Below are 70,559 nucleotides of genomic sequence, written 5' to 3'. Positions count from 1 at the left end.
CTGGTTGGTTTGTTCTTTTCACTCTTCAGGGGAGAAGAGGGGAGAGTGTTTGCTGTATTATCAGCAGCGTAATAAATATATATCATGCACGCTACTTTATTCTTTTGACTCACACTAATAAAGTTAATCAGCAATAACCCTCCTGTGCAGTGAAAACTATCTGAAGCATCAGCCTTCCTTTAGTTTGAATTTCTTCCTTTGGGATTACTGTAAAATGCATCATCAGAAAGCTGAAACAAGGCTGCTTGTCTGCAGATGTCTGCCTTTTAATATAGCTGCACGATTAACTGAGTCGTGACCCACACTAAAAGATGTTTAAACTCTCAACAGATGTGGAAAATGTGTGAAAGCCACACATGGCGACAGATAACGATCGATTGAACAGTTTTGTTCCTGTAGTGTGTGCAGAGCAACGCTCTGCGGTGATGATAGTTTTTAGACTTTTTCCTGAACAAAGAACAAAGTGTGGATGAAGTGGTGGAGACGGCGTGAACACGGGCTACACGTTACTTTATGCTGCACGTTTGCTTTTGTCGCCATGGCTGCGGTTGTTGTGCTTCCTCCTTCAGGCAGCTCGCTTCCTGATTGGCTGTCGTTTGGATCCACGTGACGATCCACGGAAGAGCGTGTTCGGCTGTCCTCGGGGTTCCCCCCCCACAACGGGATATGTGTTTGAAATCTTTATCATGAACAAATCAGGACTTTGCTCACTTTTTTCTGAAGGGGGAATCAGGCCCAAAATCAGCTTCATTATTGTGTAGTCTGTATGATGCTTGAGCTAACTAGTTAGCACGCCACATGTATCATGGTTACTTTGGCAAAGCTATCTGTCCATCTGCCACCATTTCGCCTAAAAATATCATCATCCAGGTGTGAGCTTTTGTTTCAGATAAAACCGGGATACCTGATTTCTGGTTGTTGAGACAAGGCTCGATAAATGAGACGGAGATAAATGTACATTTGTCAAAGGTCACAGGTCGAGCTGTTTGCTGTGTGTTTTTGCTGCAGAGTCAGGAGGCAGATTTTGTTGACTGCCATCACAGTGTGTCCCTCAGAAGGTCAGAGAGAGCGTGAGTTGCACTTTGCGTTGCCCTTGATGCTCCCGTCAGGCTTCATTTCGGCTGAGTGAGCTGTTCTGATGGCGGGGCTCGGATAGATGGCTGCCTGCGCTCAGGGTGACAGCGATCAGGCAAACAGCTCATTAAAGGCAGCTGAACTACCAGGCCGTGTCTGTTTTAATGAGATACTGACAGTAACGAGCAGCTTTATGCCTGAAGCCCCTGATCTCTGAGCTGAGTTATTATCTGTCACTCTCTCTCACACACATACACACGCACGCACGCACGCACACACACACACACACACACGTATAAAGACACAAAGAATACAATGTTCTTCGTTTAGATATTTGCTGTAAGGTTGTTGATGTTGTTTTCCATCATGACCCAATATTATGGACATCTTATGTTTGCAGCATTATATTATCATTATTGTCATTGTTATATAACCTTGCGTGTGTTGTCCTGTTGGTCCTGTGGTGTAAGTTGTTGGGGGCCATCCACAGCCTGAGAGGCTAAACTCAGGGCTACAAACTCCCACTGACGCTCCTGTTTCTCCTCACGCTCTCCTGCTGTCTTCCTGTGTTGAACATGTAGCTTGAGATAATTCGTGGCATCTCTGCATTCATTGTTTCCTGTGATGTGAGTCATGTAGCATTCGTATGTCTGCTAACATGTAGCATGCTAATTTAACATGTAAACAAGCAGCCTAAGGCACTGTGGTATCAAACTCATGCGCCTGTGTGTGTGCGAGCTTTAGTCATTGAGCTGTACAGTCACAGTCAGCCTCACAGCATTTTCACACAGTTACACAATATATGATACATTATTTATCACCTCAAAGTAGATTTCTTTGCTAGCCTAGCCCGGAGGTCAGAGGTCAAGAAGAGAAAGAAACACCCAGATTCATAAATCCTTGAGCAGGTTTTCTTTTGTGGTGTGAAAAGTGAAGGCTAAATGTGAGCTGAGGGTCAAGGCAAAGAGAAAAACATACACTTACCAACGTGATGTTTGTTACTGTCTTCAGATTTAGCAGGACTGAGGATATGGAGCTGTTACGCTGTTTGAACTGAGGATGACGTCCTCGTTTTACTTTTAGCCATGCTAGAGGGTAGCCATGCTAGCATGTAGCTATATCAGCGGGAATGCATGCTAGAAGGCAGCCACACAAAAAGGGTAGCCATGCTAGCATGTTATTCTATGCTAAGGAACTAAAAAAGGATGAAAACCTCCTTAACATCAAAATGTTAATATTGCACGTTGATATTAGCATGCTAATGTCAGTATTTAGCTAAATACACACAGCCTTACAGTTAAACTAGGCAGGAAGGCTTATATGTGTTTGGAGGAAAATAATGTTACATTAGTGAACAGATGAACCTGCAAACAAACTCTGTCTTGGACTGGATTATCTGCATATGAATGTGGGTAAATATTGAGTTGTAGATGTATTTTCTCAACTCCAACTCCAATCTAACGTCTCAAATTGCTTGTCAAACTTAAAAGAAAGACCAGCCAATGAGAAAGGAAGTCTTGGCCTGGATATCTGATCTGACTTATCCTGATATCTGCTGGCTAAGCCCAAATATATTGGCCTTCTCCCCAAAAGGGTAAATCCTCCTCAGACAATATCTAATGGATCCCAAGCTTTGTTCAAACTCAAACTTGCCAGATTTTATGCAAAGTTCAGCATATTTGACCTGTGACCCTGCTGCACGGATCCAGTGGTAACAGGACAGAAGAATGACATCAAAGAAGAAGTTATATAATACAATGAATCATCTTCCTTTTAACAGGTGCATCACTGCTTCTCCAGTGCAGAGCTGACTCTTTTCCAACAAGCGGGGTGCTGATTGCAGGAGTCGCCCAGCTGAGCACAATAAGCACCGCTTGTCATATCAGAGGAGCGAGGCTGCCGTGTTCACCATGAAAAATGCATGGGCTTTATCTCGGAGCACACTTGCATTTCAGAGCGTGATCTTACCTGGCATCTCACGGCAGCATGATGCCATTTACCTCTTTGTGTGTGTGTGTGTGTGTGTGTGTGTGGGTATGTGTGTGTGCTAACTTTAAGTGGAAGGTCAAAAGTGCTTTCCACACTGCAACCAGTGTGTCCATTAGATGCAGCTTTGCATCTTCTGATTTGCTCTCTGCACAGATATGGAGCTGCTGTGAATTGATTGAGGGTCATCTCACATAGATAGGAAGACTGACATCACGGTAAAGATGTACAGGTATGCTTTCTAAAACAGTCTATTCAAAGGTGTTGCTGTCCTGATGTAGCGACTTTCTCTTGGCTCCATCTGCTCCATGAGATTACGTCTACATGGACTTTAATCTCAGTGTTGTCTCCCTGCTGCTACCTCTCCCTGTCAGGCCTCGCTGTGTCGTCCGTGGCCCGCTGATTTCATGAAAGTAATGAATGCTGACCTGCTGTCGCCTGCAGACCCGATCTGCCCACTCTTTCTCTGCGTGCCCTCTGATTCATGTGCTCCCCTCACGCTGATGTTTATGTCACTGGTTATGCTAATATCCTGAACATTATGCTAATGAAGCTCAATGAATATTCATTAACTTATTGGAATACATTCAGGATGACAGTAGGAGCTGAGACTGGATGTCATTGGAGGAAAGGTACAGCTAAACTTTGTGACTTTGCTGTCTTAACTTCCTGTCAGGATGACTCACCAGGTGACCGCAGGAAGATAATGAGGTCCCTGTTTCATGGACGAAAAGATCAGTGAGTCTGTTTGTCTACACTGAAACATCTTAACTGGATGGAGTTTCACACATTTACGGCCCCCAGAGGATAAACCCTGATGACCTTAACGAATGTGTGCAGTATAATTTTGTGGACGCTTTGTGGATTGGTGTAGACTGGGCCAAAGAAGAACCCATGAAATGTTGGGGCAGAACCGAATCTGACCCAGGAACTAGAAGTGGATCTGATGCACAAAGATGCTGCTGGTTGTGTGCATTTTAAAATAGCATTAAGAAAAGGTTTATGAAGCAAATCGTTTTTCTGATTTACCCAATAATTTTTTAACTAAACATTAAATATTAAAAACTGTAACATCTTGATTTAATGCTTTAGAAGCACTTCTGGTGATTAGCACTAACTGCTGTTGTGCTGTTGCATAAAAAATGGACGTATCCAGCATGACGTCACCCACTGGTTAGTCGACTGTCTTTTTGGAGCCTTGAGTTGGCACTTCTTGGCATATCTTGGTTAGCTTGAGCAAGAAGTGACCATATTTGGACGAGGGAGAGGATGGCACTGAGGTTTGGAGGGGTTGGCAGAAGCCTTGTTCTTATAGCTAATTAGAGTCTTTCTTAAACCACTCTCTACTTCCTCTCCCTACACACTTCCTCTCCGTTTGCGCGGACGCGTGGAGGCTTTGCCAAATTGAATGCCGTCCAAAACCTCTGAGTCTGGAGTGGGGAGGGTCCGGTTTGAGAAAGACCCATTTTCTGTGCCTGTGGCTAATTTATTAGCTGGTGAATGATCCAGTTTACCATCTCACAGAATGAGATTCTTTTTCTGGTTGTAGCTGACCACACTTGTGATTTATCAAAGTAAATGGTTACTGGACTCTGTTTGTACCGTACTTTTATAGTTTTCAAACCACTTTTCAAAGCATTAACCCTTTCAGACACAGTAAGTGCTATGCAAGGCAACTTTAACAAGCGATACATCTACACACACTCACACACTGAATGTTTGGGGTTCAGCATCTTGCCTAAGCACAGTTTGATAAGTGAACTTGAGGCTGTGAACACGCTTAATGCTGCAGTAAAGTTTGACATTTTGTTGAAGCGCACTATGGGGTTTGACTCACTTTTGGAGCAAGCCTCAAGTGGCCATTTCAGGAACTGCAGGTTTTGGTAATCGTGCACTGGCTTCACTCCTCAGCCCTGGAGGTTGCTGCTTGTTTGGACCTCCGTCCACCTGAGATCCAAACATTTGGCACAAACATGGTGACTCAACAGGCATTTGTTTAACTATAAAACTTAGAGATATTTATTAAAGATGAGAGAAACTTCCTTTTTAAAAAGAAAAACTAAAAATACTGACCCCGGTACACCTTTCATGAGAGTGTTGCTGACAAAGAGCATACGTGCTCAGACAGTGTCAGTTGTTCCTTTGACCTTTCTTTTTATGCAGCTTCAGTTTTCTGCACAGTTTGTTAAAACCATCACACACTTGATTTTGTTGCACCTGGACCTCATCTGCATATCTTAATTGCTCGACCTTGGCTGAGACGAAGTTTTTTAACCTTCGTTTAGTCAAGGAAAACTTTCCTTGTACTTGTCCTCCTGCTTCCGACTCCGGTCCCTTCTCAAAGAAAAACATTAAGAAGAAAGTGCTGTGTAAGTTAGAGGCGTAAGAATCCATTAATATGGATCAATATATTGATTCAAGGTTAAACAATTCAATGACAACGAAACCAAATGAATATCATAATGGAATTGGAATTGCATGTTTGTGTCACTGTTTCTCCAGCAGGTAGATAAAATCATGCAGCCATGAACGAAGGGCAACACAACAAACTGCCCCCCGTTTCCACTTAAACATGAGGAATGAGGCACTCTATGGTGACCTCACCTGTGACTTCACCTGCAGGTATATTTGCTATCTGTGTAGCGTGATGAGGGCAGGCTTGTTCACATGTTTTTATCGGAATAAATAAATAAAAGTATCATAAACAGAAACATTAGAGCAACACAAGTGTGTGGCCTCCCTCTTAGTTCGTCATGTTAGATCATCAAACTCATTTTACACTTCCATCTATGAAGTCTGTTAAGTTAAGGCGATTGTATTTGAGTAGAATCAGTAACGGTTCGTTCTGCTGGTAACTGAATGTTAAAATGCCTCCTGCAGCATTGCAGTAGGACAGAAAGCTTGAGATGGCGTCGGCGGGCGAGGCGGGCGAGGCGCTCTCAGGCTCCATCTGCAGTAAAAGCTTCTTCAAACAGAGACGCTCTCGGCGCGCTTCACTGGAGACGAGCTGCAATATTCTTTGGAAAAGGCTTTTTCTTTCTCTAAAAGTGGGGTCAGAGCGTCAGAGAGAGGACCGAGCCATCAAGTAGAAATCTTTGTGTTTCATTATTGATAATGCTGCTGGCTCTGCAGAAGAGAAGGCGGGGGGTCTTTGTAATCGGCTGTGATCTGTTGTTCTGGTTTAGAAACTCAGAAACCTGCGCCGCGTGTTCACACGAGCAACAACATCCCACAATTAAAGCTGATAATCATTTTTAATGTTCAGTGTTTTTGATCATAAGGAATCATTTAATGGGAAAACATTCTCATTGTTAGAATGTGTCTTCTTTTTTGTAATTAAACTCTTAAAAAAATACTTGCAGGCGCTCTTATCTGCTCGCTCACATTCGCTTTGTGTTTGTGCACCAACGGGTGCACTCTGCAAACAGTCACATGTTAACTCTTTACCTCCTGAGCGTGAGAGCTCGGTGAGTAGTCTCCCTCTTGATTTAGATAAACAACATTGTTTTAAAGGTCTGGTTACAATTTAAGCAAAGTGAAGGTCGTCCATGCAGCCTTAGATGGTGCTAGAAGTGACTAGCACAGACTCGTAGCGTGCCAGCTAACTGCAGAGAGCCGGGAGTTGTTGGAACATGCAAGTGCACGTCAGTTTAGCTGGGTCACTAACCTGACAACAAGTCAACACAAGTCTTTTTTTATATCCTAGCAAGGCATCAGCAGACCAATTTGCAAGTGCAAAATTGTTTTGTTTAGTTTTTTAATGTGTTATTAAACGTTTAACATGTTACAACACCACTACATCTCTCTCTTTTGTTCTTCAAACACAACACACAACAAAATTGTTTCTAACCTCTTTGTTCATTTACAATTTCCAAGTGATGTCATGAAAGGGTGAAGACCACTGAGTGTAGAAGATGACGTAAAGATGGACGACGGGTCTCCCCGACCACTCATTGTATTATTTGAAACCAAAGCACCTCCTGAGGCGGCTGCTGCCATCTTGCGCCAGTGACGTTATTTGGAGCAAGAAACTGCACAGTAGAGATCGGCTGGTGGAGCCGCAGTATTGACGTCCCGCCCCTTCCTCCAACCGACACACACCTTTACCTTGTGTCCTTGGCGTGTTGGAGCCCTCAGGTGTCCTTGGCGTGTTGGAGCCCTCAGGTGTCCTTGCCGTGTTGGAGCCCTCAGGTGTCCTTGGCGTGTTGGAGCCCTCAGGTGTCCTTGGCGTGTTGGAGCCCTCAGGTGTCCTTGGCGTGTTGGAGCCCTCAGGTGGGCTCAGTCTGCAGCAGAACAGCTTCTTGTGTCAGTCTGAAGCAGATATTCACGCTGATAGAAAGTTCAATGACTGTAGTGTTAGTGTTAGTTACGTCTCCTCTCGCCGTTCCTCCTCTCCTCCGCTACTCGGGAACAGAACGCTGCAGGAGCCCCATTCGTCAACAGAGCTGTCAATCATGAGGTCACACCCCCTTTTTAGAGCGTCAAATAACTAATTAAACTTTATTAAACTAAATTAAAATTGCACATAAATCAGCATGATAAGAACTAACTATAATGACAGAAAAATGTATTTGACGTGTATTTTGATTTTATAGTTTGACTCATGTCCCATCTGTTAACATGGAGGAGGCGGGCTTTATGAGCTATACTGCAGCCAGTCAGCAGGGGGCGACAGAGAGGGTTTGGTTTCACTGTTAGGGAGCTGTTATGTCGGCCATCTTTTTATACAGTCTATGCTCTCGACCTTTTCTGTCTACAGTAAAACGTGCTTTCGCTTCCCTCGGAATACTGACGCAAAGCTGATTCTAAACATCGGTGGCAGCCATCTTTGTGCTTTAGGACACACCTCAACAGGGAACATCATCTTATCAAAGCAAGTTGTTAGACGGATGGAGTTTGGCCTGTTTGGAGTCATAAGAAAGCTGATTGCTCCAACAGTTTGCATGTTTGAAGCAAATAGAGTGTCTCTTCAGTCCTGTAGGTTCAGTAGTAAGTGTTAAACTAACACCTGTCAGCTGATCACAGACGAAGCTTACAGCCCGAGCATTTAAAAATGATATTTCACACCTTTAACCGCTGGAAACAAATCAAGCACAGTGAGAACAGAAGCTGGTGTCTGAAGAGGAAAACAGGTCCTTTCCTGTGTTTTGTCTGAAGGTGAGGGCCTATTTGTGCAGCAGTCAGGTTCACAGGTTGTCTGAATGGATACAGACCCGGCCGATGACGCAGGCAGAGGGTGTGGAGCGACAGCGTGACATCACGGGCCGTAACATGAGGATAACTCTATATATACTGTAAACATTGAGGTTTGGGGGGGGAAGCTGGGGAGGGCTCTACAGGATCATGTTTTGATCACATTTCCTCACCTGCTGCGTTTTAAGGAGCTCCAGCTAAGCCACAGCACGGAGGGCCTTCACACGTCTGCAGGGAGCCGTCCAGGAGTCTGACCTCTCACTGACGACCTGCAGGCTGATCAAAGGATAATAAAGCTGGAGGGTGTAAGAGGCTCACTCGTTACCTTCCTTCAGACAGGCCGCAGGAACCTCTCCGATGGAATCTGTAGACTAAATATTAGACCAATCGACACCTGTGAGCTCACAGGCAGGATCAAAGGAGGAGGTCTGCGCCGAATCTGTGCACGCAGCTTCAGGAGACACTTAGCATACTGTTAGCAAAGTTCAGGAGACTGCAGTCATCAAGAGCTGCTGCCTGCAGCCGTTTGTCTAATCTGGACTCTAAGAGCTTCCTGATAAAATTACGACTTTGTTCTCATAATCTCAGATGTTTTTTCTTTAACTGGCCCTCATACTCGTCGTCTGGATTCCAACATGTCTTCATCCCGTGATAGGTTGGGACAGATAACATCCTGTCAGTGTTAGAGACATTATGTGTCTGTGATTCAGACCTGCAGGCCGCTTCGTCAGGACTGACTTAACTGAGCCTGAGAGCCGGAGGCCGGAGGAGTCATCAGAGTTTTAATGAGAGCTGGAGATCTGTGAGGGAGGAGAACTGCCACACAGACGTGTCCGTGTTGTACTGAGACCGAGAGGCATGTAGTCTGTCATGTGATGCACTGTCGGTATTTCCTGTATGAATTCATGCTAATTGACATTTATACTCAAATACCTCCTAAAATGTGTCTGTATTTGTTGCACTTGCAGCGCAGTTACACTCGTTTTAAAGGCAGTTTAGTTGCATGGACCTCAGTTATCGACAGAGGGGAAATATTACTGCAGAGCGCCTCTCTCTCCCTCTCTCTCTGTTTTTCTGACGACCAGGTATAAGAGGTGTGATTCGCTGCTCTCTCGGACTGATAAAAAAAGGAAACCAGGTTTCATAAAATTCCCTCCAGTTGTCCCGAGAAATTGTGTTGGGATGCAAAAGATTGCAAGAAAAGTGTTTTTCCAGGACATGATGATGTCACAGCGACGTTGACCTTTGACCTTCTGCTATAAATTTTCTTCCCCTTCACAATTTTGTCCTCTAAACATATGTGAAGTTGTGTCATAATTATTAATTCTTGAGTTGTTAAATTTTTTTGAGAGATCGAATGGAATGACCTTTGACCTTTTGCCATCAAATTGTAGTCAGTTCATCCTTGAATCAAAGAGGATGTTTGTGCCAAATTTCCGGACCTTCCTTTGGGAGAATGGGAGGGACCGAAAACCTGAAATCTGATCAGTCAATAAACCTAAATATCCATCATCGACACCGCTTATCCTGTTCAGGGTCGCGGGGGGCTGGAGCTTATCCCAGCTGTCATTGGGCGAGAGGCGGGGTTACACCTGGACAGGTCACCTGTCAATCACAGGGCTGACACACAGAGACAGACAAGCTCACGTTCACACCTACAAGCGATTTAGAGTCACCAGTGAACCTAACGAGCATGTCTGTGGACTGTGGGAGGAAGCCGGAGTACCCGGATGGAACCCACGCATGCACGGGGAGAACATGCAGACTCCACACAGAAAGGCCCACTACGTCTGAACCGGGACTCGAACCAGGAACCTTCTAAATGTTTAAATGTATAAGAAAAAGTATTTATTATATTAAACACAATGTTTGTGTCTGAAGTTCACAGTAATTAGACTCTGAAGTTAAAAGAGGCAAAACGCTCCTCAGAGCTGCAGCTGGTGTTGATTCTCACTGGTGAGTCTTCAGTTCACGTGCCTGCTGAAACGTAGAAAGCTGCTTTTTTAAAATAAGGTAAAACAGACGAACCTGAAGATTATCAGTGGGAAAAGTTTGGATCACAAGGGGTCTTTGGAGGAGCCTGTCAGCATCTGGATCAGAGGCAGACGGAGGATGAATCCTCGCTCTGCCATCTGAACTCAGAGAAAAAGTTTTACGGCTCCCCCGCGCCCAGGACCTCGGCCCTGCAGCTCCACAAATCAGCAGACTCACCAGCCGGAGAGTTTAGATCTCTATCGAGGCGAAACGAGCTGCAGATTTTCCCCAGTCATCTCCTCTGATGGATCACACATAAACTGTTATTGCTGTAATTATGGGAGAGAAACCCTGAAGCCACCAGCACCGGCTCCACTGCAGCTCTGCCGGCCTAATGATCCTTTTAAAAGTGCCGTTCGATGTAAGGAAAACATTTCTTTATATTTCTTAAATGCTCAGTTGCAGAAATCAGTTGCTGCATCTTGTTGTGTAGATGCTGTAGTTGTAAACAGACTGTAGAAAGCCGCAGGGAGGAGGAAACTTCCTGTCAGGCCGCCGGCTCGCTGGTTGAGTCCGTGTTCTGGATGATGTTGTGACTGAGAGAACACGAGCAGGGATCAGTCTCAGCGAGGCAGCGGGATGAACACGAGGCTTGTCAGGATGTGAGAGATACAAGAAGACGACGGTGGTATCATGACGGTTCGTCACATTAAGGATTCCGCAGCTCCTCTGTGACAGTCAGGCTCAGGAAGTGGAACAAATGCTGGAGGACACAGATCCTCGGCTGCATGAGAGGAAGAGGAAGAGGAAGTAAAGCAGAAAGGAAGCAGCCAAAGAGGAGAAGAACCACAGACTGTACAGTCCCAGTCTGTGACCACAACGATGAACGCGTCCTCCAAAAAGAAACGGGGCCTAAACACATGAATTCTGTTACAACTCGAGTACAGCAGGAATGTGGGAATAACATGACACAGCATGAATAATGAATGAAACTGTTCATGATTTCTGCCGGAGTCCTGAAGACAGATTTTAATGCACAGTGCTGATTGTTTAACAATAAAGACTGTGACGACCGTCTCCTCATCCAGGAGCCCAGAGGGCGGAGTCAGGACATCAGAGCAAGTGCCTCACCTGGCCATCAGTCAGTGTCCCCTTCTCCTCTGACGTCCACCCTGTTTGATTGTGTTGTCCTTAATGTTGAGTTTTTCTGATACGTAAAATAAACCTATTTTCACTTTAACCTGTGTGTGGTTTCACCTGGGCTGTGACAACACAAAAACTCCCATGATCCCACTGTCCTCTACAACCTCATCATCTTTTGTTATTGTTGTTATGTAAAGACCCTGAGCTACGGAAGCTGACAAGGACAATCGTGCTGCAACGGCCCAAATGGGAAGAAACAGGCTGCAGGTTCAGAAACACATGCAACGACAGAAACACGCTGCAAAAGGCCAAAACAACATCGTCCATCTTTGCTTGTGTTATAAAGTCGTACTCTGCACAGACAGTCAGAGGTATGAACAACAACAGAGACGTCCAGGGTTAAAGTCTGATCATTGAAGGAGCCACTGTCTCGTCTCCCTCTCTCTCCTGTAATAATAAACATGCTCCTGTGAGCGGCCCCTTATTTGCAGCGTGTTTCCGTCGTTGTTGTTGAAGTTTGTTTAATGGAAACCGTTTGGGCTGCGATTACGCTTGTCGTGCACTTATTGTTTTTACTTTTCACTGAATGCTTTCCTTCAGATTGTCATTAAACAATAAAGTTTCTTGTGTCTCAAACCTCTAAATAACCAGACATTCAAACCTTTTTATTTTAGGTGCTGGAAATGTTTCTCTACAATGTTTATTTATTCAAACGTGCATTTGTGTGATTTTTTCTTGCTCATATCTGTGACCGCAGCAACAGTTAAAATATGATCCTCCAGATAAATCGTCCAGAATTGATCGAGTTACTTAACAAATCGTCCTTATGTTGAAAGTATTTTTGCTCTTTTCACTGTTCAAAGGAACGTTTGCATTTATTATCTACAGGCTGCTTCTTGCTGCTCAAAATGTTCAGACTTTTTTCCTTTCTATCATCATAAAAAATAAACGGAGTCGTTGAGGTGACTCAGGCAGTCGCTCCTCGCTGTATAGAAGCTCTGTCTGCCACAGTGAAGCATCCACTGTGTGTTTGCCTGATCAGTGCTGACCTGTCACCTGACCTTGCCAGGTGGAGTCTCTGCTCTCTGTAAGATAATCCATGGCTGATGTGGAATCGATGCTCAGTGGAGACTGACTCTGAGACCTGTGTGTCTTATTGAGCGATGTCAGAGGAGAGAGGTGGACGGAGACGACAAAGAGCTGACGACTCTCTCAACAGATTCGTGTCTTCATTCATTCACCAACTGTTTGGACCTTTGGGATCATGTGTGGAGAGCTCAGCCTCCACTGGAAGGTTCTTCTTCTTCCATGCCTTCCAAACAGATTCATACGAGCGTTTTCCAGACTTCCAATGCAAAGGTAAAAGTTTGGTTTGGGAAAAAGGTCTCAAGGGAGCAATTCATGAAACTTACGTGTGCTGGTACGCCAACAAAACAGAAGAAGAAGAAGCAGGAAGAGAGTCCAGAAATGGTTTGCTGTCTCAAACAAATGTTTTGATGTGACAGAAATCTTTCATACTCGGGACAGCTGGAGTCAAAGCAGTCGAGTGTCATGCATCGCCAGGTACAGCTGTGGCCTCTGTTCATCATGTGAGTCAGTTCAGGCAGGCGACTCGAGCTTCCCTGATTTCACACCTGACATGCGTCGTTCTCCATTATAACACTTCCTCCTAATGTGGCGTCTGTTTAAGCTCTCCCTCTGCTCTGTCACAAGCTGTGTGTCAGTCAGGGGCTGCATCCTTCGAAGGACGCGGTCTACAGAGGATGAGTCATTCGTAGCCGACGTAGACGCTAAGGCCGAACTGAACTGAGACGGTCTGAGGGATTTCCTGTTTGTGTCACCAGCTGTTCTCGTCCTTACCCTTGCATCACCAAATGTGGCTGATGTCGCCTAGCAACAGGTAGCTAGCAAGCTAATAATTTAAATGCCCCTTTCGTTATGTTAACGTTTGTATCGCAGCTATTCGTTTGAGTTGAAACCAAAATCTTTTACATTTAACGTCGGCAGCTTAAGAGTCATCTTGGTTGAATTGGTGCGCAACGAATCTCTGGATACATTGGGCCACGAAGGAAGCACCCAATGGATCCTTTGTGTCCCGGGAAACGGAGGACGCATTTGTCGGCCACATCTGAAGGAGCTTTCGAAATGGGACAGCGTTCGACGCTGTGACGCAATCGGCCTTTAAATACGTCCATCAAAGGATGCAGCCCCTGGATCCAGACACAACTTTTGCCGCCGCTGCCCTGCACTAGCACTGCGCTCATACACATGTGGGCTCCAGCTGGGGGGGTTTAAGAGGAGTGATGAGGTCGGAGCCTACACAACACAAGCCATGTTCTGCTGCGGCAATAAACATTTCAAACTAGCACAAACGTGAGCTGTGTGACTGAACTGTGATTAAAAAGCTAACATGCTACACCTGCACGATAATGTGCATTTGTTCTGCTGTGGAAATGTTTTTTATTTCTCTTTGTGCTTTGGTCTTAAAGAACTTTTTAATAAGCTTGTAAGAACAATGGAAAGATTGTAGTCATGGTGAAAGAAAGAAGTGGGTAGGAAACACAACAGAAACAGAATTCTTCTGTATTCCAGCCACAGGCTGTGTGGACACTCCAGCCTCCTCCTTTTGCTGCTTAGAACGAACGAGCAACACTTACAAAAAGTAAAAGGTTCAAACTTCCAGCGTGACAAACACTGACGATCCCGTCTACCTCCTCGAGCTGACTCTTGCTCTTTAACTGAAGAAGCTTCATGAAGGTCAGAGTTCGGACGTGTCAGTGAGGTTCTGCAGTCAGAGTCCAGCTTCGACATGAAACTCAATGTTTCCTGCTCCGAGCTTCCTGTGGGAGCGTCGGGATGCAGCACAGCAGGAGCTGCAGAAAAGAGGAGAAGTAACCTCTAACATCTCCACTCATTAATATTACACGCTCTTGTCTCTACAATCCTCTGGAATCTCAGCCTGCTTTAAATTATTCAGACTATAAAATCTTTCCTCTCTCGACCCCCCTCAGACTCGTCTTCTGGGTGCATCTCAAAGTGGAGCGATGGAGGAAAAGGGGAGAAACAAATCAGGATGCCGATACTCGTTTCATTGATTCAGTCAGAGTTTGTTTCTTGTTACAGCAGCTGCAGAAACCCTGACAGGAAATGTTCCACAATTTATTCAAACTCCTCTCCTTCACGTACAGGCTGCAGACTTTCTCTCACTTTCTCGGGCCATAAAAGAATTTATGAACACTGAAACGAGGACAACTTAGCAGGAAGCAAAGCGGACTTTCTAAAATATTATGTTTACGTCGGGTTTGTCGAGCAGGATCTGCAGTAAAGTTCACACACTTGGTTCATTCTTCCGAGGAGGGATGTTGTGGAGGAGTGAGTGTCTGTGGGATTCATAAAGACAGATCCTGCCCAGCTTTGGTGTCCTGCAATGATCAGCTGCTACTGAAGAGTGGCAATAAATAACATCCATTTGCGATGAAAGATTTAACAGTGCAACATTCACAAGAGGGTCCATGAAGCTTTGGACCACCAATCAGATCGAGTCACCAGCGTGTAAAGGTCAACGAATGCAAGAAATAAATCCGCTTCTCAAACAGGAGCAGGATTTAATGCTGAATCTCATGTTGCAAACATTTCTCTGTCCTTCACAGTTCACTCAGGTGTTGTTTGTTGTTTCCTTTGAGGACAAGGTCAAACAGGCAGGTGAAAGTGTAAAAAACCGCTTTCTGTCACAGGCGTTTGAAGCCACCTGGACTCATCCTTCAGGTATTTTTTTGCAGCGCGCGCTGCTGTGACGCACGGTCACATCCAGGCAGGTCAGCAGCATCGCACAGTAACGCGCTGCAACACAAACAGGATGAGACCGGATCCGGTGAGCAGAACATAACCCCCCCAGTTAATCAGAGCGGACTCGAGCTTTTCTCCTTAAACATCTCTTCGTCCCGTGGTCACCCTGCGCGCGCCTGTGTATGGATCAGCTGATTATCGGTTGCATTTTTTCAAGGTTATATTTGGACTGAAGCCAGCTGGAGGACCAGGAGGAGAAGACTTGAAAGACTTTGGATTTTATTCAACTTCACAGCATTAGAAAAATAAAAAGCTGTCACCTGTTCTCAGAAGCTGAACTCTGATTACCGGAAAAGAAATAGCGAAGGAAACAGTTCCTTATGAAGTGCATGGTTTGCTGCTGCATTTCAAACGTCTCCAGCTGCGGAACGAATCACATGTTGTGAAATGACAGAAGAAATGTGGAGACAAGTCGCCTTTTGACGCACCGAGACAGATCTGTGCTCCTCACCCTTACAGGTCAGATGTGTGTGTGGATGTAAAACGCTGCTGTTAAGGTCTGGTAACACCTCTCCAGGCTGAAACTCGACCCTCCTTTCCGTCACTTCTGCCCGCAGACCGGGGCGCCCCGAGCAGCTGGAGGAGCCGCGGGGGACGCCATGAGACGATCCAAATACTGATGTGATGGGTAAGATTATCAGCTGTTAACAGGGAAGTGTCTGCGGTTCCTGCGGTGCAAAGGCAGCAGAGTGTAACTGCTCAAAGTGACATTTGTTTAGAAGGGTGTGCCATGGAGAAATCTGCGCTTTTACAACGCGTCACCAAGTCTACAAAAAAGACATTTGTGAGCACCATGTGGAGTTTTAAAGTTACTTTCAGTAAAGTGAAGTTGGTATTTACTCAGGTATTCTATTAAAAGCAAATCTCCTTCATTTGTGGGCATTGTTTCTACAGTCAACGCTTTTACGCAGGCGAATAATGACCAGCTTTTAACCTCATTCCTCTAATTTTGTTCAAACTGTACAGAGAAAAAAAAGTCGCACCTGCGTGCAAAAATAACCTCAGTGTTCGCTCACTGACAGAAACGCGTTGTTCAGGCTCATGTTTTATCCACAACCTGAAGCCTGCGTGTCGGAGGCTGCTGGAGCTCAGTGAACACTTTCAACAGTAACGCGTAAATTCGCGTGAACGTTGCACCAAGAATTTCACCATTAAGTGACAGAAAACTTGATGTCACATCTGTGGTCCATATAAACTCATTTGTGGACAGTTTTTAGCTATTCAGGAATGTTGAGGTTGTGAGACCATCAAGTCCTTCACACTGTCGCCACAGTTTGATCATTTGGACAAGACACCAAATCAAAGGTGTTATTATTTTTTTATTAATATGGATTTTCATAGTTAATCAGTTCATTTAATTTTATTATTAAGATTTTATTTCGAGTCTAACAATCAAAACGTCTTCAAGCTGTGAGCACTAATCCTCTGAGAGCTGCAGGGGACTTTATTACCATGAACACAACATGTTCCACAGATGAATATGTTCCTAATCCAATATGCATTTCCATTTTCACTCATAGTGTTGACTTTCTTAGAACATGTTCAGATGATACAACAATGGAAAAGTCGTTGGACCTTTATTTTGAAAGTCTTGTCCCGCTGTGTGTGGACAATACTTGAAAATAAAAAAAATGAAGGCTGATTTTTTTATTCATGTGAGTTATGTTCGAGTTTAATCCGGATCTGGCTTTGACAAAAACATTTAACTTGTGATATTGGATGAAACGTTCGGCAGTAAATGTTAATTATTTTATATTATTTTAATTTAAGTTCATTAAAGTCTAAAAGGAACACAGGCTGTGTGTGGAGATAGATGGAGGGATGGAGGAATGATGGATGGATGGATGGATGGATGGATGGAGGGAGGGATGGATGGATGGAGGGATGGAGGGAGGGATGGATGGATGGAGGGATGGAGGAATGATGGATGGATGGAGGGAGGGATGGATGGATGGAGGGATGGAGGAATGATGGATGGATGGATGGATGGAGGGAGGGAGGGAGGGATGGATGGATGGAGGGATGGAGGAATGATGGATGGATGGGTGGATGGATGGATGGATGGATGGATGGGTGGATGGATGGATGATGGATGGATGGATGGAGGGATGGATGGATGGATGGATGGATGGATGGAGGGAGGGAGGGAGGGATGGAGGAATGATGGATGGATGGGTGGATGGATGGATGGATGGATGGATGGATGGATGGATGGATGGAGGGAGGGATGGATGGATGGAGGGATGGAGGAATGATGGATGGATGGAGGGAGGGATGGATGGATGGAGGGATGGAGGAATGATGGATGGATGGATGGATGGAGGGAGGGAGGGAGGGATGGATGGATGGAGGGATGGAGGAATGATGGATGGATGGGTGGATGGATGGATGGATGGATGGATGGGTGGATGGATGGATGGATGGATGGATGGATGGAGGGATGGATGGATGGAGGGATGGATGGATGGATGGATGGATGGATGGAGGGAGGGAGGGAGGGATGGAGGAATGATGGATGGATGGGTGGATGGATGGATGGATGGATGGATGGAGGGATGGATGGATGGATGGATGGATGGATGGATGGATGGATGGAGGGATGGACTGCAGCCTGCAGGTTAAACGTTGACCTTTGAGTGTGTGTGTGATGCTGATTGGCTGTGTGGGCGTTAACGACTGTGTCTCTCGGGGATGCTGATGTCCAGGACTCTGTCGCTGTGGAAACTCAGAACAGGGAGCGATGAGCCGACCCTCAGGCTGCTGATGCGAGGAGCAGCTTGCGGCGTGTCTGAAAGCTCTGAGTTGAAACATCACAGTGCGTTTGGAGACGACAGAAGCTTTGCTCTCTCAACATTCACTTCTAGCAGGTTCTGTTTGGTGGCTGGAGTGACACGGACACAGAGAGAGTTGAGTTTCTTACACTGATCGTGAAACATCAGCTGACTGTTGACAGCCAGGGACCAGGAAAGTTTTCACATGGACACAGAACGTGTGTGAAGATGAATGGGCAGAACGTTGAGCTCCTTGAGCTGCTCTAAGAGGGGCTAAGTTCTAACTAACTTTCTCGTTGAACTCAGAATGGACTCTCAGCGCCACATACAGCTGTAGCAGCTAAATATGACCAACATTTCTGATTATGGATAGGTGGCGGCCTCTGGTGGCTGTAAAAGTTACGACAGGAGAAAAGGTGGAAGTCAGATGACGTAGCATAAAGAGCGATAGAGTTTGAGGGTGATGAAGGGGACAAGATTTGAGTCCCATATATGAAACAAAAAGTTACCGGAGAATTCTTTAAAGTTCACTTAAGTCATATGTGTTATGTAACCCCCATATGTAACTCAATTTACTTTGCATAACCCTTGTACGTTATTTCCCGTTAAGTTAACTAGCGTAGTTTTTTACCCGAACCAAAATCAAAAACTTAACCAAGCGTGAAACATCTGTTTCTCTGGTCTGCATGTGTTGGTGTGATGACATGTTTCATGCTGTCAGGAGGCTAATCGCACAATGTGTTTGCTGGGTTTGTGTGTTTCTGTATTTGCAGCGTGTTTCTTCCAGTGGAAACCGTTTGGGCTGTTGTACCGTGATTGGCCTTGTTGGCCGCCATAAAAAAGAGAGTAAGAACAACATGCAGTATGCAGATGCAGGGTCGGACTGGGAACAAACCGTGGGAGCAGACCGTTCCCGGTGTGCCGTTCCAGTTAGTGCTCCGCTTCCCTTAAGAAGCTTAGTAATGCAGCCTGAGCTGCGGTGTCTTTTTGGAGTACTGGGCCGTGGCCGGAAAGTGGATTTTTTTCTCACACAATTTTTCCCACACACATTTCTGGTGGCCCACTAGGTGGGCCGGCCCATCTGGCATTTGCCAGAGTTTCCAGATTGCCAGTCCGAGCTCGTGTAGGCGCGTGGAAACCTGTCCGTGTCCGTCCTGTACAACAGATGCAGGAAGTAAGGGACCGCTAACATGCAAACAACTGAACATAACAAATATTCTTCAGTTCTGCTTTAAAGGGATAGTTTGTTTTTTGAAGTGGCGTTGTGAGAGTTACTTATCGATAGTCAGTGTAATACCTGCTGTAGATGAGAGTGTTTGGAGGAAGTGGCCAGAGTACCAACACAGAAGCTTAGCTAAGCCTCTGTGGACGAGTCTGCAGCAAAACATAGCAACTGTTCTAGCTGTTCTGCTTCAGCTGTTCTGCTTCAGCTGTTCTGTTTCAGCTGTTCTGTTTCAGCTGTTCTGCTTCAGCTGTTCTGCTTCAGCTGTTCTGCTTCAGCTGTTCTGTTTCAGCTGTTCTATTTCAGCTGTTCTGTTTCAGCTGTTCTGTTTCAGCTGTTCTGCTTCAGCTGTTCTGTTTCAGCTGTTCTGCTTCAGCTGTTCTGTTTCAGCTGTTCTGTTTCAGCTGTTCTATTTCAGCTGTTCTGTTTCAGCTGTTCTGCTTCAGCTGTTCTGTTTCAGCTGTTCTGTTTCAGCTGTTCTGTTTCAGCTGTTCTATTTCAGCTGTTCTGTTTCAGCTGTTCTGTTTCAGCTGTTCTGTTTCAGCTGTTCTGTTTCAGCTGTTCTGTTTCCCTTTCCCCTCCTGTTGTCTGTAGTCGTTTTAAGGTGTTTCATGTGGTTCATTTTGGGTCAGTTTGTGGGTTGTTGTTTGGGACGTAACACCACCAAAATGTTATATCAGTTTAATGGACGCTTTATTCTTGAATATCGTCCTCTGATTTAGCCCGCTGTCAGCCCTGTCCTTTGGCGCTGTTTTCTCAGGCGTATAGCCGCTGTATTCCTACTCTAGATTCAGGATCCAGTGTATTTGTCATGCTGTTCTCCCGGCCCACAGCACTGTTACAGAAAAGACCAAAAGGACTTGGACGAGTCAAAGCAAACGTTGGTGACACCGTCATCTCCTCATTCTTCACCCGTTGGCTGGCGTGTTGGCCGTTTTGCTCCACACGCATCGCGGCGTGACGGCTCCACCACACAACATGCCGCCGCCGACCCTCGTCGCACCCACACAGGAAGCCGAGGAAAAGAGCCAATGATGACGATGATGGCTCAGTCAGTCTCCTCTCTCCTCGTGTGACTCTGACTCTGCTGCTGTTTTACTATTCATCAGTGCACATTTGCTCCAGTTCTTGATATTTTATAAAACATGAGAGGAAGCTGAATATTAGCATTTCATGATTCCAGTCAGGGATGAGTGATTTCTCTCTGGAGGAGGATATTTGACTGTTGGAGTATCGTGCAGACGCCTGCAGGGAGTCTGGTTACATTTCCATCTGTTGTCACATTAAACGCTGACAAACTTCAGCTGGAGTCTCCTTAGAGCTTTGATTTTTCTCTGCTTTGCTAATGCACACTTAATTCTGCTTTGGGACCAGATTTAATGAATAAAACATAAAACAACGTGAATATTAAAATGCACAATCTGCCTCTCTAATGTCATTTCATTGAGATTAGAAACAGACTTCTTCACTCGTCTCCTGTATAAAAATCCTCCCTGTGCCACTTCTCTCTCTCCTGTTTGGCTCTGTTCTCGTTTGAAAAAGTTTTCAGAGAGAATTAAATCATATTTGACCACTTAGATTATTTCAGATTCTTTTACTCTAATTGAAGACATTTTCTCCGTTAGTCTGTTGTTGTCGTCGTTGCAGAAAGTTCCCAGTCCCGTCTCTTTCTTCCCGAGTTCATTCAACCCTTGAGAAGATGCAGTCTGCGTCAGTGTGAGCAGGTTTGCGCTCTGTTGGCTGCCTCGTTGTTTAATTGTCAGGTTGCTTTGGGAGCACTCCGCTGAAGGCCTTCAACTGAAAAATGCAAAAAGTTTAAAAGCATGCATTTAGCCTATGAAATGCTAACTAGCAACCAGAGGCTAATTTAGATTCCAGCTCATTCAGAGGAATGAGTGTGAACTTCACCTTCATTTATATCTGTGACAGAGATTTGCACCCCTTTGTGTCAGAGGTCAAACTCAGCAACATCTCAGCTCACAGATAAAACGCCATCTCTCAGAATCGATGTGATTTACACTTTGCAGGGATATCAATATCTTCCATGTCCATTGTTAATAAACAGCTGAAGCCACATTGACCACACAGACATGAGTTCCACACATGCACTGCACTCTCGAAAGTTTCCCGACATTGTCCAGGTGGGCTGCGTGTGTGAACACAAACTACCAACCGACTTTATACAGACGTCTTCCTGCAGCCTCCAAGTTAAATGTCTGCAAGAAGTCGGGGTGAGCCGACGTGTGAACGCAGCAGGTAACAGTCAGGCACATTCACCGCGAGTGAGTGGGCGGGGTGATGACGTTTATATCATGTGACCTGTGTGAAACCAGAAGAGCGACACGGAGCAGGACGATTAAAAACATCTGAGGATGCAGACCGGAGAGATGAAGAGATTCAGGAGCTTCTGGCTGTGAGGGCGCAGAAGTTGTACACCAGAGGCAGCAGCGTGCTTTTTACATCATGTTCTGCCTCAATCTCTATTTAGGAATTTTTAATGCTCTGGTTTCTGTTAACAGGAGGTTGTAGTTTGAGGAGTATTAAGCAATCTGTCCGGGTGGAGAGCAAATAATCCACCACAATGACGTCAGCGCCATCTGACGATAATTTATGAATCTCTATGACGAAGTTCAGCAACAATCTGCTCTGGATCCAAAAATTCTACTTGAAACAAATTCTCTTGACGCTGTGTCATGAAAGCTGTTCAGCATTTAGATTTCCTGACTTCCTTGAATGCATCATAAATGATGGCTCCGCCCTCCGTCTCATGTTAGAGTAGTGTTCTTCTCCTCTTGAGGACAGACCTGACAAAGCTTCATGTTGTTCCTAATCTGCATCATGATGTTGTTCTTTCAGCAAACTGAAGAGCCGTTAATTAAAGTCGATCACAAGAAAATCTGTTTCTGTTTGGGCTTCATCCCGCTGCAGTAAGCCAGAGTGCAGCCTCTGTGTAACTTCCTGTTTACAGTGAGACTGAGACTCAGCACAGACAGATGAACGGGCGCTCCTCCGGGGGATGGGACGAACCGAGAGATGACAGCGTTTATTTAGCAGACACATCTGGAGGGAGAATTTACCTTTGATCTGAACACACGGTCGCTGCTCGAGCTGCTGACTGGACTGACTGTAAACAATGCAGCGCACGGAGGAGGAGGTCAGACATGTTCGCTGTTGTCCACAGAGGATATGTGTTCTCAGAAGTTAGCCGACGGGTTCAGAGAGTTTCATGCAAAGGTCAAGTTGATACAGAATGCTGATGTTAATTTCCAAAGGAATGTTTAGCGTTGGAGGAAGATCTGAACTCAACTCTGGCTTTGATGGATATCCGATTTTAAATTGAACCAAAATACAGATTCATCATCTTCGTCTGTTGTCGTCTTTCTTACATTAAATCCACGTAGGCCAAAAGTGACTTCCGTTTCATCTGCCTGCAAAGATCAGCACTCATGCTGGCGTCCGACACGTGGTCAGAGAGCCAGACTCATCAGTCAGAGCTGCTAATGTCCTCACTTTGTTTGATTTTGTGCCAAAAATATTCGCTGAGTCTTCACAGATAAAATATATATATATATATGTTCACTAATGGCTGCTGGCAAGAGACAGCAGTTTGAACATTTTGGAGCTGTTCAGGGAAGTCGTTAAAATTTTATAGCGACATCATTATCACTCTTCTATCCTCCTCTTCATCCTTCTCTTACTCCCTTGTTTCCTTACCTTCCTCCCTCCCTCGTTCTCTTCTCCTTTCTTTCTCGACCTTCCCTCTGATTTCCCTCTTTTCCTCTCACTCTGTTTCTCTCCCCTGTTTCCTCTCTCTATCTCGTCGTGACTTCCACCCATGTGTCATTTTACCTCCTCTTCCTCCTCCTCTCTCTTCTCTTTATCATTTTCCTCTTCCCCTCTTTCTGACCTTCTTCCATCTTTCTTCCCTCTTCCCCATCCTCTCATTATCTTTTTTCCATCTGTTCCTCATTTCTCTCCTCACCAACCTGTGCCAATCTCCCTCCTCTCTTTCTCCTCCTTTCTCCTCCCTCCGACCTTCCTCTTCGTGCTCTATGTCCCCTTTTATCTCTTCTCCTTCTCCTCCTCTTCCACATTTCTCCTCCACCTTTTCTCCTCCTCCTCCTTCCTGCAGGCTGTTGATGGAGAGGATTTCGAATGTCAGCCGGGACAGTGGTCATCGCAGGAGGAATTCTGGCTGCAGTCATCTTACTGACCATCGTTGCTGTACTGTGTTTATGTAGGTTGCAGGTATGAATGTTTGACTGTTTAACTAATGCATGACGATGACTTCAGTAATGCTTTGTAGGCTCAGTGATGCTTTGAGCCGAATTCTTAAATGCTAATAATGAAAATGCTTAAATGCTGCCCTCACCCAAAATACGTACCACCGTAGCAGCCACCTTTAGGGTACAGGTGCCGCTGATGGGAAAGTCTACTTCTTGCAGGCATTTGATCATAAACCAACCACTGTAGAGCTGATGATGCTGCTAGAGGTAAAGTAAGATGGAGTTATGACAAGTTGAGGAGAGGAGAACGTCAATGTCTATCAAAACTTTTAAGTCAAAAGTCAACAGTTGTTTGAGACATGTCACTCAAAACCACAAATGTCAAACTGGTGAGGACGAGTCAGAGCAGCAAAGTCAAGATACAAGATACAATCCATCCAATCGGTACGCTCAGACTTCCCGTGGTACTGGTGACAACTTGAGACACATCAAACACTCCACATGTTGAGAGGCTTGATGTTCGGATTGGCCTCATGTAAAAAAACAGACTTTTATAGAAGACTCTGAGCTGTGCTTCTCTCTTCCTGTGTTTGTCCCCTCCAGTATTACTGCTGTAAGAGGGAGGAGTCTGAGAAGGGGGAAGAGGAGGAACCAGAGCTCGCCACCATGTCGCCATCCCGCCCCCTGGCTCTGTCGGCTCCCCCTACGCCTCCGACGCCCGAGCACTTCCGGGAAGAACCGGAGACCTATCCCCCTACCTTCCTAACTGAGGCCAACGGGCCCGCCAGCTACTCCCCCACACCACCACCGCGCAGGTGCCAGCGCTCACATGCCTTCTGCCCGTCCTGCGCTCGCTGTACACTGCCCTTCTACCTGCAGCACCCCGAGAGGCTGTGCAACGGCGGGCGCAGGATAAGCTACAGGACTGTGCAGCAGGAGGACCTGGAACTACCCATGGACCTGGCCAGCTTCTACCAGAAGCTCAATCTTATCCGCTCCGTCACAATGAGGGAGGTGGTGACCCACAGCGTCAGCACCGACGTCTAGGGGCAGGCAGGGTGGAGGCAGCGCCTGGAGGAAACCTTCATGTATACAAGCGGCACTGACTCCATTCTGTCTGCAAACTTACTGGTGTTACATGTTAGTAACTATTGTGCTGTGGGTGCAGCACAATAGTTACTAACATGCTACAAAACTGAGGGCTTTCAGTAGACAACTTTATCCTGGCAGCCATATCGGAGGTCTACAGCTCTGGCCTAACAGCTGACTGCACTTCTGTTCAGTGTCGGACGGACTTGAACAGTATTGACTTTGTATTTTGTGACCATAATGTCTGTTTTGTTTGTGTTTAGAGAATTAGCTTCTTTGCTATTTAGCTAGATAAGCTACTAACCAATATTCGTGTATCAATGTATAAACAAGCTTTGCCAGTAGATTTAACACAGACTTTGTTTTTGAGTGCACACCACAGGAGACAGGACTGGACGAAGAGATCCTGGATAATCCCAAATGAGGCTAATGGCTTATGAACCAGCTAGCCTAATTTTGTTTAAGCTAACTGAGTTTGTTTCAAGTGATGGCTCTAGTCTTATTGTCAACAAATCCCATGTGCTGACCAAAACCAACTGAATGTATTTGTCTAAGTCAGACCTATTTGGCCTGAGCCATTCGTAGCATGGTAGGCAATTACCAGTGTGCTAAATCAGATGTGAGGAGCCCATGTGGGAGAACTTGGTAGAAGAGGTCAGATGGCACATGTAGGTCACACACACCTGGAGTTGCAGTAGTGGTGACACTCCTGGATTGGAATTGATGTTATGCAGAATCTGCAGGAGCATGTTGTCACAGCGGTCAAGGACAGGTGGTCATCCGTTGTCACTCTCAGGTTCCTTGCTGTCCCAAAGCTTTCAATGGTTGGGCGGTTTAACAGGTGACTCCCTCCTCTAGGTTGAGCCTCAGGTGGTTTGTTGGTATTCACATGGAGGTGTCAGGACACACATTTAAAGAATAAAGTGTCATCTGCATTACTGAGTTAGGAAAAGCCATGTAAGTGAACAACACAGCCCAAGTATTTGGTGTGAAGAGAAAAAAAGGACGAGGCCCGGAACAGAGCCCTGAGGGACCCCAGCAGTGACACTACAAGGTGCAGACAGAGTGTCTTTCTTTGTTCTTGCTGAATGCTCCAGCAAGATGACGACGATGGATAGAGAGGCTTCTTTGGCATTTTCACTTTGAATTTTACTAATTCGTCTCAGTCCAAACACTTCAAACACTTTCACGGTAATTCAAAGTGTCTCACACTGCAAAACACAGCAACAAGGTCACGTTCAGAGCAGCTGGGCGGAATCCATGCGGCTTATTGGTAGACCGAGGATTCCAGCACTGCTGCAGCACCAGCACATGTATCTGTCCACCTGCAATGACAGTGCACAGAGTCAGTCTGAAAGATCTTATTTGAGGAACGAGTCTGATTTTCATGCAGTCGGAACGAAGCCTGAGTTTCCTGCCTCGAAACCAGAGTGGTGGGGATCAAAGCACCAAATGTGGATTCATTCGCCACTGAAAATAGTTCCCAACAACTGCATTATTTCCTCCTGTTTAATGATAGAAACGACAGCGAGCTACTGCAACAGAAATTACTGAGCCTTCAAAAAATAAAACCTCATATTTCTGATGTTTTTAAGGATTGGTTTTGGTCTTCTCGTGGGATTTCTTGGGAAGAAAAAGAATAACACGTATCCTCAAAGCTCCAAATCAAGAGTCCTTTGGAGAGGAAATGAATCAATCTGATGAGCAAAGGAGCGATTCATCAGAGTGTTCACACGGACTCAGATTGACACCGACCTCACCTTCAGTTACAAAGAGCTTTTTCAGGTTTTATTGTGCACAACAGACCCGTACTCTGCCCCCTTACTTAACATACAGTACGTGTGTACTTTTACAGTGTACTAAAAAACACTCCTTTAACAAAGTTGAAAAGGATAGAAACAGACAAAATGTTTGTTTGTTGTATATGTTAGTGTGTTACTATACAGCGTCCAACTGTTACAAGATTTCTTTTTTTCCTTCACAAAAAATCTGTCAGATTCATTTGAACAAATTGCTCCCGCACACCGTCTACCTGGGAAAAATACATCTATTGCTAAACTTACACGCCTACACACCTGTCTAATGAAACATGTGCGAACAGTGTTGGGTACCGTTACATTTAAAAGTAACTCGTTACGTTTCTGTGTTACCTGCTGAGAAAAGTAACACGTTAGATCACCTTTGTGTTACCAAGATTTAAACCTTCTTTGTGACTCGTTCCACATGTGTGTTGTATCGTCAGGACGGCGTGTCGCCTGCTGTACGTCTACCTTTGAATGTATCGACTCTACCGTCGTTGCGTTGCCTCGTTTACGGCCCATAATCTGTCACTCTGCAGCCTGATAACAGGACTGACAGACTCAGTATAACCTTTACAGCTCTTTATGATGCTAACAGTCTGACGGTGAACTGGGCAGAGGCATACAGTGTTAGGCACAGCTGTTTCCGTGACAACAATACAACACAGGCTCTTAGTCCCACCAGTGTTGTGGAGCTGTGTTTAGCTGCAGATGCTTCTTCACGTTTGAAGTCGAGCTCTTCACAGCACTTCTCCTCCAGACACAGCTTACATTTCACCGTCATGTTGTTCTCGTCCCTTTCACCCAAACATTCAGAATAACGTGTCCACAAAGTAAAGAATGTCCACTCTGACAGCTCGCTAGCTGAGTTAGCTAGCTACACACGCGCACTGACACAGCTGTGGTTACCCTCTGCTGGTACCAGCTACCTGCCAAGGAGGAGGAGAGAAACAGAAACAGAGCTTCAGGGAGTTTCTGTTTCTGTGGAGACAAAAGGAAAAGAAAACTACGGCCACTTCTCTTTTAAGTAACGGATTATTTTTTTATGAAAAAGTAACTAAATAACGGATTACTTGAATTGCAGAAGTAACGCGTAAAACAAAAAGTAATCTGAATACTTGTGTTTCACGTTTCCCCCTGTATGCAAAGTATTTTTGTACTTTCAACAAATTGAAGGTAAAATGTTTCACAATTCAAAATTCAGTTTTCCAGCCTACAAATGTTATTAATCGGTGAATCTCCTTTTTCACTCCTTCAGTTTAAAAAACAAAAGAAAGAGTAACACAACAGAAATGTGAGTTATATCTGAACGTGTGAGTTTAAGTAGAAACAATTTATCATGTTTTCTTTTTAAACTAAAACAGCTTCCTGTGCGGACGTCACATGGAGCTTCTGTTTGTGCTCACTGGTGTAAATTTGTCAGCACAGATTTGTTTCTATGTATTTAGATGTGACTGTCAGTGCAGAGCAGCTGCTCATAATGTCAGTATGTGTTTGCATTTAAAGGGCTTTCTGAAGCATTCAACGATCAGGTGATTCTGGTTTATTTCCTGTTAAAGATTTCCTCCTGTAGATGTTGCTGAGCTTTACGCAGGCCAGCGTTCAGGTAGTCTCTGAACAGGTTTGTGTGAGGTGTCGAGCATTCAGGAAGAACAGGACAGTAGATGAGTGTCTCCTGGAGGTTTCCTGATAAAATAGTCAGTTAGACGGTTTCTCCTTTCTTTTTACGTAAATATACTTTCTGCTCACGTTTATCAGTTTAGTAAGTTTACGTTTTTAAAGCGTTCAGAAGTATTCAGAAATAAACTCGGTTGTTTTATGGATTTGGGACACGACTCATGTTTATGTAAAATCCTCTCCGACACTCGCAGCTCTGCACGTTTCCAGGCTCAGCCATCCGAGCGGACGTTGTGTTTCATCGCAGGGAGAGAAAGTGTCAGTTCTTTTCTTAATGAAGATATTTTTGTACCTTAAACAGGGTCTTCTGTGTACCATTATCAATGCCACCATATTGATTACTGCACAGTATCTATCTCTGGAACGTTTGAGGTATAATGCAAATGTCAAGATACTAAAGTCCTGATTCCTCTGAGCTCAGAAAGCTCCCGTTACAGGGACGTGATTATCTCCTCTTCACTCAGGATGGTCCTGTGTTTCCTCCGCTCGAGGAGAGAAATATGATGCAACACCTGAGCGAAGAAAAAGTTTCTTTCCATCAAACCAACATTTACTTTGGTCTATCGTGTTGTGCAGAAACACGAAGTCCAGACTGTTAAATAGGTAGTAGTGTACCAGAATTTCCATCATCTGTTGGTCTCTCTCTCTCTCTGTCTCTCTCTCTCTCCTGTGTGCTCCTCTCCCTCTTGTGCAGCAGGTGATTAAGCTCACCTGCATCAAGTTGCCAATCAAGGAGAGTGTATAAAGAGCAGCAGAGAGGAAGCAGCCAGTCCCAGTGAGCCGTCCAGCTGCACGTGTGTGTCTGACGGCTTTGCATCATTGCGTGTTGCTTTGCTGTTTGTAAGTTTGGTGAGACGTCTTTGGATTTGGAGAGAGAGATCGGCTTCTCTTGTTTGTGTTTGAAGGAAGCTCGTTTTGTGTGAATGAACTCCTTCACTTTGGCTTTTACTTTGTTCCTCCCTTCTGCTTCCTGGGTTTATTTTATTGTTACTATCTTTGGGGAACGCAACAAATCGGGGGCTTGTCTGTCTAGTTAGTCAGTGAGGTCACTTATGTTTAGCCACATGAGGAAGTTTCTTGAACTTGCCCAGTTAAGTGAGCCAGCAGGTGCTGGAGAGACCACTGTGGAAAAGGCCGGACGAAAGAGGGCCACAAGTTATTTTAAAACTCTGATGAACAAGGAGAGCCTGCTGTACCTGAGAGCAAACACAGAAGAGGTTCAGCTCACCACTCCCACCGCGACGCAGGTTCCAACCAGTGCTGCTGCAGCCACAACACCATTCCTACGGTCACAATCACGAGACAAACAATCAAACTCTGAAGTCATTCATCTGGGTGAGCGCAGACTCATGAGAGAGAGAAGCGGCTTGCTGCACAGTAGCTCCCCTCTGTTCATTCAGGTAAACTACAATTTGCGCGGACAAACCGTTCTTCAACTCTTCCTGAACTCTACCACCGCTCACACAAAATCTTTCTCCCTCACAAGAAATCAGTGTAGGACCAGCTTTCTGTGGGCCTCAGACACCGACTCAGAGGCTCACAGAACAACACCTTAACCTTCATAGTGAAGGCTGTCCTCCAACGAAAGACAGGAGCAAGCCTCCTGAGCCTTACCAGATAATCTATCCTTCTTTCAGGTCCGATTTCACTTAGGCTGTGCTCGAAATGCCGCGCTACATGCTACATGCTACATGCTATATACTACATACTACATACTACATGCTACATGCTACATGCTATACACTGCATACTGCATTTGGCGGTAGTCTGTAGTATGTAGGAGCTTTTCAAATTCATTTTGCAGTATGCTATGCTATCAAGTAAAGTTAACAATAACCGCTGCTTCATTAGCTATAGCGCCCCCTCTGCTGTCCATCATTTCAACTCCCGCTGTGACGTTCCAGCGCTTTGCATTGTAGGATACATTAGGCGAGGTAGACTGGTCCGATGCATACTGGAGTATTTTTCAGAATCAGTCCGACATCGGGTATTTTTGGCATACTGCACATTTTGCTTTTGTTTGCATACTACATTTTGGCCTCATCAGTTCGTACTGCTAGTGTAGTATGGCCTTTCCAACATGGCAGTAGTTTGGGACCTTCCAACGAGGAGTCCTGGAAGCCTCCGACATGAATCGTTTCCGGGTGTTTTATGGGACTTTATTTTGAAAAGTTTATTAGGAAACATTAGTGTAAAACCACTTTCGTTAACAGTGTTTTATTTTGAAAGAATCTGTTCGCTTCAGTTGTCGTTGTGTTTCTATCATCCTGCAGGTCAGTGGATGACAGGTTTGATGCCGTCACTGACCAGCAGGGGGCGTCAGCTGCAAACTGCATCTACTGTATCTGCTCTGTGTGTGTGAAAGTGACTTCATTTACAGTGCTAATAAAATGATGCAAAGTGTTTGGTGTCTGTGTGATGCATTCTGGGAGGGAACAGCAGAGTAGAGAGTTACTGTTAGGTAAAATACTTTATCATTTAAGGAATGGATGTTTCAGAACTTCAACAGTTTTCATGTTGGTACTGTGGTGTACAGAAGTCCTTGTCTCCTCGGGGTTGAGACACCACATCCCTGATTCATCTTCAGTCAACTCCACTAAAAAAGTCACAAATAATTATTTAAGGACATGATATTAATGCTCCTCTTTTTTATTCCGTTCTAACTGAAGCTTCATTCTCATGTAAAATAATTGTGCTTAAAATTTGGCAAGATTTTGATTTAGACCAGGGCGGCACGATGGTGTAGAGGTTAGCGCTGTTTCTGGTTCGAGTCCTGGTTCAGAAGTAGTGGGCCTTTCTGTGTGGAGTCTGCATGTTCTCCCCGTGTTTGCGTGGGTTCCCTCCGGGTACTCCGGCTTCCTCCCACAGTCCAAACACATGCTCGTTAGGTTCACTGGTGACTCTGAATTGCCCGGAGGTGTGAGCGTGAAAGGTTGTGTGTCTCTGTGTGTCAGCCCTGTGATTGACAGGTGACCTGTCCAGGTGTAACCCCGTCTCTCGCCCAGTGACAGCCGGGATAGGCTCCACCCCCCCGTGACCCTGAAGAGGATAAGCGGTGTCGATGATGGATGGATGTTAGATCACCATTCTCTTCATAACATGGGAGCAATAAAGTGTTGCGTGTGAAGCTCTGTGTAAGGCAATATTCTACACCTTTATGACTGACACAGTATTGAGATATATATCACGATATATTGAATTGTAACCCCTGTGTTGTGCTACATATCACATCGCAGAGTCTCACAATGTCATATAAAATATAAAACTATAAAAAGGACAAAGAGGCTGACATGTTCATTTGACCTGTTATTTAGTACCATCAGGTCTTCAGTTTATTATCAACAGTACACAACTTCCATACGTCCGTTTGTACAAAAAGAGGTATCAGTTATATAAAAACACAGTACACAATAGTTAACAAAGAGACGCACATGTACACGTCTGAATACAACCATACTTCAAGTGTCAGGAATCTCTCTCTGTGTTTGTGTTAACTCTCTCCTCCTCCTCCGTCACACACAGACCAGGACCGGCACCAGCTGACTGATGAGTAACCGTCGGCTGGCATCAGGAGCGTCATGATAAATGAAAATGTGCTATGACTAATAAATATGCTTCCATGTCCTGCAGGCGTACCGGCACGGCGCCAAGCGGCAGGGGGTGGAATGGAAATATAAACCTATGACTTCCTGTCGGGCCACGTCGGACACCACACTGAAACACAATTAAATAACCTTACATAGACAGTATCTGTATTAAATATCCTCGACATGCAGTATATTCTGTGGAGAAATAATTTAATCTTTTTACAGCAGGAGCTGCTGCTGGCTGATGATGGAGGTCTGTGAGAGCGTCACTGTGTGTCCACCTGTTGTTGGAGTGTTTTTATCCTGAACTGAAACACTCAACTGATAAATGATCAATAACAGCTGATAGAAACTGGCTTTAAAGGGCTATTCTGACATTTTAAAAACCAAGGCACAATTCTGCATTTCGCTCCAGCAGATTTCTTCATCCTGCAGCAGTGAAACAGGCTGTAATGGCTGCAATGTAATCAACCTGATCAAAGGTCGTCCACTAAAAGTTCTTGTTGTTTCCACTGACAGGCTCAGATTGTTCTTCTAAGTGTGTGACAACATGACAGAAAGGATCCCTACAGAGATAGACCTTTTTATTGCAGCTTAAAGGCCTGTGTCCACTAACAGCGTTCTTTATGCTGGCAGCGATTTTCTAAACAAAACCAGCGCAGTTCAGCGTCCTCAGCATCAGCTGTTTTTTCCCCGCTGCGCTCTCAGTTGAAAATAGTTCAACTTTTGGAACACCACCGTGCTGGCCAATGTCACTTCTACCCCCCCGACCAATCAAAATCAAGAAGGGGTGAGGCTTCAGATATGTGTAGACTGTAACTCTCTCCTCACCGGCGTTACTCGGTTGTCAATAGCGCGCTTCCAAATGGTCCCAAATGCAGCAGCTAGGTTGCTATCAAATACTGGTCTCATATCACTCCAATTCTTGCCTCCCTCCACTGGCTTCCAGTAAAGAACAGAATCAATTTCAAAATTGTATTGAGTACGTACAAGGCCCTGCACGGCCTGGCTGCTGCGCACATGGCAGAACTACTGAGCCCTTTTTCCAGCGGCCGGCCTCTCTGTTCTTCCGATCAGGGCCTTTGATCAGTTCCTCGATCACACTTCAAATCCAGAGGTGATCGTGCGTTTGAAGTTGCAGTCCTTAAACTCCGGAACAGTCTTCCCCAGAACATTAGGTCTGCTGAATCGGAGGTCAGTTTTAAACAGCTCTTAAAAACTCTTTAGGTTAGCGTCATACATTTTGTCTGTGTGTATGAATGTATGCTAGTTTCACGTGTATGTATGTGTTGTATGTCTGCCTGTCTGTCTGTGCAGGACTTTACTTGTGCACTCTCTCTCGTATGTCAAGCACTTTGTAACTGTGTGTTAAAAGGTGCTGTACGAATAAAGTTTATTTCTTGTCAACAACAATGGCGGAGGAGAAGCTAATCTGTTCGTTTTTCGGGGGTACAATTCCCAGGTGTGGAGCTGCTGCTGATGCCAGGACACGATCGCTTTCATTGTTTTTAGGTTTTCTTTTTAAATTTTCTTGAATAAAAGCAAATATTAAACAAACAGAGTGATTTAAAACAGACTTGGCTCACTGCCAAGGTAAGCAGATCAGAAAACTTTTGTTACCTACCAACAGTAGGCGCCAGTGAGAAGCTGAAATTGAGGTTGTTGGCGCTGCCAGCGCCAAAACGCTGTTAGTGGACACAGGACCTTAAGGGATAGCTGCTGTTTATTTAAGTGGGGTTGTGTGACACGCTTATCAATAGTAAGTGTAATACGTAGAGTACATGTCGGTCAGTGCGGCCTCTGTTTGGAGAAGCTGGCTGTAGTAGCAACATATAAGCTAAGCTATGTACCGCTGTAGACGTGGCCGACAAGTCCTGAATAGTATTTATTTATTTTCGCCGCTTTACTTTTCTCGACAGACAGCCCTCTCCTTTGGGACGATGTTCTGAACCGCACACCGGCTCTGTAAAGAAGAAAACGTCTCTCTTATCACCCTGTCTACATTGGTACATAGCTCAGCAGCTTAGCTTCCGTGCTGCTACTCCTGCCGGCTTTTCTAAACACGGACCGTCACATACTGTAGTACACTCACTATTGATAAGAACCTCATGCAACCCCACTTCAAAAAACCCAAACTATCCCTTTAAGATGCTTCTTTAAACAGAAATAGCCTTTAAATGATTTTCTTAAACCAAACTCCATTGAAAAAAACAGTAATTTAATCCTGCTGATTTGATTGGTTAGTTTGTTTGTGTTATTGTGGGTTGTAAAAATAAAAAAACTATCCATTGAAAACACTCAAATCACATGACAACAAATGAACCAATCAAGAGCAGCATCTCCAGAGTCCTGTGAGCTCAAAATACCAGAAATTCTCTTTAACGTTCGGTTCTTTCAGTCAGTCTGTGTTTGTTCAAAATGTAATCGACCTTGTTCAGGAGTCAGTTCATGTTTTAGTTCACTGCGCACTGTGCTGTTACACTGCTGGACAAACACTTACACTTACACACAGGAAGTAACTAAACTGTGAGTGGTTGAGAAGTTCCACTCAAAACACATTTTTTTCTATTTATTCCAAAGAAACCAGAAAAACACAATTTATAAAACAAGCAACAGAGGAATGTGTGTGTGGAACGTGTGTATCAAGATGACCAGGTTTTGTTTGAAATCATTTAAACTGTCAGATAAACGATGAGCGATGCTAATCCAAGGTATCAGAGGACGCTCTTCTCACACTCTGTCCGCAGTAACCGCAGTACTGCCTGTAAACGTACCCATGTCTCTCCTCGTGCTGGAGTTAGAGTCGGCGTGGAGAGAGGCGGTGCCGTCCTGGACTAGGAGGTCGGAGGTCGTACGGCGCGGCAGGAGTGGCAGCAGGCCTTGCTGTAGTACCAGTGGCTGCACAGGTTGACCTTCAGCGCCAGCAGGCAGTTTGTAGAGGGACGATCCTGACAGCTCTCATCTGAGACACAGTTACACACGGTCGAGTTCATGTTAGCATTTCATTAATAACTCAAGCTAAACCCAGAACCATATAAAGATCGCCTGGAGCTACACACAAAACAACACCCAGGTTAACAACATGTTTTATTTACTGAAAGTACAGAAATTTTTTATGCTTTTAGTCTATTTTCTTCTCTTTTACTGAAGTATATTATTGTAAATGTTAATCTTCATATTGTCACAATGTTTCTGCTGTGTTACCTGCCTGAAACTACAGATGTCAGTTAGCATTCTTGCTAACTCAGGCGTGTTTGCATCCTGTATTTTTACACATCAACAGGCTCTGTCCTGATACAATCAAACACCTGAAATGTGTTTTGGACTGTGAGAGCTGCAAAAGCTTTGGTGACCTAGACTCAGTGCTGTTCCTGAACACATGCTAACATGCTCCTGACGTGCTCCTGACATGCTCCTCCTGCTCAGACATGGTAATAGTCTCACAGTCAGCAGGGTCACCTTTATGTCCTATGTTCACTTATATTGTAAGTAAGTGGTAGAAAAGTTCCAGGCCAGTTCCCTCTGACCAGAGCTAAATATTATTTGGGGAAACAAGTCTTTATAAAGAGGTGCAGTACAGCGCTGCAGCATCACTGTGTGATTAACTAAAGAACAGCCTGTTACCTGGCGGCTCAGTGGGGCAGGGCTGCAGGGTGCAGGTCTGTTTGGACACAGGTTTGGTGAGCGGGTCGCAGCCTCGGACCAGCTCCCTGCCCTGGTAACACTTCACGTCCCTCATCCTCACACCCACACCGCACGTCTTAGTGCACTGAGGACACACAGGAGCAGAACACACCAGTGATGAACTGGAGGAAGTGTCTATGGACGTTATGGACCTTCTTTATGAAGGAGCTGGATCAAAAATGTCAGACTATAAGTTGTTACAGAAACTCGTCTTAACAAAGAGTCCTACAGGGATACGAATTACAACCCCCGCTCCTCATCAGAGGTGTGAAGGTGCAGTGTGTGTACTCTGAGCTCACCTCAGACCAGGGCGTGGTGTACCACTTGAAACACGGCCTCTCAAAGCAGGTGTTCTCCTCCTCGGGCTTCTCGCTGCCTCCACACGCCTCCTCATCAAAGATCTGAAACTTTCCTGCGCTGATGCCGGCACACAGGACGATCCTTCGCTTCACACCTCGACCGCAGGTGGTGTTACACTACAAACACAAACATTGTGTTACTTACTTACTCTACACTTCCACTGATTTCTAAATGCTACAGTGGTTATACATAAAAGGGGTCTGTTCAGTCATCTTCTGTGACTCATAAAACCTTGAATCTAAAAAAGGTAATTATCTGTCGATCGAGGCCTCACCCTCTCCCAGTCCTGGCTCAGCCAGTGTGGAGCACAGTTCCTCTCCCCACAGGGGTGGATGGCCAGTGGCTTGTTCTCCGGTGAGCACTGGTTCTCAGGGACCACACGGCCCTCCGGAGCCTTACAGTACACGTGACGCACCATCTTGGCCTGGCCGCAGGACCCTGAGCACTGCAACAGTGACAGGTCAAAGGTCAAACTGGATGATTCATGTTCCTGTTCTCATCTCAGAGTCAAACAGTGTTTGTCAGATATGAGTCAGGTCAGGTCTCCTTACGTCACATTGAATGAAAAAAGAAGTCACACCACAGGACGTCAGAGGGAACGTCCTGCCACATCAGGTGAAATCACCAGAGGAAGTCTGATCGTTCTACCTCACCGACACGTTACAGAGTAGTACGACACTCTGGCGTTGACTGCTTTAGTCTGGAGAAAAGAGGTTCTTTTAATAGAACAATGTGTCATAAGTGTTAAAATCTTCAAAGGTTTACACATCGACCTCCTCACCATGAAGGTTTTTAAATTAAATACACCTGAAACCTGCAGCAGCTAAATGTTAGTTCTCTCTTTAATCAAGGTCCAAAGAACACGCGGGACCGGACTAATGCAGAAACTCAGTTTGGATATTTTCATTGGATCTTTTGTTTGGCAGAATCAATCAATGTTTTTTTGTGACTTAAATCTGATATATATACTTTACTCAGGAGTAACAAAGACTTCTTCTTTAACTACATTTATTGCAGGTTATGTTGGTGTTGTTGGATTGCACAGATGCACATAATGAAACATTAAATGCTAAGCTACATGTGCTCACAGGGGGCAATGTTCGGAATAAATCTGACGTTACTTTAGCCGTTGCATGCGGAATAATATTCGGTCCATGTTTGTGCCTGGTCGAACTCAATGGTTGTAAATTTGACCTGCAAGTTTCCAGACTTGGACTTTGATGGGAACATCAGAGCTACGATAAGGAGCATAAATTCACACCGTGGCACTTCTAAAGGCTGCAGTAAAAAACAGCTGGGATGGCGAGCCGTGTTTTTATAACCACGTCAAGACAAAAAGGAAACACGAGGAAAAAGACCAAAGGGTCTTTGAATTATTCAAAAATCAAGCGACTGCCTTTTCTTCACTGTGTGTCATCTCTTCTGCCGGCAGCTAATTGTGATCAAACACCTGTCCTCTGTTTAACAGCACATGTCAGAATTACTCAGGATGAAGACACTCACAGGCCCCCACTCGGACACGGTCCACTGGCGTTCGCAGGGCGGGCCGGTGCAGTTCTTGATGTTTGGTGGTTTGGTCATCGGGTCACATGGTCTGCTTTCATCAGAGCAGCGAACATCGCGGGTCACCTGGGCTTTACGGCCACACTTAGCAGGACACTGGATAAAGAAGAAGCACGGTCAAGCTTACACACTGTGTTGCGCCAAAGACAAGTGGTGATCCGCGAGCTGCACATGTCACTCTTTCACTCAAGTCACGTCGTGGTTTTACTGGTGTCCGCACAGTATCTCTGGAGGATATATCAGTGACCACAACCGGACCATAAGACTGTTGCTTAAGAAAGATGTCTGCGCTGGAAGGAAGAGACCCTCTGATGATGGAAGAGTAACAAGAATCCTAATAAACCAATCAGAATACAGGAAACAAAAACAGAGAGAGAGAGTAAATCATTACAGCGTCTCATACCTCGGTCCACTCAGCCACCTCCCACTGCGGGCCGCAGGCGGGGCTCTTGCAGGGCCGTCTCTCCACAGGTCTCTCAAGGTCGGCCATGGTGCAGAGGTCACTGTAGACGGAGCTGTCCAGACCAGGGGAGAGCATCTTCCAACAGCGTACCTGTCGAAACTGGAAGCCCTCCCCGCAGGTCCTTGAGCACTCGCTCCAGCTGCTCGCCTCCCATCTGAAAGACAACATCAGTCCTTCCTCTTTACGATGATGGTCGTCCTCTCATCTTATTATAGCAGGTTGGAGTCGAATAATTCTGCTTCATTCAAATGTTTTTGTACCTTGGCTGACACTCTCTGCCGATGCAGAAGTCGTGGACCGGCTCAGGTCTGGTCAGAGCGTCACAGTACATGTCGTGCACCTCAATGCCGTCATAACGGATACATGTGACGAAGGACTTTGAAACTCCTGGATGTGAGAAAGAAATAAGCTGTAGGTGAGGATGAAGCTCTTGTTTGTGATGTTGTTGTGTCTTGTAAGCAAAGCTGTGTTGTACCTATAGAGCAGGTCATGCTGCAGGGCTCCTGAGAGGACAGCTTCCAGCGGTACATGTCAGCAGGACTCAGCTTCAGGTTCTTCTGGTAGAGCCTTTGATTCCCTCTTTCCACCATGCAAAAACATAAAAACCATCATATCAGAAAGGAACACTGAAGCAGCAGCTGTGGCAGCCTTTACCAAGTATCTGCAGTGTAATATGACTGGAACATTCTGTGCAGATTGGTCAGTGGAGATTTGTTGCAGGAGCAGTCTGAAAATGTTTTACAGAAGCTTCGATACTTTTATCACCATTAAAATGTATTGCACTGAGACCAGAGCTGCAACAATTAAACAATCAACAGAAAAACATCAACAACTCTTTAAATAATGAATGAGGCGTTTAATGGATAAAAATGCTGTTTTCAGCCTCTTAATAAGAATATTTCCTGCTGTTATATTTCATATTAAAATGAGTTTTTTGAGGGTTTGGAAAAACAAAAAATACATTAAAGACATCACCTTCAAATCTGAGGATGTTGGATCGATGGTGTGATATTTTATAGCCCAAAGGTTTATCGAATATAGAAAATATTGGGGTGATTTCTGGCTTAAGAAAAGAAGCTGCAGCCCTATCTGTAATTTCTGTGAATCGAGCAGGTTAGAGCCAACATGTGAAGCCTTCACAGCCACATTTTAAGAAATATTCTTTATAGGACGCTGAAGGACAGACAGCAGTACAGAGCTTCAAACACACACACACACACACACTGAGACTGTCTCCCAGGCCTCAGACGAGCACAGTGTGACAGCTGATTCACGGCCTGCATCCCGGCAGACGTACTCTGTTTTTTCATCACATCACATAAAAGTCATGTGCACATTCTTGTCATAACACCGGTCGTTCCCTCGGCCTCCGCCAGCCTCCAGACGTTTATTTGAGAATCACTTTGAGTTATTCCTCGCCGGCGTCCCTCCATGTAAGCCAGACTGATTCCTGCACGTTACTGCCTCCCCAGAGGTGACTACAGTCTGACAGCACACTTTCCCCCTTTGCATCATATTTTTCACTTTTCTTGCAGATACTTTGAAATATTTGTTTCTAAGTGCGGCCGTATATCCCCCCCTCCCCTCGGCGCTCCTCTGCTCTGCTCGTTTCCTCTCCTCTCTCTCTGTCTCACAGAGGAAAGGGCGTGTCTCCGGGTGTTTTATGGCTGCTGGCTGCAGAACACGTGAAGCCGTGTTTGGACACAGAGCAGGGAAGCCGACATGAATTATGAATATGATGGATGCAAAACCTGCCAGGTCTACCTGTCCAACTGCCTTACTGCCTGTATATCTACCTGTCTGTGTCACTGCCTGTACAGTATATCTTCAGTGCGTGTCCACCTGCTTTGCGTGCTGTCTGTCTCGCCCCTTTTCTGCCTCGTCTTTCTGCCATTTACCTGTAAATCTATTCGTTTACCTGCTTTACTGTCTGTCGACTAGCTGCCTGTGATTCCACAGAAATTGCTTTAATCCACCTGTTCACTGTCTTATTATCTAACCGTCTGTTCACCTGTCTGCAAATCTACGTCTGTACTGTCTGAAGGTTTGCCTTTCTGTCTAACTGCTTACGTGACCGTCTAACTTCCTGTCTAATGCTTTCTAACTTCCTGTCTCATGCTTTCTAACTTCATGTCTGATGCTTTCTAACTTCCTGTCTAATGCTTCCTAACTTCCTGTCTAATGCTTTCTACCTTCCTGTCTAATGCTTTCTAACTTCCTGTCTAACGCTTTCTACCTTCCTGTCTAATGCTTTCTAACTTCCTGTCTGATGCTTTCTAACTTCCTGTCTAATTCTTCCTAACTTCCTGTCTAATGCTTTCTAACTTCCTGTCTAATGCTTTCTAACTTCCTGTCTAACGCTTTCTACCTTCCTGTCTAATGCTTTCTAACTTGCTGTCTAATGCTTTCTAACTTCCTGTCTAATTCTTCCTAACTTCCTGTGTAATGCTTTCTAACTTCCTGTCTAATTCTTCCTAACTTCCTGTGTAATGCTTTCTAACTTCCTGTCTAATTCTTCCTAACTTCCTGTCTAATGCTTTCTAACTTCCTGTCTAATGCTTTCTAACTTCCTGTCTAATTCTTCCTAACTTCCTGTCTAATGCTTTCTAACTTCCCGTCTAATTCTTCCTAACTTCCTGTGTAATGCTTTCTAACTTCCTGTCTAATGCTTTCTAACTTCCTGTGTAATGCTTTCTAACTTCCCGTCTAATGCTTCCTAACTTCCTGTCTAATGCTTTCTAACTTCCTGTCTAATGCTTTCTAACTTCCTGTGTAATGCTTTCTAACTTCCCGTCTAATTCTTCCTAACTTCCTGTCTCATGCTTTCTAACTTCCTGTCTAATGCTTTCTAACTTCCTGTCTAATTCTTCCTAACTTCCTGTGTAATGCTTTCTAACTTCCCGTCTAATTCTTCCTAACTTCCTGTGTAATGCTTTCTAACTTCCCTTCTAATTCTTCCTAACTTCCTGTCTAATGCTTTCTAACTTCCTGTCTAATGCTTTCTAACTTCCCTTCTAATTCTTCCTAACTTCCTGTCTAATGCTTTCTAACTTCCCTTCTAATTCTTCCTAACTTCCTGTCTAATGCTTTCTAACTTCCTGTCTAATGCTTTCTAACTTCCTGTCTCATGCTTCCTAACTTCCTGTCTAATGCTTCCTAACTTCCTGTCTAATGCTTTCTAACTTCCTGTCTAATGCTTCCTAACTTCCCGTCTAATGCTTCCTAACTTCCTGTCTAATTCTTCCTAACTTCCTGTGTAATGCTTTCTAACTTCCTGTCTAATGCTTCCTAACTTCCTGTCTAATGCTTTCTAACTTCTTGTCTCATGCTTCCTAACTTCCCGTCTAATGTTTCCTAACTTCCTGTCTAATGCTTTCTAACTTCCTGTCTGATTCTGACTGTAACTGGCTGACTGTAAAACAGTCACCTTGTTAGCTTCTCGTACGTCAGTGTGTTCAGTCTGCCTACTTGGTTGTCTCAACTTAACTGCCTGCTCTGTGTGTTTTGCCTTTTTTTGATACTTTCTAAGTTTGTCCTTGCTGCCTGCCGTACCACTCTTTCCTTGCTGACAGTGTGTCCGTCTCACTCTCGTCCTAATCTTTGGCCCTTTGCTTGTCACGTTTCCTTGCCATGTTCTTGCTGCTTGCTTTCCTTTGTTCCTGTTTGTCTCATTGCAACTTCCTCTGGCTGTCTCTCTGAGTGTCCACGTCGTCCAGACTGCCTCTAAGGCCCTGTATACAACTGGTACTAAATGCAAGATGCATTAAGGATGCTTCGTTCAGCCTGGAGCGTATTTCCTTTCGCCAGCAGCAGAACATTCAGGCCCAGTGGGACCTCAACCTAAAAACACTCAGTCAGACACAATCCAGCCTGAGGGGAAATAGCTTTAGTGAGCCCAAACCTGAAGCTGTGAAAAGAAGGCCTCTGCTCTTCATCATCTAAGCATCGGTTTCTTTCTTTACCTGGTTCTGTTGGAGCGGCTGGAGTTCCTCCCACCGCTCTGCACGGTTTTGTTCTGGTAGGAGCTGTCCCCACTGTCGTTGCGTTTGCGGCCCAGAGCAAACTCCAGCGTATCGTTGAGACCAAACGGCCCATCTCGCTCCAGGAGGCTCAGGTCCACCTCCACTGGTCCCACCTCTGATGAAAACAAACTGCCTCCCTCCATCAGCAGCTGATTGGTTGAGATGTTTATGAGCAGCTCGTCTTGGCCAAGTCGACCGTCCAGCAGGACCCTCCAGATGAGGTTTGGGGAGTCTGGTCCCGTATCCAGGGGCCCTCCAGCCGGGGCAGGGTGTGCAGTGCTGCCTGTGTGGCTGCTGTTTCCGTCTGATGGATCAAAGCGGGAAATTTCAGATATTGTTGGAGAACAAATTGACAAAACATCAGGAAGTCAAAGCAAACAGACACATACCTGAGGTGTGCTTACCCACATTAAGCAGAGCCGTACAATTGAATGAAATCTAATTAAACTGAAAAGAGAAATTTCAGCATCACAAAGGTATGATTTTAATGTGCTGCTGTGTTGTCTTCTAGTGTTCGTCATAAACATATAATTAACTGTATAAAAAGATACAAGATGTCTGACAGGTTGACCTGTGCAAGTTTTCATTGTTTTAAATCAGGAAAGTAAGGTGAAGATTTAAAGTCAGCTCGGCCTGCTTCGTTCGGCTCTCAGTCTCCGGCCTGCAGTTTGAGGTCAGTCTGTGTGGAGAGTGTATGTTGAGCCTTTCAGCCATCTCTCTATCTCATCTCACCACCCAAAGTGGAGGTGTAATGGCCTCTGCAGTCAGCTGAGCGAGCTGAGAGCCCGCAGAAAGGCCATTACCGCTCATGTTTGTGCTGCAGCCGGTTTTAAAAAGGAGAAAACACCACGAAACGCTGAATTTTTCATCTGCTGCTCATCCTCTCTGTGAGTCTGTGACATGAATAATGCAGAGCTGCAAAGGGCCATCTCTCTCTCTCTCTCTCGCTCTCTCTCTGTCTCTATCTGTCTCTATCTCACACACACACACACACACACGCACACACGAGCTAGATGAGATCAGATGTAAAGATCTGGTAATTCATTACCAATGGGCCACCGAAGCACCCTCTGGTTCCTCTCTCACACACTCCCCATCTCTCTCCTGTGTTTCTCTTCGAGTAATGCCAATGTATCATCATGGATGAACAATATTATATTATATTCCCCACATATACCAAATTAGTTTATTTTGCGAAGGCTCCTTCAGATGCGTCCTCGTTTTCCCGGGCCACGAAGGATCCATCATGTCGATGCAGAGGAGGCCTTCTTTCAGTTGGACAGGTAACCGGCGGTTAGCATGCTAGTGCAATGGTAACCGGCGGTTAGCATGCTGGCGCAAAGGTTACCGTGATGCTGTCGGTGTTAGCTTGGCGTGTTCTTGCACGAGATAGTGAGAGTGAACCTCTGGTGATGAAGAGCCCAGGAGGAGGAGGGGCCCAGTTTGAACGTGTTGTTGACAAAATGCAAGATGATTACCTCCTGATTACCTTTAAGCTTCCCAGTCATCCATAAATATTTCATATTCTTTAAACAACAGTTCTAAGGTGTTACAGTCTCTACCTGTAAACTTTGGGGCAGCAGCTCCATCCTGGTCACAGTCGATGGCCGCGGTCTCCTCGTACACCTCGTTGGTCTCTTGTCCCTTCTGCACCTCTGCACCTCCCCGCTCCATCTGGCTCTCGGGGCCCCCCTGGTCATAAATACTGCCGTTAGGGGCCAGCATCCCCCCGACTTCCACAGAAACCTCTCCTGCAGAGGTGTCTGATCCGGTGTAGACAGGAGGAGGTGGGACAGGGGGCAGCGAGTCTCGGAGGACCGTGTACTCGTAAGTGATGTAGGGAGTGCGGCCGTTCTGGTTCCAAACCTGAGTGACGATTGTTCATGCATAAATATAAAATCCACTTATCTGAAACCACTGCAGGTTTTCATGTGAGTGAGGTGGAAGGAGGAAGGTAAGGTGTACCAGAATGTTGATGGCCTGGTCGATGGGGCCTTTGGCAACAATATATTCGATCCCGGTCTCGTACACGTCCATGGGCCGGCGGTACTTGAAGACAGTTCCTGCCGCGTGGAAGTTCTGGGGACTGTCCACCTTGTAGGCCCCGTTAAAGAAGAAGTTTCCCGCCTGGTCGGTCACAGCTGAGGAACGAGACAAACGGAAAACCTGAGAGCCAGAAAACACACTGGAATCCTACTGACACGAAGAGTACTTCAAGGGTTGTTCAGGAGTTACTTGTTGCACACAAGTCTTCTGTCAGTTTGTGTGTGTGTGTCCAAAAACCCACCAAGAACATCGGCCGACTTCTTCCTCTCAATGATCTGGATGTCCCATGATCCTTCGGGGATTTGAGTGATAAAAGAGTAACCTTGAGGAAAAGGAAAGGATAGTGGTGAGTGTTCATTCAGCCTTTATATTAATTAATATATTGTTTATTTGACCAGAAAGATCAGTCAAGCCAATGCTTATGATGTTCGTCCCAACACGTTTGAGAGGCTCACCCAGAGTCACGGCCCCGCGGCGGAAGTTTCCGGTGACTCTGCTGCAGCTGCTGCCGTCCCCCTGACAGACCCCACACTTATCCAACGTGTTGGAAGAAAAAAGCACTCCATCACATCCGATTGGCTGAGTGGCAAAGCAGGAAGTGAAACAAAAACAAGAAACAAATAAAACAAAAGATCATGCACAAATCATAAATGAATTAATTCAGCAGATATGATGCGGTGCAGACGATCAGGTGCCATCAAAACATTCGATTATTCTGGATAGTGAGCCTGCGACACATCTTCAGCTCTGAGGGGTACGTCCGGTCCCCCTCCCGTCCAAAAGATTTCCATAGCACTGTCAGTATGACGCGACCTCTCTGTGGTTTTAGCTGGTCACACACATTTGGAGTGGTTCCGAGAGTGGAGTAAAAGAAGAAGTAAAACAGGTACAAAGTAAAGAAGACCCTGGACTCACCTCACACTTACCGTCCACGCAGACGCCGCGGTAGCTGCTGTACTTGCAGGACGTGCCGTCTCGTGCCGTCACCATCAGCTGCCTCTGGCCATCCGTCGTGGTGCAGTGGAGGTCGCAGGGGTTACTGGAGATGTGAACGTAGTCATCTAGAAAGGAGCAAAGGTTAAAGGTCACTGTATTAAAACACATAAAACTGCCTCCATATTTCATACACAGTGAGTCCTCGACGTACTGATCACAGGTTTGCCTCCGGTGTGCCGATCATGTGATGCGTTTCATACCCCTAGATTGTGCAGTTTCCCCCCCCCCACTATCTGCTCTGTCTCAAGGTCATCAAGAGCAAAATGACTGATGATATTCAAGCACAAACACAACCATATAGTTGATCAGATCCGTGCAGTTTGCTCTTGTTTTTTTGCGTCTGATTGTGGAGAGGAGCTGTCTGCGCCTCCGCTCTCTGCTGCGTGGAGACACGCTCTCTCCACAGATCGATGATGAGCAGGGAGAGGAGGGGGCAGACTCGACAGGTGTTTACGAGTTTCACTGTCTGTAAGCTTTAATAAACGAGCACACAGCAGCGTCTGTATAATAATCCCCGTCATGTGTAACGGCTCCAGACCGTCTCCACGGATGTGGAGAAGTGTGCCTGGACCGATTGATCTCCTGATTAACAAAGACAAAATATTCTTTACACACATGTTTGTGTTTTTGGTCACACGGAAGGTTGAATTGTCATCATGATACCTGGAAACTTAGAAGCTGGTGCATCACAGTTCCCACCAGCTCGCTGCAGACGGTAAAATGTCACTCTAACTGTGCGGTGCTGTTGGCGCTGGCGTTTGTGAATTAGGTGCTTTTTGACATTCATTTACATAGAAACCAGATTTGCCCCCAATGTCTGCATCATGACTCGTTTTAATCATTTGCATGGGCGCAAAAGCCGCACAATCCTTTAGTGAGTTCCCCCCTTGGTGTGTTTCTACCTGCAAGTTTGCTTGCATCTAAATTTTAGCTTAACCGCCTCTCCTTTCATCCCATTGGACAATGAGAAAAAACGGCCATGACGTCGGGCGCTTTTCTGCTTTGAGTTGAAGTTTTTCAACTCGAGGTGCTCGGAGCGTTTCCTCAAAATCGCGAGGCGCACAGAGCGAAAAAATGCGAGGTGCTGTGTAACGCAAAAGCAGCGTGCAAAAAGCTTCTCATTGAAAACACCGACAAAAAAGCCCCCAGCTGCTAAACGGGCCCAAAGTCTGCAGAAGAGTTGAGAAACATCCGCACCACGTGGTCGCAGAGTAGAAAACAGGCCAGCCCATTGTTGTTGTCACAATAACCAAATCCAACTTCCTGTCCCTGCTATTCTTGTGTGAAGAGCACGTTAGCTCGAGCTTGCTGAAGACACCGTTCTTGCATGCACTGAGCAGGTAGGCAGGATGGCAGGTATGTAAGCAGGCAGCAGGTAGACTTTCTTCTTTCTTTGCTTTTTCTCCGTCTCCTGTCAGACCAAAGCTTGAATGTAAAACGTGTTGATGACTGGAGCTTGAGAAGTGTCAAACCTCTGTTTGATCTTTGTCTCACCCCCCCCCCCCCACACACATTAGTGTACTGGTCCCTTTTCTCAGGTTCAGTAAAACACACATTTAACTTCATGTCCTCCAGTCTGGAAACAAACTACTGCATCAACAGTTACGGATGAAGAGGGATAAAACCTTTAAAGCAGAACAGAAGCAGAAGATGATTTAAAGATTCTGGTTCAGAGCAGCTCAGCCAGCAAAGACCTCAGTCACCTCTGGTCTGTTTAACGGGGTGAACAGAGGTTTTATGGGTGTTATTACCAGGATACAGAGGTTTCCACTGGAAGTTCCTCCCACTGTAAAGCTGGGAATTAAAGGACCAGCACTGCTCCTCTCTGAAGCTCCTCCCAGTGGCAGGACATTCCTGCAGTGCACAGAGACAGCACAGTCCATTAAAAGAGGTCTGTTTCACACACTTGTTAAGACTCAGTTTTACAGTATGTTATACAAATAAATTCTTTTTAAGCGTTTATTTGTGCAGGGATGGTTCTTCTGAGAATGCGCGATCAGTCTGAACCCCGCCCGGCTTCACTTTCAAACAGCTACATACAGTCGCGCCTGGAGGCTGAGGCCGCCGCCGCCGCGGTCCTCTTAGTGTCCGGAGGTTTGTTTGTTTTAATAAAGATGTGAAATAAAGTGATGAGAAATTAACTGGAAGTCTGGGACCCACTTTAGTGTTGCAGAGATGATATTTCTTTGGAGTTCCAGTGCAGGTCATGTTGTCCTTCCCAGCAGCAACTTTCTTTCTTTGGATAGAAAATAAACAGTTGGAGATAAAACAAAATATTATAAAAAGTGTTGATAACTGATGATGAAACATCAGAATAATATCTGTCAGAGCAGTTCACCTCAAGTTTAGCAATAGTTTCAGTTTCCTCCTGTACACCTGCGTTTAATGTGTGTGTACGTAGAAGATGCATGCACACACACACACATGCTTCATTGTGTGTGGTTGTGCATGTATGCATCCTGTTCTATAGCTCAGGGTCCAAAGTGCATTTAAAGTGAGTCTTTTCTTTGGGGCATTTTCTGGGTACAGAAAAAGACACAAGGTGCAAAGAACGTGTGTCCCTGTTAAGTCTCACTTATTCACGGGAAAGATGACATCACATGAATCAAACCACTTTGAGCTCCCGTTTCCTTTAACAGCCAGTACAGAGAGTGTATCAGAGAGAGTCTGCAACACCATGCGTCTGAGACAGAGCTTCGTGTCTGGACCTTTTGACCTGCGCAGGGCTCGTTCACTACTTGAGGTGAAGAAGGTGAGAGAGGTAGTGGTGCGTGTCCTCATGTCCTCACATCTCCAAGAGCCCCATCGTCAACTCCATTTAAATGTCTGAGCGCTGCTGCACATCCCTGTTGTTTAACAAGCACAGTTTGCATTGTGCACGTGCAGTGTGAACCAGGCTTAGTAGGTTCATCAAGACTAACGCACCCTTTTAAGCAGAAGATGAATTCTGTGCCTTTGAACAGTTTTTTGTTGTTCAGTCGCTTTCTGCCTCAAGTGAGCAACAAGCTTCCAGTGTGACTGACCCTTGTTTTCAGCTCATGGGTGCACAGATGGGCACAAGAACACTTGGTACTCAACAACACGGCCGATATATTTCATCTGAAGTTACGTTAAACCTGTCTGTCAACATTTTTCTGTTCTTGAACTAAAAACTTTGCCTCCAGTTGTGATCCTTAGAGAAGTATACATGTGACTGACTGACCTCTGTTTGAGGCAGTGTCGCTCCTGTGACATCACTCCCCCTCCACAAGTGCGTGTGCAGGCTGTCCACTTGGCCCATTCCCCCCACCAGTACGTGGTCACCTCCAGCTCCTCCTCCAGACTGTTGGACGCAGCGCCGTCCTCCTGAGAACACACAAACAGAAAGCACATCGTAATCTGAAGAAGTTCTGAGGACTTCATGTCTTTCTCTGTAGCTGTGTACTTTTAATCAAATGAAATGTTGGGGAAATAAAATGATTTTGTTTGATTTACAATAAGCACAACACTGAGTGAAGGCCAACTGCTTATCAAGTTAATTTGGCCCACACAGCCTCAGGGACAGATTTATGAAGCTGACAAAGTGTGGCCGCGTGTCCATCGCCACAACACGACCGTGGGCTCTGCGGACGGGTTTTACATGGACCACAACTGGGTCTCTCTGTGACCGGGCCTGTTTCCCTCAAAGCACATTACACTTGATTTGTTGCATGTGTGTAATCAATCATCCCTGTGGCTGTGCACTTTCAGAAAATCCTTTTAAATCCAAGAAACTGCAAGCAATGCTTTCTTTACTCTGTAATCTGCCACGAAAGTTAACACATGTAGAGGCAGCTGCAGCAGCAGAAACATATCAGGGAGAGTTTGGTCCTTTTAAATCTTGGTCCTATGTTTCTACATGTTTTGGGGTCTAAATGACGAATAGATACAAGAAGTTCTCCTCCCATTGATTGCTTCAGCTGGCGGCCGTGAAACAGGCTGCAATGGCTGCAACGTCCTCATCAGGGGCAAATGTGCCTGATTAAAGTATGTTCACTAAACGTGCTTGTTATTCTAAGTGTCTGACAACATTACAAAAAGGGACCCGAAGAGAAGAAGAGCATTTTTTGTAAGTTAAGATCCTTTTTTTTAAGCCAGAAACAGCCTTTACGTAGCTCTCATCTACCACTGCCAACTGCTTACTGCCGTGAGTTTGTTTTGGGTTGTTGCTTTTAATGTTAATACTGTGGTAAAGCCTTATTATCCATTTGAAACACCAGAGTCACAAAATAAGACAAACAAACTCATCGATCGAGGAAGCAGTAGACCAGGAACTCCCGTGTTCGGCGAGGTCTCTTAATGCCTACGGAGTCTGGTGGCTTTGAAGAGAACGACGTCACAGCTGTTTCTGCTTAAACAGAGAGTTCTGCCTTTGAAGGGGTCCTTCCCCTCGTGTTGTCGACACAGAAACAATAATCTGAGCCTGTCGGAGAATCAAGTCGTTTTAATGGACATGCTCTGCATGTTGCAGCCATTGCAGCCTGTTTGTCGCGGTGGCTGGTCAAAGAAATCTACAGGAGATGTTACAAAAGTAAGTAACAAAATATGAAGTGTGTTTGTATTTGTTGTAGCATAGATTGTGGGAGTATTATGAGCAGTAACAACAGTTACAGCAGTTTGTGATGGTTTTAGGAGTAGTCTGATTCCACTCCCTTACACTGCAGTATAAATGATCGGACCGTCAGAAGAGCAGAGTGCGTCAGAGTGACAGTAACCGAGCGTCAGAGTGTTCAGTGCTACGGCTCCAACGTGTGAAGACGGTCAGCATTTCACACATTCCCGATGTGCAGGAGCAGCATTAATTCAGGCCGATGGCTGCGTCCCTTCATTCAGACAGATTCATCAGAGTGACCGCTGGAATGTGCACTGAGCTCCTTGTAAAGGTGTGAGACAGAGCAGCTGTGAGATAGGGCGAGAGACACTGGAAATACCAGACAGCGAGCGTAAGTGAGAGAGAGACAGGGAGAGATGTGCATCGAGAGAGAGAGACAGAAAAGAGTTCGGGGAGGGAGAGAACCGATGGGTCAGCTTGGCAGCAGCTCATCACATAGTTCAAAGAGTACCTCTTAAAGTTGGTACATGTTGACTTTTCTTTTTCTTTTTGAACTAGTTAACTAAAATGTAATCATCCATCCATTCTGTTTGGCTTATCCGAGGTTGGGTTGTGGTGGCAGCAGGCTAAGCAAGTTAACCCAGACGTCCTTCTTCCCAGCAACGTTTTTCAGCTCCTACTGGGGCCGATCCAGGGCCGTGTCCAGGGCAGGTGAGATTTACAATGCCTTCAGTGAGCTCTGAGTCCACCTAGAGGTCTCCCTACCTACCTCCTCCCTTCTTGGAAACTCCAAAGGGAGGCCCAGTGCAGAAAGGCATCCTAATCAGAAGCCCAAACCACCTCAGCTGGCTCCTTTGATGCATCATCTTTACTGAAACTCATTATAGTCGCTTGTATCTGCGATCTCATCCTTTTGGTCACTACCCAAAGCTCATGACTACAGGTAAGGGTTGGATGGTTGGTTAAATCGAAGGGGTGTGAGGTGTTTGCGTGTCCCTGTGAGCCGGGGAGCTGTTGTATTGCTGGGAGCTGCCCCTGGTAAAGTCGAGGCAAATTGGTTCCAGTAGAGGGTCCAGACTAAGACGGATTAACAGGACGCTCACGAAAAATCAAAAAAGGAAAACCTGGGGAGCTAGACCTGTGAGGGGCGCTTACTGGCGATTGTCCGGAGCTGCCGCCCTGTGGGCCCACCACTTGCAGGGATAGGTGAGGGAGTTTGTTGCAATGCAAGCAAGGGAGCTTGGCGTGCTCATCCCCGGCATCAAAGACTGGTTTAAAGCAACTTTACCTCACTATATCAGCTTCCAGATCATTTTGATGATACCCAGACTTTTAATAAGTAGAATAGCTTTACATTCCTATGCTGCACCTCAAATGTTGCACTAACTGTTCTTGCACTAACTTGGCTTGAAGGGGCAATTCCCGGGACAAATAGGGCACAGAAAGCTCCGAACGCGAGCGCCTTCCTATCACTCTGAGTATTCTCTAAAGTGACAGCAATGACAGTGTGTTGCGTACCTGCAGCCCCCTGGTGGACAGGTTCCCTACAGAAACTGCCAGTGTCAGGAAGCCCAAGAGGACCACACCTGTCTCGCCGCACTGTTCCAATGACCACACCTTCATCCTGGTTAATCAGACACAGAGAGGGAGAGAAGCAAAGACACGTTAATGAGAGATGTCATGAGATCTGTTGGTCCTGGTGAAGAGGTCACCTTGTTGACGACCTTAGTCAGGCTTCGTTCTGTAATTGACCTCCGAAAGGTGTGAAGAATATATAAAATATCTATGAAATATAATAAAATAATCTGTGCTGGAAACAAACTTTAATCTAGATATCTCCTTTCAGAGTGCATTTTGTCTCATACTGTGTGCTAGTATAAACTACGACCCTTACTGCTGATCACACATTTTTGAAAAACATCAAGACATCAAATGTTACACAACATGTAATGTTTGTGACAGAATCTGCCTCGTGTCCAATTTGTGATAAAAGACGTCCGACTGCCAGAAACCAGCGACCTCTCGAGCACTGAAGACTTGATCTGACAGTGAAACACGTGACACCACTCACCAAACGTCGAGCAGCCGGGGTTATGATTTACGGAGGGAGTTCAGGCCAGAAATCTGTCTGTGTTTCTAGATTGAAGCACCCAGTGACGAGTCTTTAACAAAGGCTGACGGGTATAAAGGAAATATCATGACCACTAATGAGTTCTTGTGGCATTAAAAAAACCCACGTCCAGGCACTTATGTGAATTGTGGATTAAAGCATATTGCCGAGACGTGTGGGTGTTATTTCTTGTCTTTTCCTTCTCCCAAATTGAGGCTTCTTGGCTTCCAAACCCACAGAAGGGCCTGAAGTTGGATTTTTGTTACGCCAAGAGAGCACATTTGTGGTCGTAATATTTCCTTTCTGACTCTCCAGCGAAATCCCTCGCTTCCAAGAACATCTGTGGGTTTTTAGGGGGGGATACCTGACGTCCTGCTGCTGTCTATTACCTTTGCACAGAGAGGAGGGCGTTGGACTGTAACTCACCTCAGCGTTGATCCACGATTGAAGAGCACAGGAGTGCTGCAGTGTTTTTGTGTAATGCACAAATATTGAGTTGGATCCAAACAATTATTGATGCTATTTAAAACACCAAAGTCACATAACGATATCACGTTTTTGTGAATAAAGTTGGGTGGCTTTGAAGAGAGTGATGGAGCACTTGTCTCTGCTTACAAAAAGATCTTTACTATATTTCTGAGTATTTCTCTTTAGGGATCTTTTCTTCAATGTCGTCAAACAGAACAGCAATCTGGGCCTGTCAAAAACTTAAACTGGACTCACTTTTGTTGGGTGCAATCAAGCCGAGGAATTACGCTGCAGTAGGGATGCACGACATTGGATTTTTTGCCGATATCCAATATGTCGATATTTTCCAACCCTTTTTGCTGATTTCGATACCGATATATCAGGCACATGCTTTTTTCCACCTAATTGCACAGAACATCAAGTCTCCCCTGTAGTGGAATTGATATCGCGCCTACTCTAATTGTAGTGGACAAAAATGGCCATACAGACGCAGACATCTTGCACACATCATGCTTGACGAAAGAGGCGTTGTGCGTGTAACGTGTCTGATCACTCACATTTCTGAGCGCACCTGAATGCAGCATCCCCCCGAAACACGGCAGTGAGGGAGACGTGCCCGGACTTGTTTACTGCAGCTACTACGGAGACGTCAGTGATCGCAGACGGACTCTTTTTGTTGTGTGTGCATCCGTGAAGATGTGAGTTAGTTTTGCTCTGATGTTTATGTTACTCTCTGTTAGCGTCGGCTTTGGCTGTGAGTGTATTTTTGGGGTGTTTGATATTGTTAAGTCGGTAAAATGAGGAGCTAATGTGAGCTAACTGTTAGCTAACTGTTAGCTAGTTAAGAGTTGTGAAAGTTGTTTAACTTCTGTTCACTGGCTCGAGTTTCTGTGACTTATTAGTCTTTATTTGTACATTGTTGATGATTTGTGCAGGCAGTGCACGCACACTCGTGCCGAATTAATGTCGTCGCATAGTGTCAAGCTTTTTTCGGGAATCATCGAGCATTTTGGCAGAATTAAAGCGATGTTTTATCGGCAGAAAATATTGGCGGGAAAATCATCTTCAAGCCATAATCTGCAGATTGCCGATATCGTGCCGATAATATCGTGCATCCCTACTTTGCAGCCATTACAGCCCTTTTTGCAGCTGCGGGCTGAAACAACTGTCTTTAACTTGTTAGTCACATACACCCCAAAATATGTTAAAATGGGGCCCAGTTTTTAAAAATACTTTAAATGTGGTGTTTGCGTCAGGACGTGGTCCACCTAGCTTAGCATAAAAACTGAGGAAAACAGCTAGCCCAGCTCTGTACAAAGTTCAAAAATACAACTACCAACATGTCGAAGCACTTTAATTTGTTTAACCTGGTTTGTTCGTTTGATAGTTCCTATCATATTCCACTGTACCCTCCTCCTCCCCCACCAACAAACACACCCACAGGGATTCTTCGGCTGTCTAACAGTGTCCTAATTGCACTCACATAAACAGAGTTAAGTGTTTATAGAGCTCCTGCCTGAATAACGTTATTGCCCTTATTACATTAGTTGTACCGTGTGAGTGCGAGGCTGGTAGCGGAAAGATGTTCTGGATTACAGCATCAGGTGAGCTCTGCTTTAAATGTCAGGTTTCCAAACACGTCAGAGAAAGGCCAGAAGAACAACGGCATGGCAAGCAAAGAGCATTTTCTCAGACAATATGTGCCAACGCCAAAACCAGTGTATGTGAATGTGCTGGCAGACTGTGGCAGGCTGGCACTGGCGTGTGGAGGGTGACACAGACAGGCTGTTGAGAGGCCTCAGGTGTTGGAGAGGGGAGTTGGACAGCGGAGGGGCCCGAGTAAAAGTTAAACAAGCCCCAATGTGCTGGAAGGACGAAGGTAAGTTTCCTATAACTTTACACAGGTAGGCCTTTGTTTGGCTCTTCAGACTATGAGGAAATGTAGATGTCTGTATGTACAGGCTTACATGAACAGGCACAGACACACAGGAGAAGGAGGGTTCCTGAAGAGCTCAAGTACCCTCCTTTTCCTGTGGAGGGTTGTTGTATACATGAGTTTAATGACACAATGAAGCCTTTGACTTACAGGAAAGTGGAACCAAAAACCTATGTTCAGACGGGAGAACACTTAACCCAAACATTATGCAGAACTGCAACTAAAGAAACCCAGTTCAAGCTGTCTGCAGTGGGTCTTTTTCTTGTCTTGACATTAAGATAAAATCTAAAGTGTTTTGAGTTTTACGTCTTGGCTCATGCAAATAGTGAAATTTAATGTGAATTTTGTCAACATAAAATTGGAGTGCTCTCTTCAGCACCAAACAGGAAGCAGGGTGGATAGCAAACATGGAGGGGTCTCGGGGGAGGGGCTGCTGTCAGCGTGTCCTTACTGAATTAGACATATAGTTGGACACCAGCGGCTGCTAGCTCTAGTTTGAAGTAAGAAAATGACTCGCTAGCTTAAAATGCTAACCCAGTTAGCATTATGTTCTAAAACTCTGTAGATAACACAAACCACCGCGCACTTAAAAACAGCTGCTTCTGCTTCTGCTCCAGCATGATGGGAAATAATCTCTACAGGAGTCAAGTTGTAGTCTTGTATACAGTTACCCTGCAAGATGGGAATCTTCTCGTCTACAACGTTCTGTTAATGCGGATGGTTTCGAGCTTTCGTCGTGACGGGGATCCTGTTTAAAGAAAGTCAGCAGAAAGACACGAACATATCAGGAAAGCCCTGTTTGGATGAGTCTCAGTCGGTCTCTGCAAGGGGAGTACAGGCTGTAAACAGACACTTATGCATGCACAGTAATGCATGCATGCACACTAACAGAATGCACAAACCTATGCCCACTTACTGTAACTTTATTCAGTCATTCATACATAGACACGCACACTGATGAATTTTAATTTATTGGCAAACTCACAATGCACTCGCATAAAAACATGAACCCACTAACAGTCAGCTGGTTCTTGTGTTGTATTTGCTTAAATTCAAGATCATGAAATTTGGTTTATTCCTCAACAAATGACAAACCAACAAACGTTTGTCTTTAGAAGGAATTTCTTGCAGATTTGTTTAAACTTGGGAGCACAAATCTATTAAAGTGATCACCTCTGGGGCAGACTTCAGGTTAGCACTCTTGGACGCAATGTCTGAATCAGCAACAGTCAGAGGAGGCTTCGTGCTGCACACGCTCACACATATTCTTACACAGACACACAGACAGACAGAGCTTCTAGGAAAGGCTTCATAGTACATCCCGTGTCCTCAGGTCCAGTTAGGCAGCCTTGTTAAAATAAGCAAACAGCTCGTCTCGCCCTGTTTGCAGTCTGGCTTTCTCTGGCACTAAATATTCGTGACAGGTGTCTTAAAGCAGGCGAGGCAGCACCTGGACTTCATTATCCAACCAGACACAGCTGGAGCCCGGCCAGCTGCCAAACACACACACACACACACACACACACACACACACACACACAATCACACAGAGCAGACGGACACTCAGTCAGACACAGCTGCACGTGTGTATACACTCAGCCAGTGGCGTGACTGAGGACGTACACACACACATAAAAGTTTCCCACCGTGCACGCTCAGGCTTGAGCCATGTGCACATACAGGTATGCAAATGCACTGAGTGTTCCTACTCTCAGTGAAGGGCGTAGTTTTCATTGTAACATTGGTGGGGACGACAACAGCACGCTCCCTGCCTTATGAAGGACTCATGAATTCACTTACAAATAACTATCAGGTGATTATTGTTTCATTCCTGCTCGAGACTGAAAAGAAGAAATTACTTCGACCAGCGATATTAATTAATATTATTATTTATAGTATTGAAATAAACTGCAGGGAGAGAGAGTGCGCGTGCGTATGAACATCGGGATGTGACGTAAACACTGGTCCTTTGAGACATGCTGCTCATCTGCATCACTTTCAGTTTAGTGACGTGTAGGAGCTGTAGACTGGAGTCCTACAGAGACAGAGAGAGTGACGGCTGTCTCATGTCAACCTCCTCTGATGGTTGGAAGTGCAACAAGTGTAGTTTGGACAAAATGATCGGTGGGGACAATTCAGTCATTTCTGGATATCAGTAGGGACATCTACCGTCCCTACCTGATTATAGGCCCTTAGGCTCTCAGTGTTGATCACACAGAAACTGGATCACCATCACACGTTACACAATATTACCCAATATCCTCACATTGCCAAATGATCCTCATCCAAAGTCTTCACTTTGATCAACAACATTTTTTGACACAATAAAATAATCACAAATAAAATCACAGCCTGCAGTTGTGTTTCATGTTGTGTGTGCATGTGGACATTTGTTGCATGGAAGTATTTACATTTGTGAATAACTTCTGCAGGCGTAGAGATGTTTTGTGCACACATAAGATTTGCAAATGTGTCAAAAGTTTTTGTAGCCGTAGAAACATTTTAGAGGTTTTACAAAGTCCGAGTAACGGACACACAACTTTCCTACGTGCATGTGCGAACCTGAACTTACAACTACGAGTTACGATTTACAAGCACGAATTTTGACCGTTTCTTGACACCTCAGCTAACCAGCCAATCAGCTCGCCTCCACCTTGTCGATCCAATCAGTGGAAGCTAAACTGTCCAATCAGGGCGCAACTTGGCTGGCACACCATCATATTTTTGTTAAGCTCTGCGATGCTAAAAAGTCCTCACGTTGTAAAAAGCAGTCCGTACTTCGCCAACAATTCTCATTATGCCACAATGTCCTGATTTTGCAGCCATGTCCGAACAATGTTATCACATTTTCACTCTGTTGCACGGTCCTCACTTTACCACAGAGTCCTGCGTTTGGCAACGTTATTGGTTTTGCATCAAGGTCCCCACTTTGCAATGTCAAACTTTGCCAGTGTCCCACCTCATTTTGCCACTTGTCTGGCACATCATTATTTCATAAAGTTCCCGCTATGCTAACGTGTCCTCACATTGTCAAAAAGTCCGCACTTCAGTCAGCCATCCTTGTTTTCCTAAAGTATCCTCATTTTGCAGCCATGTCCTAACGATGATACAGTGTTATCACATTGTCAGAAAGTGCTCACTTTGTTGCACGGTCCTCACTTTACCACAGCGTCCTCACTTTTGTCGACTTTATTGGTTTTGCATCAATGTCCTCACTTTGTCAGAATGTCCTCATTTAGCGGCCGGTCCTCGCTTGACTGGAACATCTACACTGTAACATAATGCCCTCAATGTGCTTTCAATTCGCCACATTAGTCGTCCACATTTAGCACAAAGCAACAAAACGTCATCAGTTTGCTGATATGCCCACAGTTTACCAGAACAGCCACTTTACCAACATGTCCTCAGTTTATAACAACACCTTCACTTTGCTAACATATCAGAGGATCCTTCATTTTTGTCTCCAACTAAATCACAGTCTGCCCACAATGTACAGTGTGAGATGCAAACACAGATAAACCATCTGTTGCAGATAAAAACAAGTTCTGCATCTTTTTATCTCATGCCCTCTACGGCTTTCTCTGCCACACACACTACAAAAAACACAACAAAAAAGCACACACACACTGACACACACACACACACACACACAATCAGAATCAGACTGTTGCCTCTTGCTCATCCAGACATGGTCTTCCTCCTCCTTCCTTCTCCCTGTTGCTGTAGTTCCCAGCCAGCCAAGCAGGGCAGGCACGGAGGGCAAAAGTAAACACCGTCCCCTCATCCTCCCTTTTTCCCCTCCCTCACCCTTAAGCCATCCCTACCATGACGGCCCCCTGGGGCCCCTCGCCTCGCTGTCTTGTTTTTGTAGTGCTGGCAGCCTCAGTAGACAGACAGACAGCAGAAGTCTGTCCCCTGGGAGGCTGGACAAGAGCGGGTCAGACCGATATATCAGGCCGATACTGGACATTTGCTATCTGACAATGAACGTCACTGAGCTACTGTTGGCCTCCTGCAGAATGAATATCCTACAGTGTGAATGAAAATGTGTTTGGAAATCATGAATCAATACATCCAGCAGGCAGCTGAACAAATGAACTGATGGTCGAGTTCAGTTTGCAGCTCTTCTCCGGTTTATATGATTGCACAGTTTAAGTTCTTTTGTTATTTCAGTGTCCCCCCGAACACTCCTGTACGCCAACATGAGACAACTTTTACCTGCAGGAGGCGTGACGATCAGAACTCTCTATGAGAGCCAACTGTTGGCTGCATGGCCGACTTTAAAACATTTCCAGCTGTCTATTTTCTTAGTGTTTCAAGGAATGTTGTTGTTGTTTCTAACTACATCATTTAACCCGATGGAGACTTTTAATCAGCTGGTGAGCTAAAGTTAGTAGCAGCTTAGCGTGCGACCCCTGAGGCCTGGTTAAAGAGCGTTAGAGAGACACTGATTATACACATGAAACTACTTTATGAGGTGATTTCACTGGTTTTGATTACTTGTGTTTGTTTTGGGAGGAAAACATCTCTAATAATATAATAATAACTCAAACTATTAAAGCAAGGAGGAGGAGGAGTTTGTTAAAGTATGGACCCTGTAAATCGGCTAAAAATACGCCTTACAGGGCGCTGGTTTAGCTCAGTCAGTAGAGCAGGCGCCTCATATACAGAGGCTGCAGTCCTCGTTGCACTGATCACAGGTTCGACACCCGATCTGCGATCCATGCGGTGCATGTCATCCCCCACTCTCTGCTCCTGTCTCACTTCATCTGTCCTTTGTAATAAAGGCAAAAAAAAGAAAATCTTAAAAAAAAAAAAAGAATACGCCTTATTCTGAAAATCACTTCAACATGGCTGACTTCCTGTTGGGTTTTAGGTGTTCGAGGGGCTTTTATGTAGGTCTCAACGTGGTAAATATGCCTACTAAATTTTACACATGTAGGTGACAGTAACCTCTATGCAGACCCTTTTAAAAATGTCTAGGGGGCGCTATGGAGCCACTTTGCCACTTTGAGTGAGAGCATTATTAAACGTACATTTTACCCACTTCTGATGTTTGTGTGCAAAGTTTCGTGAGTTTTGGGGCATGCTGAAGCCCCCTGAGATACGATTTACTTTGAAAGAGTGAATCCAATACAGTCCTCACACCCGTCAGCGCTCCGGCCCTCATGACATGAACACTGATGGAATTCTAACCTATAAACAAGCTGAGCACACAGAAACAAACAAAGCTAAAGTTAGCAGCAGCTCAGCTTGCAGCCCCTCCTTACATTTACTATTATTCATCATATGCTAAAGATAAACATCAATAAACTGGCCTTGCATTTCTTGCCGTAACAGATAACTGAAGTGTGAAGGACAGAACGACAGGAAAGTGTCGGTCACATGGTTGTGATAGAAAAGTTGCTGTAAGCATATTTCAGTTGAGAGATTGATGGTAAGATGGTTGAGGCGATTTTGTTGATCAGATTTGTACAAAACCACGGCATAGCTGTCGTTATTGAAATACTTGAGACATGAAGAGGTGGTACGACATGCTGGTGATTAGTGCTGCTATCTGCCGTCTGAAGCCCACATCGGTCAGACTCTGGGAGGAGTGTGGTGTGGTCGTGGATGTCTGCTTGTCAGCGGGAAGACTCATCCCCTCTGTTTTCTACTCCAAGAGCCAAACTCTCTTCTTGTTCCTCAGCAGCAGTTCCCTCTCAAGTACACATGCAAAGGGGAAAATGGATCAGGGCCCTTCTTGGCCTCTTGTACACAAAAAACTTCCAAGAGAGCGAACAGACAGACAGATGGGCAGATGGATGAAGAGAGGAGGGAGGAGGAGAAATAAACTAAGACGTAAAGGACGAGTGTGGAGGCCCGTCTGAGAAGTAAAGGAGAGGTCAGTTTAGATGCTCCCGAGGCAAACAGAAGCCTGGGTAGGTTGCTCACACTCGACCTCTGACCTCTTTATTGACTCGGTCTACCAGGCTCGGTTCATCTGTGTTGCATTCACATGGAATAAAAAAATTAAATGAATAACACTCAAGCAGGTTTTCTGGAGAAAGACAGCGCAGTTTAACAGCGTCCTATTAAAGCACACAATGATGCCACTCCAATAAAAAGGCACAGACTTTACGTATCTATTAACCAACTACACAATGACTGCGTCTTTATGTAGATGCAGTAGTTTGAACATCAAAAGAAGACAAATGATGCCCCATAAAACCCGGGGTATACTAACCTGTGCATGTTCATATAATACACAGACATGATCATTTCTCAGCCTCGTTATTTATGATGTGCTAGTTTTACCTCCACACAGAACTCTCTGACGGCTGCACAAGTCTCTGGTTCTGAATCTCACAGCACCAAACCCGTTTAACCTGCACCTGACACTACCTGTGCGTTCACACCGAACGAGATTCCATACAAAGTCAATGCAATGACGAGTAGACGCTAATTCGCGTCAATCCGGAAGCGAAGGCCGAATATCCGCCTGTTACTTAACCACGAATTTCGATCCAGCGGTCAAACTCGTGCGAGTGATGCGAGGAGAATATTCGCTTCATGTTCGGTGTGAATGCACGGTAAAGCTTTCTTCTTCACTTTTATTTAATGGCGGTTAGCAAACAGCTTTCACGTGCAATACAGCCAACGCCTGGCGCTAGAACCGCATTACAACCAGGCGCCGGTAAAAACAACGGAAAAAATATATTTTTAAGATGAGACACTTGAACTTTTCGTTTGTTTATAAATGAATGAACATTCAAATATTCATAACCCATCCCTCATCACTCGATCGATCACTTTGTTTGCTTTATTGTGATTTTTGTATTTTACATTTTTACTTTGGATCTTTAACAATATTTGTGTCAAACAAAACAACAGAAACTAACCAGCAACTCAAATGTTGTACAGTGTAAAATGACTGCTTGTTTTTATCGATGCAGTCTGGTGTGTTTGCAGAGAGCGATGTAACGTCTGTGTGTGGTTAAAACAATCATCTTCCTCTGTAACAAAAAGGTCTATCTCTGTAGGGATCCTTTCTGTCATGTTGTCACACACTTAGAAGAACAATCTGAGCCTGTCAGTGGAAACAACCAGAACTTTTAGTGGACGACCTTTGATCGGCCACGAGGAGATTACGTTGAAGCCATTCAGCCCACTTCAAGGCTTCTGAAGAAAATTGCAGGAGAAATCTTTTTGCACCTATAAGTAATTAGGAACGTTTAATATGTAAAGATGGGCCAAAGTAAAAAGATCGAACATGACAAAGGCATCCTCAGACGGAGGAAGATAAACCTCATCGGGAGTGACTTCTGACTTCAATATCGACTCAACTGGTGTTTGATGTGGGCAGCAGGAAGCGTTCTGTGCAAGAGGATGAGACTGTTCCACCGTCAAAGAAAGTTTAGCCTGTTTAGAAAGTGAAAGTACACGGGCAAGACGTGCAGAGACTTTACCCTGTAACTCTCTGCAACAGTAAAAACCAGAACTCACAGTTTGAAAAGTAGCACTGGCACGAATGTTAGCCTCTACCTCACCAGTTTACACACACACACACACACACACACACACACACACACACACACACACACACACACACACACATCTCCCTACAGCTGACAAGTTTCCAGACAGACTCTGGCCTCTACAGGCACAAGCAGACACACACACACACACACACACACACACACACACGAACACATGCATACCTGCACAAACACACACACTTCTGAAGGAGAGTCAGCATTATTTTGTGGATTTGTTTTGGTCTGCTGCAAAACACAAGTCTCATTGGCTCTGCTGTACCTTGTAAACACTAACACACACTCACACACACACACACACACACACACACACACACACAGCTGATGCAAACCACACTAGCACATGCAGGCATGCAGCCACACACACATGACCCCACACAGCAACATGCACTCACACTGAATCACAAAATACACTAAGCACACAACACACACACACACACACACACAGAGGAGGTTTCAAATATTTACTCACTCACCTCGCCTGCAGCAGTCCAAGGGCGTCTCGGTCTGTGTTGAGGATGCTGCTCAGTGTGTGTGTGTGTGTGTGTGTGTGTGTGTGTGAGTGTGTGTGAGTGTGTGTGTGTTTGTGAGTGTGTATGTGAATGTGTGTGTGAGTGTGTTAGCGTGCCAGTGACAGTGGTGTTGTGGTGTGTTGGTGAGTGCTGCTGTCGCTCCGGAGTGAAGAGGGAGAGACAGACAGAGAGAGGAAGAAAGAGGGGAAGGGAGGGAGGTAAGGTGTGCTCTCCCTGCATCCCTCTTCCTCCTCCTCCTCCTCCTCCTCCACCTCCCCAGTCGGCAGGGGCAGCAGAGTGGCAGCAGAGGGAGAGGGTGGGAGGATCAGAGGAGTTAGAAAAAAAAACAGGAGCAACCCTGGCTGGCTGCTCCGCTTTCATTCTCTCAGAGCTTTTTCTCCAAACTGGACGAGGTTTCGAAGCATCTCGAGTCCTCTGAAGTTATTATCTTTACGTGCTCGTATCCAGATGTCCCTCACACCTTCTGCCTTCATCTCTGTATGAATCTGTTGTTGCTAGTTGAGCTGTCACTCTGAGAAAGTGGACAGACACACAGACAGACAGAAGGAAACTCCCCATTTCCCACAGTGCTCTCCTCCCCTGGGTCCCTTCTCCATAATAAGCTGAAACAGTTTCCGGAAGAAGTTCTCTCATTCATTATTCTGAAGCTGCACTGATATGGTTTTTATGTAAGCCGATAAAAAGGAGTATTAAAAAAGCAAACTCAGAAACCCATGATGCTTCACTTCTGTAGTTAATGAACCATCTGAACTGTCCTCAAAAACAACAACATCAATCTACCCGACAACAATTACAGGCCGATATCGACAAAGCACAACTGAGTCCTGCAAACAGTGGCTGTGACCAAAGTCACAGACTACATACTGCACAAGGCGTTCGGTGGTGGTGTGTAGTGTGGTGCTGTTCAAATTAGGGACGCACGACATTATCGGCACGTTATCGGTATGTGCAGATAATGGCTTGAAAATTCGGCATCGTCATTTTTCTGCCAATATTTTCCACCGATAAAACAACGCTTTAATTACGCTTAAATGGATGCAATGCTACGACATTTACTCACCGCGAGTCTGTCAAGCGTGAAGAAGAGTGCAAGGTGTCTGCGGTGTGGCAGTTTCTGGCCACTACAAAAAGAGTTGGCGTGATATCAATTCCACTACAGGGAACACTTGATGCTCTCTGCAATTAGGTGGAAAAAAAAAATGTCGATATCGAAATTGGAACTTGGCAAAAAGGGTTGGAAAATATCGCCAATATCGTGCATCCCTAGTTCAAATGTATGCTGCAATTTTGGAAAGCAGAAGTAAACCCGCCAAAAGTAGACCACTGCTTCTTTAGCTACAGCGCCCCCTCCTGCTCGTATGCTGTTGCCCTCCGCTATTTCAGCTGCCGTTGCAGCATTCCAGCGCTTTGCATTGTGGGATACAGTAGGCGAGGCAGACTGGTCCGATGCATACTGGAGATTTTTTCAGAACCAGTCCGACATCCGGGTATTTTTGGCATCCTGCACATTTTGCTTTTGTTTGCATGCTACATGTTGGCCAAGTCAGTACGTACTGCTACTGTTGTACGCCATTTCGAACGCAGGGTCACGAACATTTTTCATTCAGATTTGAAAAGTTTCAACATTTCAACAAACTGTGTTTGACGTGAATTCTATTTGCATCTTTGCATTGACTTTCTATGTAATCACACCCTGCGAAAAACCGGCTTTGCTTTCTACACACTGTAGGACCCTGTAGGACTCTTCCTACACTGTAGGACTCTTCCTACAGGGTCCTACAGACTGACTCTTCAGAACTTTCCTGTATGTCTGTGAAGGTTTCCGGTCATTCAGGTCACAGTTAGGCTTGAGTGGTAACACGGTATTATGGTTTACCAGGGTTTCTGATGGCATGAATTTCAATACCATCAACATTTCTAATTTCTAATCCAGATACAGATATTATGTAGAGATGTGTTGTAATGCACAACATGTGCCGGCAGAGATCAGGCTGCTGCCGGTGAACGGATACCGCCCAAGTTCAGTCATGGTAATTGGAAGCTTAATCCAAAAGGAAACTGGACTTGGTTGAAGATCTTGAAGCTGTTTCGCCTCTCATCCGTGAGGCTTCTTCAGGTGATTCATCTGTAAGAACTTCAACAAAGTCAAAGTCGATGCTTTGAACTCATTTCTGTATTTAAAAGTAAAAAGAAAAAAATCGGACATATTGTTCACTTTAACGCAAACAAAACAACATTTAAAATCAGGATCAGTCATCAGTTCAGTCCTCTCACACGACCGAGTGTTTGCCTCTCAGCTAGCTTGTTTCTCATTTGTCAACATGTCCGGTGTTAGTTTTTTTTCATCTGCGATCAAGCTAACTTTAGCTTATATCCGCTCTTCGCCCACCGATTCACCAGTCAAACTTTGGTAATGACACAAAAAGCATTGACCTCACGTTGGATTTGGTGCTCGAGACACGACAAACGTTCAGGATTAGCTTGTAAATCCAGCTTACTGTGTCCAAAAGAACAAACTCCTTTCGTTTTGTGCATATGGACACTTCACGCGGGTGTTGAGCGATATGATAAGCAGGTGAAACACCTTTAAGTGATGATATTCTTCCTTCTCTTACACAGAGGAAGCCAAAAGCCGCTGGGAGGACTGCGACTCAGACTGAGGAATGAGAGTGGAGAAGAGTGAATGATGAGAGGAGGACGAGCAGACGTCTGAGGACCACCGTGTCTGCCCACCATGTCGTCTTCCCCTCTTTTTCCTCGTCTGTCTGTCTCCCTCCCTCCTGCTTTATTACAATTTCTCCTTTTCCCGCTTGTGTTTTTCTCTTTCTTTTTCGGCTGTTATTTCTCACCCCTCCCTCTCTTCCTCTCTGTATGTTTCTTTCTCTCCTCTTTCGGTCACACTCCTTTCTTGAGTCCTCTCTGTTTCCACAGCTGTCTCTTTGCAGCTTTAAAGTGTTGCACTTGTTCTCTGGGTAAGTCCTTTGTATGTATTTGATCTCTCATGCTTTGGTTGTTAGATTTGTACATTTTAAAACACATCATGTGTAAGTTACAATCCTTTCAGTCCATGCAGTCCATTCCTGGAGTTGCAATGAAAATGACACATGCATCGACGGCTGGGGTTGGCAGACGCCTGTCATTTCCCTCTTATCCTTCTCCATCCATTTCTCTAAGTCTGCTGCCGTTGTGTCTGTTGGCTACATTAGTTGCCGCTCTGCTCCATTGCCAGATTTTTAAGCTGATATACAAAGTTCAGGGAGGCTGCCAGACCAGGAATACGCCCTGCCCACCAACACCAACACCAATTAAAGCCCACCACCTTTCACATGACGTGAAAAAATACAAGCTGTAGAGATAAAGTGTTGCACGAGAGCTTACAACACTTCTTGGTTTCTCTGTTTGTGTGCCCATTTGCAGCATGCCAAACAGTCTGGAGTCATTAGGGTTGGCGCATGCAGACAAAGGAGCAATTAAAGGAGTTATAAACACAACCGCAGAAAGTTGCCCACTTTAACTGCACTCCACAATGTGTGAAACAAAACATACTTATTCCTGAACCTTTGGAAGAATAAATTGATAGAAACACTGAAAAAAGAAGAAGAGAACCTCAAAGATCTGAACTTTGTTTGGGCGACAGACGCAGTGTCCTAATATTCTCCTTCTGATGTTTATTTGCAGCTGGTTTTAAAATACGTTCTGATCAGAACAAAAGCTGACAGCCAAGACACATCGCCGTTAACACCTACGTCCATCACGAATCTCCGGCTGAACTCTTGTTTTCAGATTTAGAAACTGCCTATGTCACTTCCACTAGAAGGTTAAAGGGCAACGCCACGTCTTATACAAAGATTACTTTTACATGTTGTGGAAGGAAAAGACAAAGACAAAAACCGAAACAACTAACCTGGACTGATGACATGTTATGTGGTCAAATGCCTCCCAGAACATCTGGCCGTGTGGTTTGAGTGATCACAGCACAGTGTACGTTGGGGGATGTTTACACTGTGCATTTGTGATCTGATCGCAAAAGACACATTCTACAACCAAGTGTAAAAAGCGTGTCACTCATAGACTGGAGTGGACCTGACCGTGGCATTTCCATATGGTTTGTAAACTACTGTTTTGAAGCTGCCATCTTGGTTTTTGGGGCCCAGAAGTGACAATGTTTGCACAAGAGCACAAAAGCACATTGCTGTGCCTCTATCCTGGTTGAGAGGTGTCCATGGTAGCGCCTTGTCAAACTCAGGTAGTGATGCCCTAAAGCATACCGTGCTTTTAAAAAAAATAAACATCATACTGTATTAAAAAGACTTCAAACAGGAGGAGACCAGGATGAGTTTTACCCTCCCTGGTGAACAAGACTCCGAGATCCTTGAACCCCTGTGCGTGACGCAGCTACTCATTCCCCTCCCTGAGGGAGCAATCCACTGTGTTCCAGCAGAGAACCACGGCCTCAGACTTGGAGATGCTGACTCTTATACCAAGCATGTCACACCTGGCTGCAAACAGCCCAAGGTAAGCCCAGGTTTGATCAAACCAAAAGAACCACATCATCTGCAAAAAGCAGGGATGCAACATTTTCCTCCCCTTGGCTGTGCCTTGAGATCCTCTCTATGAAGCAGAATCGTTGGCTCGGGACCATCATTCCAGAAGCCAACACCCACCAACGTGTCTGACTTATAGATGCATCCCGTGTCCGAGGATGAACACAGCTCTCACTTAGGTTATTCAGGGACCGGATGGTTCGTAAGCAATGGCCCCAGTACCCCATTCTCCTGCAGAGCCCCGACAGGACCCTCTTCAAACAGAAAACTGTCTTTAAACTAACACGGTGATAATCTTTGGGTTTCAACCATCTGTTTGTTTCTGCTGTGCCTGATATTGGCTTAGCATGGATATGATTTAAAACAGTCTCTGCTTTTGTAGAATGGAGGAATATCCTATTCTATATTCTGCAATAGTTCCCGCTCTCTGTCCACTCTTGCTGCCTTGTTATCCTTTTTTTTTTTACTTTCTGAAATTCAGTCCAAACAACCAGCAGGTTTTTTTTGTCTGCTGGAAAGATGAAAGATGTGCAGCTCACAAATGTTCCTGGGAACTGGGAGCCGTCGTCATGAACGGGGGCCAGGAGACATCACTACAGAATGTGATCATCTCCTGATGTAGGTTAGATTTAAAAGGTTTGTAACTAAAAACAAAAAGATTCTCCTCTTAATCTAACATTATATTACTCATGTGCTAAAAAGTGTTTTTAAAAGTACTTCAAACGATGGCATCAAGAGAATAAATAATTTAAGTTTGATGAAAGATAAGAAACTCCTGAAGTCCTTTCAGGGGAAACCATGGAGGATAAATTACGTCCTGCTGACTCAGTTGTTTAAATAATTTAAAGTCTGTGAATTAAAGCAACAGTGAAAGTTTCACATTCAACATTTACTTCACTGAGGTGAAGAGCTTTACTCACAGTGGTTCCCATTCGTCCTGAGTGACTGTCTGGCTGAAACATAAGCACTGCCCTCCAATTATTTTTGAAAGAAGGCCCAGAGGTCATAGGTCACGGCTATTTATTACTGAATCAAAAGGAAGCCTGGTGTTTTTTCAGATGCGTCCAGGAAGTCTGTTCCACATTCCCACACTTACCCGCCGTGTTTAGACTGAGGGGTCCTGAGGTGAAAGTCACCACGGGCCACAAACTCTCCTGAAGAAGAGGTTCCTCACGTTTCACTGAATCCACATGAACAAAACGTTCCATGAGTGAATGAGATGCTGATTCACTTTTTACTTTAATAATAATAATGATGATGTTTGGGTTGTCAAGGGGAAAATCCTTAGAACTATTTATTCCACTTATTTTACTTTTGTACACAAGCACTTCCTGTTCCTTTGTTCCTTCATGTTAAGATCAAATTAGAACAAAACCAAAACAAACATGGCTAATTTATTGTCCAATATTCAGAATGCCTTTTACAGATAAGTCAGCGTTTAAGTTGGTCAACAAGAAACTTCTGGACATGAATGTCAAACGTTTGGTTTCATGAAGTTTGAAAACATAACATTTCTTATTTAAAATATTTTGTATTTAAAAATGTATTTTTATTATATTTTTTATTTTGTATATTGTACGTCTATGAGGTTGTGTCAGCTGCAGTGGAAAGTTATGTAACTCCCTAAAAATAAACATTTAAAATAGATTTTTTATTTAAGTTTTAATAACAGCAAATCCAGCATCACAAGCTCTCAAAAATCCAACTCTACGTTCAGTCCGCGAGAGGCTTCAGTAGCTTCTTTGTTTGCTGACGTGTCCACGCGTGTAAACAGAACTGCACGTGTGCACACTGCTGTCCATGTCTGTGTCGGATCATGTCAATGCCTTTCTCACACTTTCACATCCTACATACATTCCAAAGTACAACCAGGACTTGACCCCTTTGACCTCCTGACCACCAGCTCTGTAGTAGAGGTTTGGTGTGGGGTCATCCGAGTTCACTGGACTCATGCTGCCAGTGACAGTGGTACTAATTAAGACTTGGTATACTGCATCAGTTTACCTCACTGTAGCAAATACCTTCTCACCCACAGGTGGGCTGGACATGTGCACATTCTCGTCAAAAAAAAAAAACCCTGCTGGGTGCTGCGGAGTCCAAAGGTCATAGAGAGTGACCTGCAACCACAGTTCAGCTTCAAGAATGCCAATTATTTCATCATGCTGAGCTCAGTGTTTTCATATGAACACATTACAAATAGAAACAAACTTCTTGATTTGTCTAACTATGCTACATAAACTCCAGACCGGTCGGTTTGGGGTGCTAGCACAAAGGTTGCAACAAGTGTAGACACAACAGGACGGTCAGATTCTGCAGAGAAGTTTCCGGTAGAGGGCGTGGTTAAGCAATGAGAGTGTTTCCATCAGGCCTGAGAGTTTGTGTCCAGCCTCGGCCCCGGCAGCTCGGGTTACTCAAACACTCAGAGAATCTGAGGCGTGAGGTGAAAGCCCTCAGCAATACTGCACCCTTTGTGTCGCTGCCTCGAGCCTTTGAGCAGGTGTAGCAGCTGAGAGGAGAGCAGAGGAGGGCAACTGCTGTCTCACCATGATGGGATCATTTAAGACATGCGTACAGAGATCCTTCCCGGGGGCAACAGTGCAGCTCAGAGTCAAATATGGATCACTGAGAGGAGGCAAACAGACGTGAACCTTATATGGCTCGCTGTTTGATTTTTACAAATCATAACAGAAGCATTCACGGTCACGACTACGATCCACCAAGATCCTTTAGACACGGTGTCCCACCCACCAGACAAACTGTCCGCCATGGATGAAAGACCGTCGCTACTCTTAATTATGTTTTAAAGTATTTTAATCAGTTAACTTGTGTAATGTGGTGATTTATTATTTGTTATTGGTTTATTGGTGTATAAATATAGGTCAATACAGTGCGGGTGTGCCAGCCCTGCTCCCTCTCTGTCTCAGTGTCAGATCTCCTGATGGACCAAAAAGCATTTTCCTTACAGTCCACCATCATAAAAGATGCAGTTGACAGGACACCTATAACGACAGACAGCATCACATGGAGGTCTTTGTGTTACAGGCTTTTAAATCATGAAGATTTCATACTCTTTCTATAAGCCTGACATCTTCTCAATGTAAAGTCTGTGACATGAGACGAATGCAGTAGGTAGAGCATGAAATGGAGAAAGTGTTGTGTGGCACATCTGCTGGTTGAATGTGTTGACTGTATATGAGCAGTGAAGGTAGCGAGCGTGATGTCACCCATCTGTTTCTGAACTACTCTTTTGAAGCCTTGAGTTTGACCATGTTTGTGTCAGAGGGCTGAGCTGTGGAGGAGTGACTGGTTGACACTAACACTCAGTAATCAGCTAACGCTCACCGGAAGATTAACTCATTAGGAACATGTTTACTGCGCCAAGAGGCTACGTGCACGCACCTTCTTAAGACATACACAGGCTATGGTCGAGCACCATTCACTGGGTTGATTTCCCACCATCTTGAAACATGGTAACCATATCAATAAAGGACATACTACCTCCTGTGAACATTGGTCACAGATATCCTACAATACGGCATGTACGGCCTCGCCCTGCCTGCAGCCCCTCCCTTGATGCACCGGTATGCAAACAGCTGCCCAGTCATGACACTGCACATACAGGCCTCTGTGGACCTGCCAGCCGGGGGGACATTTAAACTTTAAAGGGCCAAACCGGACAGCTGGGTGTGTTCACACTGTGAGGGAGTGTACGTGTGCTGTACATGCGTTCTGTGGCTCTTCCACTCACTCACAAGAAGGACTGAGAGACCGGATATCTGCTCTCCTAACCTCGACCATCTTCTTCACTTGTTCATACGACACATTCAAAGACAGAGGAACTTCTACAACACATTTTCTCAGCTTCAGACTTTCAGAGAGAAGTTGTGTTCACTGTCCCTCCATAATGGGTGCTTATATTGCCAAGATGCTGCTTCCTACCGTCAGCAGCCTGGTGTTCCTGCCTACAGCCAGCGTGGCCGCTAAGAGAGGCTTCCACATGGAGGCCATGGTCTACTTCTTCACCATGTTCTTCACTGCGGTGAGAAAACAACTTCAACAGCATTGTTCATTCATTGATTGTGTTGTCTCAGTGAAGCTTTATTTTTTTAATATATTTTATATAATATTTAACAGAATTTACA

General features: G+C 45.1%; 3 protein-coding genes across 3 annotated transcripts in view; 2 read left to right on the top strand and 1 right to left on the bottom strand.

The window, feature by feature from the left end:
• Positions 1-23,364: 23,364 nt before the first annotated feature.
• LOC138610941 (protein FAM163B) lies at positions 23,365-24,482 on the top strand. Its single transcript, XM_069683826.1, has 2 exons — positions 23,365-23,457; positions 24,039-24,482. Exons 1-2 carry the CDS (start codon positions 23,365-23,367, stop codon positions 24,480-24,482), a joined length of 537 nt encoding a protein of 178 aa, XP_069539927.1.
• A 9,939-nt stretch (positions 24,483-34,421) lies between these two features.
• adamtsl2 (ADAMTS-like 2) lies at positions 34,422-50,914 on the bottom strand. The gene is made up of 18 exons (XM_069683582.1): positions 50,810-50,914; positions 47,924-48,066; positions 46,882-46,957; positions 46,473-46,575; positions 44,641-44,786; positions 44,181-44,304; positions 43,967-44,047; positions 43,645-43,820; positions 43,242-43,545; positions 41,620-41,983; positions 38,133-38,236; positions 37,918-38,044; positions 37,598-37,811; positions 37,135-37,290; positions 35,906-36,076; positions 35,571-35,747; positions 35,212-35,356; positions 34,422-34,549 (listed from the first exon to the last, which is right to left on the bottom strand). Exons 1-18 carry the CDS (start codon positions 50,912-50,914, stop codon positions 34,422-34,424), a joined length of 2,844 nt encoding a protein of 947 aa, XP_069539683.1.
• Positions 50,915-70,321: 19,407 nt separating this feature from the next.
• mymk (myomaker, myoblast fusion factor) overlaps positions 70,322-70,559 on the top strand; it is a 3,513-nt gene continuing 3,275 nt past the window's right edge. Inside the window, exon 1 of the mRNA XM_069683825.1 lies at positions 70,322-70,456. Coding sequence (XP_069539926.1) covers positions 70,322-70,456 — 135 coding nt within the window. The remainder of the gene's footprint in view (positions 70,457-70,559) is intronic.

Source organism: Semicossyphus pulcher, unplaced genomic scaffold (assembly GCF_022749685.1).
Source record: "Semicossyphus pulcher isolate SPU_LCO1_2020_fin unplaced genomic scaffold, fSemPul1.0.p SCAF_6, whole genome shotgun sequence".
Lineage (NCBI taxonomy): Eukaryota > Metazoa > Chordata > Actinopteri > Labriformes > Labridae > Semicossyphus > Semicossyphus pulcher.
Note: the sequence above shows the minus strand (reverse complement) of the source record. Positions and strands in the feature narration are given on the sequence as shown.

What these genes read in the sequence shown, in the direction of transcription:
- LOC138610941 (XM_069683826.1), top strand. Translation starts at nt 23,365, where the DNA reads ATGTCAGCCGGGACAGTGGTCATCGCAGGAGGAATTCTGGCTGCAGTC. An exon ending in TGTGTTTATGTAGGTTGCAG is followed by an intron (nt 23,458 to 24,038) that starts GTATGAATGTTT and finishes TGTCCCCTCCAG; the next exon opens with TATTACTGCTGTAAGAGGGA.
- adamtsl2 (XM_069683582.1), bottom strand. Translation starts at nt 50,914, where the DNA reads ATGAAGGTGTGGTCATTGGAACAGTGCGGCGAGACAGGTGTGGTCCTC. An exon ending in GCGTGGACGGTAAGTGTGAG is followed by an intron (nt 44,305 to 44,640) that starts GTGAGTCCAGGG and finishes TTTGCCACTCAG; the next exon opens with CCAATCGGATGTGATGGAGT. An exon ending in CCGTGTCCGAGTGGGGGCCT is followed by an intron (nt 36,077 to 37,134) that starts GTGAGTGTCTTC and finishes TCACTGTTGCAG; the next exon opens with TGCTCAGGGTCCTGCGGCCA.